At 46.9% G+C, this 72,089-nt stretch overlaps 1 long non-coding RNA gene across 1 annotated transcript; it reads right to left on the bottom strand.

Annotated features, from left to right (window-relative positions):
- Window positions 1-14,022: 14,022 nt before the first annotated feature.
- On the bottom strand, window positions 14,023-45,928 carry LOC146355512 (uncharacterized). The gene is made up of 3 exons (XR_014787450.1): window positions 45,851-45,928; window positions 14,537-14,692; window positions 14,023-14,267 (listed from the first exon to the last, which is right to left on the bottom strand). It is a non-coding gene; the product is annotated as an uncharacterized LOC146355512 (long non-coding RNA).
- Window positions 45,929-72,089: the final 26,161 nt, after the last annotated feature.

Here is a 72,089-nt window from a genome sequence, read left to right as displayed (position 1 = left end):
GCCAGTGCATTCGGCCCCCCGAAATCCGTGGCTGAACGAAGCCCCCCCACCCCCCCACTCCACGAAAGGCACGTGAAATGGAGCACTTACCCACCATTCGCTTCCTCATTATAGCCATGATAGGCTACATAAATACTTATGTAGCCTATCACGGCTAACGCAGGGGTGCCATTTGCATCCCTGCGGGGACCATGATAGGCTTTGTCTATGTCGTATGGCTATTTACGTAGGCTAAACTGGCAAAAAAAAAGGGAACGCAAATGGCGGCCGCCGTAGCCGCCGCCATTTGCGTTCGTTGTTTTGTTTTGTTTTTTGCTGTGAATATTTTATTTTTAATATTGCTACATAAATATTTACATAGCCTACCACGGCCCCCGCAGGGATGCAAATGGTGGTGGCTATGGCAGCCACCATTTGCATCCCTGCAGGCTGCCCAGTGGCTGGATGTCTGGCTGTGGGCAGCCCCGGCCAGCAGCTCCGCAGAATCTCCATGGAGCAGAGCTGGCCAGAGAGAATTTGGGGGGGAGGGATGGAGCTCCTCCCCCCACCGCGAATGTCGCCCTTCGAAAAGGTAAGTGACTTTCGTACATCCCTAGATCAGATACATACTGAGATATAGATTCCCCTTCCTTCCTCCTCCCATTATGGAATTTTTACCATTCCACAATTATGCGTGGCCTTGGAAGATAGATAGTGATCAGACAAGATCTTTTGTAATTCTGCCAAACTTTTGTCCCTTCTGACATTTGTGGTTGCACCAAACGTCTTAAAGGGGAGTAAATATTACTGCCTCAAACACTCCCCTTTTGTTTGTCCTCTTCAAGGATTTTGTTAGCAAGGAAATAGTGGCCTAGTCTTTCCAAATGTTGTTGCCTTTTTTCCATTTCTGGATTAAATTCCTCCATTTTTCAATAGGCTGACAGGATCTGATTTTTCTCGTCGCCACTGCTAAGTTCTCATTTATATACTCTAAATGAAAGAGAGTACTCGCTTGTAGGCCCAAATGAGAGGCTGTTCATTGAGGAACGGGCTAGCACTGAACTAGATAGGAAAATGAAAGTAATCACAAGCTAAAGGGGTGGAGTCTTAACTCCAAACCATAATAACTGGAGACAATAAATTACTCTATAGTTTCCAATAAGTACAGGGAGACTCCAGGAAGAACTGGCTGGCTTTGCAGCCTTGCATTTACAAAGACCACTGAGTGCGTGAAAAGTACCTCAGCTGCATAGTTTAAACCAACCCCGAGCTTAGGACGGGGGCATAGGAGTCTGCTTAAAGCAGGAAAAAGCACAGCCTAGCTTAAGCAAGTTGAAGACTTCCGGATATCATTTAAGTTTGAAAAAGGAAATTAGTGGAAGAGTCTTCTTAAAGTAGGGAAAAGTGCAGACTAGCTTCAGATTGGGCTCAGTTTAGGCTCAAGCTTTAGGCCTTAAAGAGCACTTCACTAAAGTTTGAGGGTTCAGATCATCATTTCCAGGGAAAACACAACCAAATAATAAAAAAACCCAAACAAAACTGTTATGAAAGTAGAAAGCCGGCAGGGGCTATCCAGTGTATCACACTGAGCGCCACTTGTATGACTATCTGCCTGCTGGACAGAAGCCATGTGTGTGAGCTCAGTGCAATCAGCTCCTGGCTCTCAGCAAACAAGTTTGTTCCCTTGGGGCCAAGGTTACTGACATGGAGAAGCTAAGAAGGGGAGAGAGGTGGGGGGCTGAGACCTTCAGGGACCCATTAGCTATGTCCCACTCCCAGGATGGCAGCTTCTGTGCTGCCATGGAGAATGCAGGTCTTGGAGAAGGAGGGCGTCATTCTGGGGAAGAGGGAAAGGATCTGTTAGAACGGACCCATTCCTCAGAAGATGAACAAATCTCCTCTCGCACCAAGGATGTGCATCTGGGGGAGGGGGGGCTTGTGGTATCTGGAGGTTCTATCATTAGACACAAAAACACCTCGGTTTGTTAAGGGTGTGTAGGCCTTGTTGAGAATGGCCTGCCTGGTGCAAAGGTTGCTGATATCGCACACCATCTAGATAGCCTAGTATATAGTGCTGGGGTGGGGTGAGAGATAGTGGTCCATGCTAGGGATGGCGGAGAATTTCTCCCCGAAACTTCGGGGGACCGAGCGCCAACGTGTTCGGCCCCCCGAACAAGTTTCGGGGAGAAATCCTCCACCCCCCCGCCCCCCGCCCCCCCCCCCGGGACGGGACTTACCTTCCCTGAATGTCCCGCCCGGCGGTGGGTCCGGCTGGCGGTTCGTCCGGTGTTCGAGCGGGGCGGGAGCGGCAGCCGGTCTTTCGACCAGCTGCCACCCCCGCCATTGCAATGAAAGAAAAAAAAAACGCCCCCGTGATAGGCTATGTGACGATTATTCCCTCACTGCTATGCCAGAATGACATGTATAAGAACCACCTTGCAGCACAGCCCGTTGTTCAATCTTTGGTCTGATTCAACCATTGGGTATGCCTGTGCACTGTAAGTACTCAATAAAATCTCCTTGTAAGCAAACCTGGATCTGATTTATCACTTCCTCGGCACCTCTACATCTTAGAAGCCCATGGCTGAGGCAAACAATTCCTCCATAACAAAAACTTTTCTCCAGATCTCTAAGCTTCTGTTGTGGGCTCTGCACCTGGTTTAAAGACTCGTGTTGAATGTCTTAATTTCCATGATGCAAATCCTGTACATTTTCAACTGCTGCTTCCATGGCTGTTGCTACATTTGCAGCCTTATCCCAGGTCAGCTTCCCATCAGCCACTAACTGCCTTTGCATTTCACTATCACCAACCCTTTGAATTTTACAACGCTATTTGCGTTGCCCTTATTTTCGCCGTAGTCTACGTAAACATTGACGTAGACTACAGCAACTAAATAAGGAACGCGAATGGCGGCTCCCTATGGGGGCCGCCATTCGCGTACGCGCTTTTTTTTTTTTTTTAAAGTCACCCGTGATAGGCTACGTGACGATTCACGTAGTCTATCATGGCTGACTTTCCAGATCTAGCCGTGATAGGCTACGTGAATCGTCACATAGCCTATCAGGGGACGTTTTTTTTTTTGTTACTTTCGTGTTCGCGGCCGGGCGAGGCGGGAAGCCTCCTCCCCGGCCTGAATTTCGGCCGGGCGAGGCGGGAAGCCTCCCCCCCCGGCCTGAATTTCGGCCGGGCGAGGCGGGAAGCCTCCCCCCCCCGGCCTGAACTTCGCGGGGGGAGCAGCGAAGCGCTCCCCCCCACCGCGAAAAAGCTGCGAGAAAAGGTAAGTGACTTTCGTTCACCCCTAGTCCATGCAGGTACCAACGATGCAGGAAAATGTAGTCATGAGGTCCTGGAAGCCAAATTTAGGCTGCTAGAGAGTAGGTTGAACTCGAGGACCAGCAAGGTGGCTTTCTCTAAAATCCTACCTGTTCAATACACAGAGCCAGCTATGCAGGTGATTCTGAGGTGTCTCAATGTGGGGAGGAGATGGTGGTCTACAGGGATGTATGAAAGTTCCGCCACGGATCTCGGGGAGGCCAAATGCCAGCGCATTCGGCCCCCCGAAATCGGTGGCGGAATGGCCCGCCCCCCCGCCCCCCTGGGACGAGACTTACCTTGGGTGGATCTTCCTGGCAGCGGCTGCCGTGGCGGTTCAGCGGCAGCGGCTGTGGCGGCCGGTCTTCCGACCAGCTCCCGCCACCGCCATTTCCAGTTAAAAAAAAAACAAAAACAAAAGAAGTGATAGGCTACGTAAATGTTTACGTAGCCTATCACGGCTAGGTTTTTAAAAAATACATGATAGGCTACATAAATGTTTACACAGCCTATCACAGCTAGGTTTTAAAAAAATACGTGATAGCCTATGTAAATGTTTATGTAGCCTATCACGGCTGACTTTAAAAAACAAAAAACGCGCGTACGCAAATGGCGGCGGCCATGGCCGCCGCCATTTGCGTTCCTTATTTTGGCACGTCTTAGTCTACATAAACATTTACGTAGACTAAGACGGCGAAAATAAGGGGAACGCAAATAGCGTAGACGCTACGCTATTTGCGTTCCCTTTATTTTCGCCGTCTTAGTCTACGTAAATGTTTACGTAGACTAAGACGTGCCAAAATAAGGATTTGTGTACGTGCGTGTTTTTTTTTTTAAGTCAGCCATGATAGGCTGTTTACGTAGCCTATGTTTACGTAGCCTATCACGGCTGACTACAGGATGCAAACGGCGGCGGCTACGGCCGCCGCCATTTGCATCCCTGCTAGCCAGTGGCCAGATGTCCGGCTGCTGGTGGAGCCGACTGGCGGCTCCGCAGAATCGCTGCGGAGCACAGCCGGACGGCCAGGATTCTGGGGTGGGTGAGGAATGGAGCACCTCCCCCCCCAGCCAGGATTCCGGGGGGAGGGACGGAACGCCTCCCCCCCAACCATAAACATAATTCCTGAAAGGTAAGTACCTTTCGTACATCCCTAGTGGTGAAGGGAGGAGGGGTCTGGTTTGTTAGGCACTGGGAAACATTTTGGGACAAGCTGGGCCTGTACAGTAGGGACAGGCTCCACTTGGACCAAAATGGAACCAGGCTACTGGCACAAAAGATAAAAAGGGCGGCAGAGCAGCTTTCAAACTGACCCCTTGTGGAAAGTGGACAGGAGCTGGGAAGCATCCAGTTTGGGTTAAGTGATCACAAGGGGATGAAGATGGAAATGTCTTTGATTGCCCAAATGTTAAATGGGAGGAAATAGTGCAGGAGTATATGATAGAACAGAATAGCCAATCAAGGAGGCCAGAGTACCATAGCAAAAGATGCACACACCAGAGGCATCTGGGGAGAGACAATGCGTATAGACATTTCTGTGCAAATGCTAGAAGCCCCTGGGCCAAAATGGGAGAGTAGGAGTGCTTGGCTTTAAAGGAGAATCAATCTGGATATAGTCAGCATTACCCAAACCTGGTGGAACAGAGAGAACCAGTGGGGTACCGCCATCCCTGGGTATACACGCTACAGGAAGGACAGGGAAGGGTGTCCAGGGAAGGTGTGGTCCAGTACGTCAAATAGGGCATAGTGGCGAGTAGACTAGAACACCTGCTCTTCCACAGAAGCTTTGTGGCTGACAATACCAGGCTCCAAAACTAATTTAGTGCTAGGAACATGCTATCATCTCACAGACCAGAATGCTCCAGGTGACCTTGAGGTGGAAAACAAAATCAGGGAGGCCTCCAAACAGGGAAGGGTTGTAGTAATGGGCAACTGCAATTACCCCCACCTTGATAAATTACCCCAACTCGATAAATGTATGTTCCAGTCAAAACAAAGAGGTTGAATTTCTTGATGCCAGAGAGGAGGTGACCTTAGATTCAATTCTGAGTGGCGTTGCCCTGGACCTAGTATGAGCTGAAAATGTTGTTGAACCAGTCAGAAACAGTGACTACAGTGCTATCATATTGAATACATATTTAAGGGTAAAATTGCCAAGAAAGTCCAGCATGGTCACATTGGACTTCAACAGAGGAAACATCTCTAAAATGAGGGAACTGGGAAAAGGAAGTTGAAAGGGGAAGTTAAGTGAATTAAGATAGGGATGGATGGAACACTTACCTTCCGTTCCATTCTGTTTCCGCTGGGGGGGAGGCACTCTGCCCCCCTGGAATCCTCGACGGGGGGGAGGTGCACCATCCCTCTCCCCCAGAATCCTCGACGGGGGGGGGAGGCATTCCGTCCCTCCCATCCAGAATCCTGCCAGGCAAGGTCCACTCCACAGCCAAGCCACGGAGCCGCCAGCCAGCTCTGGCCACCCACAGCCAGACATCCAGCTGCTGGGCAGCCTGCAGGGATGCAAATGGTGGCTGCCATAGCTGCCATTTGCGTCCCTGTACTTAACCATGATAGGCTACGTAAATATTTACGTAGCCTATCATGGCAAAGTAAAAAAAAAAAATGCGTACAGAAATGGCGGTGGGTACAGCAGCCACCATTTGCGTTCGCTATTTTTTGCCGTTCTAGCCTATATAAATATTTAAGTAGGCTAGAACGGCTAAAAATTGTGAACGCAAATGGTGGCCACCATAGCCGCTGCCATTTGTGTACGCTGTGCCCAGCCGCGGCCGGCCAGGAGACCAGCCGCTGCTGCCGCCACACCGCTGCCCCCATCCCCGTCATCACCATCCCCGCCGCCGCCATCCCCGCCGCACCTTCCACCGCCGTGCCGCCGCCGTGCTGCCGCATCCGACCCAGGTAAGTGCCGTCCCGGGGGATACCACGGGGCGGAAGTGGGGCAGAAGGCTGTCCCGCCAGGGATTCTGGGGGAATTCTCCGCCATCCCTAGATTAAGTAGCTTCAAAATGCTTGGAGATTACTCAAAACCACAACAATAGAAGCCCAGCTAAAATCCGTGGTGGAATTCTCTGACATCCCTAGGTCCAAGAGGTCACTGGAAGGGTTAATTAGCAGTATTAAGGGGGCTATTAGAGAAAACAGAGCTTCCTTCAGAAAATGGAAGTCTCCTGAGTGAAATTAGCAGTCATGAATAAGAGGACAGGTCAGCTTTTGGATCCGTGAAGGGTTAAACAACAGAAAGCAGAGAGTAGAAATACATGGTAAATTCTCCCAAAGGAGGGAAGTAAATAGTGGGCTCCAATGGGGTTCTGTATTAGGACCAGTTCTTTCAACCTGTTCATAAATGGTCTGGAATTAGGAGTGGGCAGTGAAGTGGCCATGTTTGAGGATGAACCAAAATTATTTATGGTGGTTAAAGCAAAAAGGGATTGTGAAGAACTCCAAAAGGTTCTCTCCAAACTGGGAGAATGGGCATCCAAACGGAAAATGAGGTTCAATGTAAGCAAGTGTAAATTGATGCAGGTTGGGGCCAAAAATCCCAACTTGATGGGATATGACCTAGCAGTGACTGACCAGAAAAGCGACCTTGGGGTTGCGGTGGACAGATTGATGAAAATGTCAAGCCATTGTGCAGCTGCTGCCAAAAAGGCAAACTCCATGTTAGGCATAATTAGAAAAGGAATTGAGAATAAACCTGCCAACACTACCTTTATACAGTTCTACTGTGTGACCACACTTAGAATACTGTGTACAGTTCTAGTCACCACCCCTAAAAATAGATATTGTAAGTGCAGAAAAGTGCAACTCATTTGATCAAGGGTCTGGAGCATCTCTGCTATGAGAGAAGGCTACAAAAGCTGGGATTGTTTAGCTTGGAAAACTGGAGGCTAAAGGGAGACAAGATGTTGTTGTTGTTGTTGTTGTTCAGTCGTTCAGTTGTGTCCGACTCTTCGTGACCCCATGGACCATATCACGCCAGGCCTTACTGTCCTCCACTCTCTCCTGGAGTGTGCACAAGTTCATATTCATTGCATCGGTGATGCTATGTAGCCATCTCATCCTCTGCCGTCCCCTTCTCCTTTTGCCTTCAGTCTTTCCCAGCATCAGGGTCTTTTCCAGGGACTTTTCTCTTCGCATTAGGTGGCCAAAATATTTGAGCTTCAGCTTCAGTATCTGTTGTTCCAATGAGCACTCAGGGTTGATTTCCTTTAGGATGGACTGATTTGACCTCCTTGCAGTCCAGGGCACTCGTAAGAGTCTTCTCCAGCACCACAGTTCGAAAGCATCGATTCTTCGGTGCTCAGCATTCCTTATAGTCCAGCTCTCACAGCCAGACATTGCTACTGGGAAAACCATAGCTTTGATTATACAAACCTTTGTCGGCAAGGTGATGTCTCTGCTTCTTACTATGCTGTCTAGGTTTGCCATAGCTTTCCTCCCAAGGAGCAAGCATCTTGTAATTTCATGGCTACAGTCACCGTCTGCAGTGATCTTGGAGCCCAAGAAAATAAAATCTGTCACTGCTTCCATTTCTTCCCCTTCTATATGCCAGGAAGTGATGGGGCCAGATGCCATGATCTTCGTTTTTTTAATGTTGCATTTCTAACCAGCTTTTGCACTCTCCACTTTCACCCTCAACAAGAGGCTCTTTAGATCCTCTTCTCTTTCTGCCATTAGGGTGGTATCATCTGCGTATTTTAGGCTCTGGAAATTTAGGCTCTTCTTTTGTGCCTTACAGTGAAAGGCCAAAGGTCACTCTGTGAAATCCATGGCTGAGTGGAGATATCTACCAGGGTCTAGCAGGTCTTGTTCCTAACACTAGAACCTAAATACTGCAACACACCCCATCTCCAAATTAAGGATGGTGGAGAATTTCTCCATGAATCTCTGGGGGGCCGAACGCCAACGCATTCGGCCCCCCAAAATTGGTGGTGAAATTCTCTGCCACCCCCCGACCCCGGGATGGGGCTTACCTCTATCGAATGTCCCTCTCGGCGTTGGGTCCCGACGGCATTTCGGCGGCGTTTCGGCAGCGTTTCGGCAGAGGCGGGGGCGGCAGCCAGTCTTCCGACCGGCTGCCGCCGCCGCCATTTCCCTGTAAAGTTTTTTTTTAAAAAAACATGTGATAGGCTACGTAATGATTTACGTAGCCTATCACGGCTAGATTTTCAAAGTCAGCCGTGAAAGGCTATGTAAATCGTTGCGTAGCCTATCATGGGTGACTTTGAAAAGAAAAGAAAAAGCGCGTACAGAAATGGCGGCGCCCATGGGCGTCGCCATTTGCATTCCTTATTAGGGCACAGGTAATCTACGTAAAGATTTACGTAGACTACAGTGACAATAAGGCTCTACGTCCACCTAGCCCAGTATTGTCACCAGGGACTGGCACCAGTGGCTCTCCAGTCTTCCAGGCCATAGTTTTTCCAGCCCACCCTGGAGATGCCGGGGGTTGAGCCTGGGACTTCTGAAGGAAAAGCATATTCTCTACAACTAAACCAGGCCCTCTGCCCTCAGAAAGACATCCGCAATCAGAACCAGAACACAAAGGAAAGGAATACAGGGCTTGAGACGGAGGGTGGGAGGACTTTTTCTTTCACGTCGCTAAAAGGTGAAAATAATTTCAGGGCATTTGAAAAAGAGAGAGCACCATGTCAAATGCACCAAATGTATTATTCAACAGAGAGAGAGAGGGAGAGAGAGAGAGAGAGAGAGAGAGCACTGCCGTTTCCTGGCTTAAAAAAATAAATGCATTAAATTAAACTCCTTCCTACCTCCCTTGTTTCTGGGAAATCATCAGAAATTATTCTGGGTCTCATTCTCTCCCATACAGAAGCTTCTATTGCTCTGCTCCTTCCTGCAATGTCCACACTTAGAATGCTAAAGCACCTCCTGCCATGCTGAAGGCATCTCCTTCCATTGGAGTCACCACCAGTGTTGCAGCTGGTTAATTTTAGACCCTGGACATTATAGGGTCTCCTTTAGATGGCCATTGTATTACTTCAGCCATGAAGCACACAATTAATATTTCTCTTTTCCCTGTAGTCTTCAGCTTGATGCTCCAACCCTGACAGGTGGGTTACTTAGGAACTAAACAATCCAGTGGTTGGTTCTTGGGTGAATCACTAAGGCGTAAAGCTCCTAAACAACCCATCAGACCAGGTTTGCACATCATGCTGAAAACGACAGATCGGGCTGATTGGGGGATGTTTAAGGTGAATGGAAGTGGCTCATGAACAACCTGTGAGTTAAATATCCCACAAAAAGGAGGAACAGGAAGTCTTAAGATGGACAGAAGGCTCTGTCTTTGGAGCAACCCTCCCTTATGATTGCACCCTTAAATTGATCTATTTTTAGATCATTAATATTTAAAATATAATCAGGAGAAAGTTGAATTTTCCATTAGAAATGGTTCAGTGTACTCTACTGTAGCTAGAACCCAAAGAATTTCAGCAACATTTATAACTGGGTTGGGCAGCTGGGCCTTTTCCTTTCCTACAATGCTGCAGAAGTTAGCTCAGACACATGGCGAGAGATTGAAATGGTGGCTCATTCCAGCCTCCTGGCCCTGCCTGAGCACTGACACAGAAAAAAATAGGGGGGACATCGTCAATGGGCCCTACCAGAGTGATGAGGCACTAGCAGTCAGTGTTGGAGGTAGGTCATCTTAGACCCTGGACATGACGGTCTTCTGGGGGGGGGGGCACAATTTAGTTGTTGTATTATTTCAATTTTGAAGCACTCAACAAACATTTCCCTTCTCCCTGTCCTCCACGACCGCTCCATGCTTCACAACTGCTTCTACATTCTTGAGACATTGGACAATCTGTACCTGCATCACACCCCAAAATCCTTTAGCCAGCCCTGTTTAAGAAGCTAAACGGTTCCACATACATCATAGCACCATCATGACTGCAGGATCAAAAGGGAGTTTGCGTGTGCTGCCCTGAAGCTGAGCACATTTACTTGGGAATAAACATCACACTCTTGTGAAAAAGGAAAGAAGGGATCATATATGCTGAAAAATAATAAAATAAAGATCTGGAACAAAATCTATACCTAGCTGTTCATACCCACTTCATATAAAATGTGTTTTTAAAAGAGTAAGACATGAGAGCTGCAAAGTGATTACTCTCACCCGCAATACACCTGTCTGCTGCCGTTCCCATCACCAGACTCTCGCCCTGAGATCCTGCACTAATCACACCACTACTGGAAGCTGCCCAGTGATCTCAGGTGCTGATGCTGGTCCTGAATGAAAGGTCAAGGAAGAACCTCGCAAGGGCAGCATTTGAAATGGCAGGCTGTGCACTAACTGGATGGTGCCTGAGCATTTGTGTGTCCTCCCCAAGAATGTTTGCCTCAAAGGAAGGAAAGACAAAATAGGGGTGAGAACTACCAGGCCCACGGACCATGCTTGAAAGGGGCAGGTACCACAAAAGAGAGATTCACTGTGTCCCCTCTGCTGAAATGGAGAATCCAGACAATAGGAATTCAGAGTTGGGCACCTCATCACTTACAAGGGAAATCAGGTAGAGGGAGGCTCCCAGAAAACATATGGCTGAAATACAGTGGTTACTGTAGATGTGATCCAACCAATCAGGTACTCTCCTGGCCGGTAATAATTAAATGGCTTGTTGTCTTCATTTATCACCATCAGCGGGCATTTTGCCTTCAGGATCCCATGTGGAAAGTGGAGCAACAGAATAAGCAATAGCAGCAGCAACATGCTGGGAAGTTCAGCTACAGTCGCCTTCTGCTTCTCCTGTCTCGGCACACAAAGACACAAAACCCTGTGACTGGTCTCAGGAACAGCAAATTGGGAGTCAGCCTCTCTCACCACTGCAGTGCCTTTGCTAATTAAGATGTGGTCTGATGTGGCCTCAGCTCTGAAGGTATCATAGGGTGGCCAGCTGTGCACTGCCAAAGCAGAGGACAAAAGTAGACACCAATTTGTATGACACGTGCATATGAAAATGGATATGTATAGGTGCACATTTAGAAATTGCAAGCATTAAAAAAAATCTGCAAGAAATCTCAGCGTAGTGGAGAGACTAACTAGATCACTTGCAAAGTCTGCTGTCCAGGTGCTGTTGTCGGACAACTTTAAGGCCCCGCATCCTCTCCCTCCTTGTGGTTCTTTATTTTGAAACCATACTTGGCCCAGACAGCCCAAATGCAGGACTGTCCTCTGCTAGCTGTCCAAAACAGAGGATTCTCCTCTGCAATTTAAAACACTCAGCCGCCCTAGAAGGTGATGATATGAAACTGCACATTGGCCAGGTCCCACCCTTCCCTGCATCTCCCCGCAGGCTCCCAGAGGATCAGGAGCTATTTATGCAGCAGTGTTTCGGGGTTCACATATGGACAGTTGCCAGGTATTGCTCTTGGTGTGCGGCTCCTTGCATCATTTTCAAAAGTGATCTTTGGAAATCAAAATCCCTCAAGCTTTGGAGAGAAGTTGAAAAAATAACCATGATTTCTATCATTTGAGGATTCTTGCAACAATTTCAAAAGTGACCTTTGGACAAAAAAATCCCTCAAGCTTTGGTGGGAAGTGGAATAAATAACCATGATTTATATAATTATGAGAGCAAAAATCACTTCTGCAAACTTGTTTACTGCCGCTCTGGCTCCATGGGTAGGTGTCCATCTGGAGAAAACATGTTTGTACAATTCACCAATGTAAGTCTATTGCATGAATCAGCAAGGTTCAGCAAACTTTGGCCCTAGCAAGTTAACTTTACATTTCATTTCATTTTTATAGCCATAGACCATTTCTGAAGTTTTTTCTCCTTGGTTCAGGAATAAATATACTGAGTTGGACATTGGAGTTGAGTGAGTTCTTTGGCCTAGCCTGAGGATGGTTTTACTCAAATCTGGAGTACTTGGAGTTGAGAGAGATTCCTGGGAAAAGGACTTATCCTTCTCCATAAATACAAGCCTTAGGTCTGGATTCCCACCTGACGAGGAGATAGGAGTTCCTAAAAACATGGATGGTGGCAAGATTCAACTGACCTCCAGGAAAGAGACAAACTCTTCATGTATTGAGTGTTACAGTATGTCTATAAAATCAGTATAATTAGAAGGGAACAAAAATCAGTCCTTTTTATGGGCAGATTAGGGCCCAGACAACATCATGTTTTCACAACTCGGTAGTGTAGCTCTTTTTCAGCGGTCAGCATGCAGTAGTTCAGCAAAGTTTGAATTGCCTTAGGCAGTTACATATATGTCTAGATTTACGTTAAAACAGCCAACCATTTCTGGATTTCTTTGCTTTGGTTCTTGAATAAATATACACAGTTGGAAAATGGAGTTGATTTAATTCTTGGGCCTACCCTGAGGTTGGTCTTACTCATGCCTAGATGGCTTGGCATGCACTAACATAATTTTCAAGGAGTTTGAAGGGAATCTTGGGAAAAGTGGAAGCATCCTTCCCTATAAATACAAGCCATAACTCTATGTCTAGGATAGAAGAGTTATTAATCATGTGGCACATGGCACATTCCACTGACCATTGGTGAAGAAACACATTCAGTGGAGGTTCCAATATGCCAGTGCAATGGAACAGTTTGAGAGCAGGTCTTGAGCACTCTGGGGGTGATTCCTCCTCACCCGGCCCTGGTGGTGTGGATCAGGCCTTCATCCTAAGCTCAGGGCTGATGCCACAAAGTGCCAACATGAGGGAGGCCATATCTCACCTTGCCAAGCCACTGAGGCACCTGCCACAAGATCTTCCCCAGTCTTCTAGAAAGGAGATGTTCCAGACAGACAAGGTGAGCATCACTGGTGCATGGCAGCGCTAACAGCTAGGCCTATTGCCACATGCCTCTCCGGGGCAACCGACCACTGTAAGTATATATTAGTGGATGGTGTGCCTTGCTGCCCATGTGACAGCCCAATACAGGTAGTGGAATATTTGACCCCTCTGCCCAAATAGCTCTCCAGCATTGCTGCCTCTCTCTTCTCTCTTCATTTCAGGGTGTGAAATGCTGCCCACAGGCCTCTTCTCTGTGCTTCGGATGCCTGTTCCTTCTCCTATCTTCTCAGAGGAGTTGTGAGCTAAGCTGCAAGCAGCAGGAAAGAAGTCCCCTGGGTCCTGTTAGTTTTCCCCTCCTCACACCTCGCCTTTCTTCTAGTGCTGCTCCATTGGGTGGAGGCAGAGGCCAGAACCAGAAGCAGCACAGGTGAGCATGTTCTTGTTCTCTACTTTCTGGTTCCCTGTCCCATCCCTGCAGCAGTTTGAAGAGCAAAGGGTGGGAAGGATATCCCAGGGGTCCTAAACAGGTTTTTGCTCTCCCCTCTCATTTCTCCTAGCAATTAGGAGGCATCTTTCCACCTTCTCCTGGAAATTGTGTCCTGCATGTAGTACACAGGGGTGATTTGGGCTTATGCTAAAGATTGTCCCCCTCCCCAATGGCAACCCTGAAACTTGTGCAAAGTTTGCAAAGAGGCGGAGGCATGTCTCCTGCTGTGAAGGAGCTCAAGTCCAAGTTTTCACCGAGAACCTATACTCTAGCTAACTCAGTCTTATACATATCTACTCAGAAGTATGTCCCGTTGAGATTAATCAGTCTTATTCTCAGGTAAGTGGATATAGGATTGCAGTTTTGGAGTCACAAAACAACAGTTTTGGAAGGAAAGGGGCAACTTTTCATGATGGGGGACTTTATTTGCACTTTATCAATGCAAATATGCTGAAAAACAGACAGCCTAACAGATTTAAAATTATTTTATTTTGAAGATGGGGATGTAAATTAAATACCAGCATATTTTAGTGAAATATCAATACAATTAAATCATTCCATAACATTTACAAAGATGTTTATGTCAATTATCCAGTGCCTTTGCAATCTTGGAGTAAACCCTATTGAATGCAGTGGAGCTGTACCTTCGAAATTATCTGCATGAAAGCGAGCAATAGGCTTCTGGTCAGTCAAGCAGAGGTGATGAAACCAAGGCCTACAACAACAAGAACAGAAGATTAGTAATAGTGAGAGGCTCCTTGCCGCATGGGATCCAATACCAAGTATGACATGAAGAATGAGATGCAAATGGCATAGTGGCATTCTGAGGATTCCTGGGGGGGGCGGAGCACCTCCCACACCAGCATGGATGGCCCCAGCAGAACAAGGTAAGTGTTTCGTACACACCTAACCCTGGATTTTAGGAACGCTGATTTTAATAAACTCAGAACAATGATAAGTAAGGTTCCATGGCAAGCGACTAACCTTGACGATTCACCTTTGTCATGAGGTTCCTCAGCTCCTCTTCGCTTTCAGTGATCAAACTGGTATTATCTGCATATTTGAGATTGTTAATGATTCTTCCAGCGATTTTAACTCCAGCTTTGGCTTCATCAAGCCCAGCACGTCGCATCATGTGTTCTGCGTACAGGTTGAATAGGTAAGGTGAGAGTATACAACCCTGCAATACTCCTTTCCCAATCTTAAACCAGTCCATTGTTCCATGGTCTGTTCTTACCGTTGCTACTTGGTCATTATACAGATCCCTCAGAAGGCAGACAAGATGACTTGGTATCCCCATACAACCAAGAACTTGCCACAATTTGTTATTGTGATCAAAGGCTTTAGAATAGTCAATAAAAAAGAAATAGATGTTTTTCTGAAACTCCCTGGCTTTCTCCATTATTCAGCAGTAGGGATGGTGGAGAATTTCTCCACTAATCTCTGGGAGGCTGATTGCCAATGCATTCGGCCCCCCCGAAAATGGTGGTGAAATTCTCCGCTCTCCCCCCTCCCCCCCCGGGATGGGACTTACCTCTGTCGAATGTCCCTCTCGGCGTCGGGTCCCAGCAGCGTTTCGGCGGGCATTGCGGAGGCGGAGGCCGGTCTTCTGACCGGCTGCCACTGTCACCATTTCCCTTTAAAGTATATATATATATATATATATATATATATGAAAAACACGTGATAGGCTACGTAATGATTTATGTAGCCTAACACGGCTAGATTTTCAAAGTCAGCCATGATAGGCTACGTAAATCGTTATGTAGCCTATCACGGGTGACTTTGAAAAAAAAAAAGTGCGTACGCAAATGGCGGCGCCCATGGGTGCCGCCATTTCCGTTCCTTATTAGGGCACGGGTAGTCTATGTAAGAGGCGACTCTACACATGGACATCACCAGATGGTCAATATCGAAATCAGATTGATTAGGTCCTTTGCAGCCAAAGATGGAGAAGCTCTATACATTCAGTAAAAACAAGACCTGGAGCTGACTGTGGCTCAGATCATGAGCTGCTTCTTGCAAAATTTCAGCTTAAATTGAAGAACATAGGGAAAACCACTAAACCATTCAGGTATGACCTAAATCATATCCCTAATGAACATACAGTGGAGGTGAGGAATAGATTTAAGGGATTAGACCTGATAGACAGAGTGCCTGAGGAACTATGGACGGAGGTCCGTAACATTGTTCAGGAGGCAGCAACGAAATCCATCCCAAAGAAAAAGCAATGCAAGAAAGCAAAGTGGCTGTCTGATGAGGCTTTACAAGTAGCTGAGGAAAGAAGGGAAGTGAAAAGCAAGGGAGAAAGGGGAAGATAGATCCAACTGAATGCAGAGTTCCAGAGAATAGCAAAGAGAGACAAGAAGACCTTCTTAAATGAACAATGCAAAGCAATCGAGGAAAACAACAGAATGGGAAAGACTAGAGATCTCTTCAAGAAAATTGGAGACCTCAAGGGAACGTTTTGTGCAAAGACGCGCATGATAAAGGACAAAGAAGGCAGGGACCTAACAGAAGCAGATGAGATTAAGAAGAGGTGGCAAGAATACACAGAAGAACTATACAGGAAAGATCTGAATGTCCCTGATAGCCATGATAGTGTGGTCACTGAACTTGAGCCAGACATCCTCGAGAGTGAAGTCAAGTGGGCCTTAGGAAGCATCAGCAGATATTGGCAATTTGGTCTCTAGTTCCTCTGCCTTTTCTAAACCCAGCTTGTACATCTGGCAATTCTCGTTCCTTGAATTTCTGGAGTCTACCTTGCAAGATCTTGAGCATTACCTTACTGGCATGTGAAATAAGTGCCACTGTTCGATAGTCTGAACATTCTTTGGTGCTTCCCTTTTTTGGTATGGGGATATAAGTTGATCTTTTCCAATCTGTTGGCCATTCTTGTGTTTTCCAAATTTGCTGGCATATGGCATGCATCACCTTGACAGTGTCATCTTGCAAGATTTTAAACAGTTCAGCTGGCATACCATCATCTCCTGCTGCCTTGTTATTAGCAATGCTTCTTAAGGCCCATTCAACCTCACTCTTCAGGATGTCTGGCTCTAGCTCACTGACCACACCGTCAAATCTATCCCCCATATTATTCTCCTTCCTATACATATCTTCCGTATATTCTTGCCACCTTTTCTTGATTTCTTTTGCTTCTGTTAGGTCCTTGCCACCTTTGTTTTTGATCATACCCATTTTTGCCTGGAATTTACCACCGATGTTTCTAATTTTCTGGAAGTGGTCTCTTGTCCTTCCTATTCTACTATCTTCTTCCACTTCCGCGCATTGCTTGTTTAAAAATAATTCCTGATCTCTTCTGGCTAACCTCTGGAATTTTGCATTTAATTGGGCATATCTCCCCCGATCACTGTTGCCTTTTGCTTTCCCTCTTTCTTCGGCTACTTCCAGTATCTCAGCAGACAGCCATCTTGCCTTCTTGGTGTTCTTTTTCTTTGGGACGTTTTTTGTTGCCACCTCCTGAACAATGTTGCAAACTTCTGTCCATAGTTCTTCTGGGACCCTATCAACTAAATCTAGTCCCTTTAATCTATTCTTCACCTCCACTGCATATTCATGAGGAATATTAGTGAGCTCATACCTAACTGATCTGTGGGTCTTCCCTATTCTCTTGAGTCTGATTCTACATTGTGCATTAAGAAGTTCATGATCTGAACTACAATCAGCTCCAGGTCTTGTTTTTACTGACTGCATAGATGTCCACCACCTTTGGCTACAAAGGATGTAGTCAATCTGATTTCGGTGTCGACCGTCTGGTGAAGTCCATGTATAAAGTCGTCTCTTAGGTTGTTGGAAGAGAGTGTTTGTTATGCACAGTGAGTTGTCTTGGCAAAATTCTATCAGCCTATCTCCCACTTCATTTTGTTCTCCCAGACCATGCTTGCCTGTAATTCCAGGTTTCATTTGACTACCCACCATAGCATTCCAGTCTCCTGTAATGAAAATAACATCTTTGTTTGGCGTATTATCCAGTAGTTGCTGCAGATTCTCATAGAACTCATCTACTTCTGCTTCTTCTGCATCTGTGGTTGGGGCGTATATTTGGATCATTGTGCTGTTAAATGGCTTACTCTGAATTCGAATTGAGATCATTCTGTCATTTTTTGGATTGTATCCAAGCACTGCTTTAGCCACTTTATTATTAATTATGAAGGCTACTCCATTTCTCCTGTGGTCCTCTTGTCCACAGTAGTAGATCTGGTGGTCATTTGATGTGAAGTGGCCCATTCCAGTCCATTTCAGTTCACTGACACACGTGGTATTTTTTGATAGAACCTTAATTCATATTTATTCCAAATTCTTAATACAGCCCTTCTTACATAGTGATTATTAAATTCTACATTCACCACAAATAACTATGCCACCTGTATCTCAATTCATGTCCTTTTAGTTCTAAAAGTCTTCTATTTTTCAATGTCACCCATTCCTTCATCCACATCAGGCAGCAGACAGAAAAATAGGTTTTAAAATCTGATAATCCCAAGCCACCTCTTTCCTTTGCGTGCGTCTTGTAAAATTTTTATTTTAACTCTTTTTTTTTTGCTTGCCATATAAACTTCATTATATTTCTCTGCCACTGCTTAAAAGGTAAATCTGATGTAATAATGGGTATCATTTGAAAAAAAAATAACATTCTAGGTAATACATTCATTTTGATTGTTGCAATTCTTCCCCAAAGTGATAGCTGTAATTTTCCCCATTTCGATAGGTCTTGTTTAATTTCATTCCACACTTTAACATAGTTATTTTGAAAAAGCATACAATTCATATTTGTCAAAAGGACTCCCAAATATTTTACTTTTTTTTCAATTTGGTAGCCAGTCTAATCCATCAGCTTTTTTTTTTCTTGAACGTTCATATTCCTTGTTAAAATTTTTGTTTTCTGTTTATTAACTTTGAACCCTGCTACTATTCCAAATTCTGTTAATTTTTTCATTAAAATTTCAATTCCCTTTAAAGGTTCTTCCAACATAAGCACCAAGTCATCTACAAAAGCCTTCAGCTTCTATTTTTCCTTTTTAATCTTTATTCCTGTAATTCAATCATCTTGTCTTATATCTCTGTTCAATAATTCTAGAACCAATATAAACAATAGCGGTGACAATGGGCAGCCTTGTCTTGTTCCTCATTGAATCTCACAAGGTTTAGTCAGATCCCCATTTATAATTATTTGAGCCTTTTAATCGGTATATAAGGATTTCACCAATTTTATAAAGTTTTCTCCAAAGTCCAGTTCTTCTAAAGTCTTAATTAAAAATTTCCAATTGAGATTATCAAATGCTTTCTCTGCATCTAAAAAGATCAGAGCTGCTTGTTTTTCTGGATGTTTTTCCAAATATTCCACCACATTCAAGATGGTTCTTACATTATCTCTCATCTGCCTCCTTAGTAAGAAACCACTTTGGTCCTCATATACAAAGTCCTGCAAAATTTTCTTGAGCCTTTCTGCTAAAATTGTTGCAAATATCTTATAATCATTGTTTAATAATGAGATTGGTCTGTATTTTTTTTTTGTCGAGGTTAAATCCTGTCCTTCTTTAGGTATTAATTTTATGTATGCTGTTTTCCATGTTTCCGGTATCTCGCCCTTTTCTAAAATACTGTTGATCATATTTTTCAATGATTATAAAATTTCTTCTTCACACTTCTTATAATATAATCCTGATAGTCCAAATGGTCCCGAAGTTTTTCCCAATTTAATTTTTTTTTATTGCTTCCACCATTTTATTTACTGTTATTGGGCCATTTATCATTTGTTTTTGTTCCTTAGTAATTTTTCATAAATTTTGTTTATGAATATATTTATCCATTAATTCTGAGGCAATATCCTATAGGGATGTACGAAACCTGGCCGGGGGGGGGGAGGCGCTCCGTTCCTCCCCCCAGAAACCTCGAATGGCCAGCTGTGCTCTGCGGCAGCTCCGCGGAGCAGCTGGCCAAGCCCAACCCGGCCAGGCCAGAGCCATCCGCAGCCGGATTTTGACCAGCTGCCACCGCCGCCATTTCCAGGCTTGTGGGGGGGGGAAAAGTCATGATAGGCTACATAAATCTTTACATAGCCTATCATGGTTGGGGGTGGGTTTTAAAAAAAAAAGCGTACGCAAAGGGCGGTGGCTACAGCCGCCGCCATTTGCATTCCTTCTTTTTGACCGTCTTAATCTATGTAAATATTTACGTAGACTATGATGGTGAAAATCAAGGGGAATGTAAATAGCATAGCGGGCACTATTTGCGTCCCTTTTTCATTCACCGTTTTAGCCTACATAAATCTTTACATAGGCTAAAACGGGGAATCAAAAGGGGACGCAAATGGCGCCCGCTACGCTATTTGCGTTCCCCTTGATTTTCGCCGTCATAGTCTACGTAAATATTTACGTAGATTAAGAGGGCAAAAAGAAGGAACGCAAATGGCATTTGCCGTAGCTGCCGCCTTTTGCATACGTGGATTTGTTTTTAAACCCAGCCAACCATGATAGGCTACGTAAAGATTTACGTAGCCTATCACGTTTTTTTTTTTAAAAAAACCCTAGCCATGATAGGCTACGTAAAGATTTACGTAGCCTATCACGTCTTTTTTTTTTTTCCCACAAGCCTGGAAATGGCGGCGGCAGCCAGTCGGAAGATCAGCCGGAGCCGCTGCCGCCCGGAAGATCCGCCCCAGGTGAGTCTCGTCCCGGGGGGATCCACGGTGGGGGTGGCAGTCCGTGCCACCATGGAGTTTGGGGGGCCGAATGCACTGACATCCCTGTCAGAATTCTCTGACATCCCTAATATCCTGTCCTTTATACAAATCCAAATAATATTGATAAAAGGCTTTCTGAATTGCCACATTATCAGTTAATTCTACTCCACTTCCACTTATTTTCACAATTGTTTTCTTTGCTTTTTTCTTTCTGAGTTTATAGGCCAACCATCTTCCTGGTTTATTAGAAAATTCAAAATTTCTTTGTTTTACAAAGTTTATTTTTTTTTATTTTTTTGCATATCCTGGACTGTTAACATCAACATTTGTTCTTGGAGTAATTTAATCTGTTGTAGGACACTTGCCTTTCATAGGGTAGGGAGGAAATGCCAGGGGTCGTAGGGTAGAGAGGAAATACCAGGGGTCCTAAAGAGGTGTTTGCTCTCCCCTCTCATTTCTCCTAGCAATTAGGATGCATCTTTCCAACTTCTCCTGGAAGTTGTGTCCCGCATATAGTACAGAGGGGTGTTTTGAGCTTTTGCAAAAGAATCTCCCCCTCCCTCCGCACTGGCAACCCCAAAACTTGTACAAACTTTGCAAAGAGGCAGAGTCCTGTCTGCTGATGTCCAGGTGCTCCTCTCCAACATTTCACTGAGAACCCATGCTGTAGTAAACTCAGTCTTATACATATCTACTCAGAAGTAAGTCTCATTGAGTTTAATCAGTCTTCCTCTCAGGTAAGTGGGTATAGGATTGCAGTTTTGGAGTAACAAAACAACAGTTGTGTACGAATGGGGAAAAGTTTTCATGATGGGGGACTTTATCAATGCAAATGTGCTGAAAAACGGACAGCCCAATAGTTTTTAAATTATTTTATTTTAAAGATGGGGACATACATTAAATACCAGTATATTTTAGTTAAATATCAGTACAATAAAATCATTCCATTACATTTACAAAGAGGTTTCTGTCAGTTATCCAGTGCCTTGGCAATCCTGGAGTATACCCTAGTGAATGCAGTGGAACTGTTACTTCGAAATAAACACACGCTGGATTGCACTGTTAGTTCTTGGACATTCTTTGCATGAAAGCGAACAAGAAACTGAAGGTCAGTCAAGCAGAGGTGATGAAACCCAGGCCTACAACAAGAAGAAGAGAAGAGTAGTAGTAGTGGGAGACTCCTTGCTGGGTGGGATCGAAATCCAAGTATGTCACGAAGACCCATGGACTCGCCACGTATACTGTCTCCTGGGAGGATGGATTAGAGCTGTGACTGAAGGGTTGCCTGCACTCATAAAGCCCACTGACAAGTATCCCTTTCTTCTCATCCATGTGGGAACAAATGATACTGCCAAGCGGAGCTACGAAGAAATGACATCGGACTTCGAAGCTTTGGGGAGGAAACTCAAAAAATTTGGGGCCCAGATAGTTTCTCATCCATCCTTCCAGTAGCTAGAAGAGGGACAGAAAGGGAAAGAAAAAGGCTCTGGGTGACTGACTGTTTACGAAAGTGGTGTCGGCATGAGAGATTTGGATTATGGGACCACAGGCTATACTTTCTGGAAGATGGGCTTTTGGCAAGGGATGAGTTGCACCTCACAAAGACTGGGAAGAATGTGCTTGGCCACAGCATGAAGAACTTCATCAGGAGGGTTTGAAACTGAATCCTACAGGGAAGGGAGACAGAAACTTGAGGGTAACAATGGATGAGGGCTCATGTACCACAACGGTGTGTAATGCCCCCCCCCCACAAGCACACAACTCCTCTATCTTCTTCGGACTCCTGATTCTTCCCCTGTCTTTTCAGAAGAGCTGTGAGCTGAGCTGTGAGCAGTAGGAAAGAAGACCCAGACTCGTAAAGCCCTGTAAATGTTCCTCTCCTCACCTTTCTCCTAGTGCAGCTTATTTGGGTGGAAGCAGAGGCTAGTGCTGTGCTAGGGATGTCAGAGAATTCCGCAACGGATCTCGGTGAGGCCGAATGCCAGTGCATTCGGCCCCCCGAAATCCATCATGGAACAAAGCCTCCACCCCCACACCCCTCGAAAGGTGCGCGGGACAAAGTCCCCGCCACCCCCACCCCACGAAAGGCACGCAAAACGGAGCACTTACCTGCTCCCGTCTGCGCTGCTTTGCGAATGGCGGCAGTCCTGTGGCCGCCATTCGCTTCCTCCTCTTCATAGCAGTGATAGGCTACATTAATACTTACATAGCCTATCACGGCTAATGCAGGGATGCCATTTGCGTTTCTGTGGAGGCCGTGATAGGCTACATAAGTAGTTACATAGCCTATCATGGCAGAGGGAGGGAAAAACCCAAAGTACGCAAGTGGCGGCGGCTACCGCCATTTGCATACTCTGGTTTTTTTTCCCCCCTGCCGTGATAGGCTACGTAAGTATTTACATAGCCTGTCATGGCTCACCACAGGGACGCAAATGGCGGTGGCTACGGCAGCCTCCATTTGCATCCCTGCAGGGCTGCCCAGCGGCCGGATGTCTGGCTGCGGGTAGCCGAAGCCATCCGGCAGCTCCGCGGCTTGGCCGCGGAGAGGAGCCGTCCGTGCAGGGTTCTGGGGGGAGGGACTGAGTGCCTCCCCCCCAGTCAAAGATTCCAGGGGAAGGGATGGAGCACCTCCCCCCCACCGCGGATGCCCCTGTGCGGAGCCAGGTAAGGGATTCATACATCCCTATGCTGTGCCAAAAATACCTCCTATATTTTTTGACTGACCATTCTCATTCAATAGAAGGGAAAGTGCTTTCGAAAAGAAATTCAGTGGAGAAGAAATTCTGGAGAAATTCTGAAGGGTTGGGTTTACCTTACTAAGGAGTGAGTACAAGTGTCCTGTTTTTCATTGTACAATCATCTTTCTGCCACCCTGTATCCTCCCCAGCTTCACAGACTTCACGTAAAGCCCAGTGGAAGGAAGACATCATGAGGGAATTTCTGCCATAGGGCATACGGGAACTCTGGGGGAAATCAACCATGTTATACTTGAGTTTTTGGTTCTAATGGAAGCAAAAGCCGAGTGTAATCAAACGCATACCTGAATTTTAGGAAAGCTGATTTTAATAAACTCAGAACAATGATAAGGTGCCATGGCAAGCAACTCAAATGAGAAAAATGAAAAAAAGCTCCCAAGATGGGTGGGAGCTTTTAAAAAAGGAAATTCTCATGGCACAATTACAAACCATTCCAACAAGAAGAACAGGTGGAAGACAACAGAAGAAGCCAATGTGGCTTCATACAAAGCTTAGAGATGACCTGAAAACAAAAAAGGACACATATAGGAAGTGGAAAGAAGGCCAAGCAACAAAGGATGAGTACAGACAGGTAGCACAGAATTGCAGGGATGGTATCAGGAAGGCTAAAGCTGAGAATGAGATAGTGAGGGATGCTAAAAGCAACAAAAAGGCTTTCTTCAGCTACATGCATAGTTAAAGCCAGAGGAAATAAATAGTTGTTCAGCTATTAAATAAGGATGGCAAAATGGTAACAGATGACAAAGAAAAGGCAGCGGTGCTCAATTCCTGCTTTGGCTCAGTCTTCTCCCAAAAGAGGGTCTATGAGCCCCCTGGCAAAGGCGAAGTACAGGCTGAAGGGACAGGATTGCAGCTTGAGATCGATAGGCATATGGTCAAGGAACACCTAATTACTTTGAATGAGTTCAAAACTCCAGGGCCAGATGAACTGCATCCTAGAGTAATAAAGGAACTGGCAGAAGAACGCTCAAAACCACTGTCTATTCTCTTTGAGAAATCATGGAGGACAGGTAAAGTGCCAGATGACTGGAGGAGGGCTAATGTGGTCCCTATATTCAAAAAGGGTACAAAGGAGGAACCTGGGAACTACAGAACAGTCAGTCTGACATCAATCCCTGGGAAAATTCTGGAGCAGATGATAAAGAAATCCATCTGTAAGCACCTTGAACACAATGCAGTGATGACTCGAAGCCAACATGGATTTGTCAAGAACAAATCCTGCAAGATGAATCTGATCTCATTTTTTGATCAAGTAACCTCCCTTGTGGACTGTGGGAATGCTGTGGAAATAATATACCTCAACTTCAGCAAAGCTTTCAACAAAGTGCCCCATGATCTCCTGATGAGCAAGCTAGCTCGAAGTGGGCTAGATGAAAAAACAATCTGGTGGATCCACAGTTGGCTACAGAATCGGACTCAAAGAGTGCTTATTAATGGGATCTTCTCAAACTGGGGAGAGGTAACGAGCGGGGTACCGCAGGGCTAGGGATGTACGAAAGTCACTTACCTTTTCGTGGATTGATTTGCGGTGGGCGGGAGGTGCTCCGTCCCTCCCCCCGGAATCCTCGACGGGGGGGGAGGTGATCCGGTCCTCCTCCCGGGAATCCTGCCCAGCCAGCTACGCTCCATGGAGGCTCCGTGGAGGAGCTGGCAAGGGACGCCCGCAGCTGGAGTTCCAGCCGCAGACTGGCTGGTGTGGACACAAATGGCAGCCACCGTAGCAGCCACCATTTCCGTCCAGCCAGGCTGCCGTGATAGGCTACGTAAGTATTTACGTAGCCTATCACAGCAGGCAAAAAAAAAAGGCATATGCAAATGGCGGCTATGGCTGCCGCCACTTGCGTTCCCTATTTTTCACCATTTTAGCCTATGTAAATATTACATAGGCTATTACAGCAAAAAAAAAAAAGGGGGAACGCAAATAGCGTAGTGGGCCCTATTTGCGTTCCTTTTTTTTTTGCCATCATAGCTTACGTAAATATTTATGTCGGCTAAAACTAGGGATGTATAAATTGTGTACCTTCCGTGCCTCTTGACTTCCGCAGTTTGCAGCCAGTGCTCCGTACCATTGTTCGCAAGCCCCCGGAATTCTCCTCTTTTTTTTTCTGCTCCAAGAATTACGAAGATAAATCTGTACTTACTAGGGATGTCAGAGAATTCCACCACGGATCTCGGTGAGGCCGATTGCCAGTGCATTCGGCCCCCTGAACTCCGTGGCGGAACAGCCTGCCACCCACCGCCCCCCCGCGGATCCCCCCCACGGATCCCCCCGGGACAAGACTTACCTGTGGCGGATCTTCCAGGCGGCGGCGGCTGTGGCGTCTGGTCTTCCAACCGGCCGCCATTTCCAGGCTTGTAAAAAAAAAAAAAAGACGTGATAGGCTACGTAAAGATTTACGTAGCCTATCATGGTTAGGCTTAAAAAAAAAAAAAGATGTGATAGGCTACGTAAATCTTTACGTAGCCTATCATGGTTGGGTGGGTTTAAAAAAAAACAACCCGTATGCAAATGGCGGCGGCTACAGCCGCCGCCATTTGCGTTCCTTATTTTTGCCATCTTAATCTACGTAAATATTTACGTAGACTATGATGGCGAAAATAAAGGGGAATGCAAATAGTGTAGCGGGCACTATTTGCGTCCCTTTTTGATTTGACGTTTTAGTCTACGTAAATCTAAAACGTCGAATCAAAAAGGGACGCAAATAGCGCCCGCTACGGTATTTGCGTTCCCCTTTATTTTCAGTTTCATAGTCTACCTAAATATTTACGTAAGACAGCAAAAATAAGTAATGCAAATGGCGGCTGCCGTTGCCTCCACCATTTGCGTATGCAGTTTTTTTGTTTTTTGTTTACCCAGAGACCTCCGCAGCTGGAAATCCAGCTGCGGACGGCTCTGGCCTGGCTGGGCCTGGCTGGCTGCTCTGCAGAGTGGCTGCGGAGCACAGCCAGCAGGGAAGGATTCCGGGGGGGAGGAACGGAACGCCTCCCCTCCCACCATCAACAAAATCCATGAAAGGTAAGTGACTTTCGTACATCCCTAGTACCGACAGGTGTAATTCTGCATAACTTCTGTAAGAAAGGCTATTTTTCATAGATATTTATGTATTCTTTTCCCCTGCCATGAGACGTGCAGTAATTACTTTCAGCCAAAACACTTCCTCCTCCTCAGAGCTTCCCAAAACAAGGCTGCCCTAGGTGTGCCTGAGCGATGCACTCTTCGTTTAAAGCAACGCTGTTGAAAGAAAGAAAGAAAGAAAGAAAGAAAGAAAGAAAGAAAGAACCTTTTAAAATGACCATGCCGGTCTGGAGCCCTGCACGAGTATGATTCCCCCTCCTAGGCTTTTTATTTCCACATCCAGCCTTGTTGATGACGTTGTGAGACTAAAATGGAGAGGAGAACCAACTCTGTGCATGTCTACTCAGAGGTAAGTCTTATTAAGTTCAATGTGACTTACTCCTTCACATGTCAGCACCCCACTTGCCCCAAGCTCAGCTTTGTATTTCCACATCCAGCTCATTAGCAAACCTCTTAGTTATCTCACTGGGTGACTTTGGACTGGACTCTAAGCACTACACCATACTTCTCTTATGAAACTCATGAAGAAAAAGAGACAGTGTAATGGAAAGTTCTTTCTGAAGCAGTCACACTTGTACAAATGCAGCATGAAGGGAAAGATCAGCAACCTTCTCTTTGTTTGAATAAAAAGCACACTCTGCACATGCTCAGGGAATGGACAAAATGAGGAATAAACACACCAGGGCATATGAAGAACTGTATTCTTCCATTATGTGTGTGGGTGGGGAATCTCCCTCCATGCAGCTGTTCCCTGGAAACCCCCCCCCCCATTCACCCAAGGGCCTTCTGAGATAACTAATAGGAGGTTTGCTAATGAGCTGGATGTGGAAATCCAAAGCTGAGCTGGGGGCAAGTGGGGTGCTGACATGTGTAGGAGTAACCTGCATCATCATTATTATTATTATTATTATTATTAAATTTATTAATCACCCATCTGGCTGCTCACCCAGCCACTCTGGGCGATGTACAGCATATAATAAAACAGTTTAAAACAATAAAATTCTACAATAAAAATTTTCTGAAAAACCCTGACCCACCCCAAATGCCTGCTTGAACAACCACGCTTTTAATGCACAGCGGAAGCTCATTAAAGAGGGGGTATGGCGGAGTTCCCTAGGGAGGGAGTTCCACAGAGTGGGGGCCACCACAGAAAAGGCCTCTCCCTTGTCCCCACCAGTCTAGCTTTCCTGGCTGATGGGACAGAGAGAAGGCCATCCGAGGCTGATCTTGTTAAGCAGCCTGTCTGGTGTTGCTGGAAGCGCTCCTTAAGATAGGCTGGGCCAGAACCATATAGGTTCTCAGTATATATTGAACTCAGGAAGACTTACTTCTGAGTAGACATGCACAGAGTTCGTTCTCCTCTCTGCTCAGCTTTGTATTGCCACATCCAGTTCATTATCAGACCTCCTGTTAGTTATCCCAGAAGACCCTTGGGTGAATGGGGGGGGGGGCTTCCAGGGAACAGCTGGATGGAGGGAGATTCCCCCCCTACACACACACACACATAATGGAAGAATATAGTTCTTCATATTCCCTGGTATGTTTATTCCTCATTTTGTCCATTCCCTGAGCATGTGCAGAGTGTGCTTTTTATTCAAACAAAGAGAAGGTTGCTGATCTTTCCCTTCATGCCACATTTGTACAAGTGAAGTGTGACTGCTTCAGAAAGAACTTTCCATTATACTGTCTCTTTTTCTTCAAGAGTTTCATATAACAGAAGTATGATGTAGCTATTAGAGTCCAGCCCAAAGTCACCCAGTGAGATAAATAACAGGTTTGATAATGAGCTGGATGTGGAAATACAAAGCTGAGCTGGGGGCAAGTGGGGTGCTGACATAGGAGTAAGTTGCATTGAACTCAGTAAGACTTACTTCTGAGTAGACATGCACAGAGTTGGTTCTCCTCTCCATTTTTGCCTCACCATGTCACCAACAACGCTGGATGTGGAAATAGAAATCCTAGCAGGGGGAATAATACATGTGCAGGGCTCCAGACCAGCATGGTCATTATAAAGTGTTTTTTCTTTCTTTCTTTCAAACAGCATTGCTTTAAACAACGAGTGCATCGCTGAGGCACACGTAGGGCAGCCTTGTTTTGGGAAGCCCTGAAGAGGAGGAAGTGTTTTGGCTGAAAGTAAACGGAGACAGAGGATTTCAATTGAAAAAGAACTCCCACAAACAAGGTGGTGAGCACAATTCATTCAACCCCCCCCAAAAAAAAACGTATTTATTATCGCAATAATAATTGCGTTTTTATTTACGAAAATTTATACTACCTTGCGTTTTTATTTACGAAAATTTCACGACTCTGTGAGGATGACCAAAAAAAAGCCGCATGACTGCTGGCTCCGCAGGACCTCGTGGTGTCGTTCTGCAGAGGATTCCGTGGTACAGACTGAAGGGAATTCGATCCCATTTCAGTCCATGGCGGAATTCTCTGACATCCCTAGCTAAAATGGCGCAGAAAAAGGGAATGCAAATAGCGCCCACTACGTTATTTGCCTTCCCCATTTTTTTCACCGTAATAGCCTATGTAAATATTTACTTAGGCTAAAACGGCGAAAAATAGGGAACGTAAATGGCGGCCGCCATAGCTGCCGCCATTTGTGTATGCTTTTTTTTTGCTTGGCTTGCTGTGATAGGCTATGTAAATACTTACATGGCCTATCATGGCAAAGACCCAGATGAAAATGGCGGCCGCGGCAGCTGGTCAAAAGACTAGCCGCCGCCATCTGGAACATCCACCTCAGGTAAGCTTCGTCCTGGGGGGAAACCGCGGGGTGGCGGGGGGGAGGCCATTCCGCAACGGATTTCAGTGGGCCGAATGCCAGTGCATTCGGTCTCACTGAAATCTGTCATGGAATTCTCCGCCATCCCTATACAGGGCTCAGTCCTGGGACCAGTGCTCTTCAACATTTGTATTAATGACTTGGAGGAGTTAGGGATGTATGAAAGTTGCTTATCTTTTCGAAGGGGTGATTCCCGAAATCCTAACCCGGCCGGCTCCAGGTGCATTTGCAGACTCACCGGCTGGGTGCATTTGCAGGCACTGCAGAGCCTTCAGACACAGTTTGCGCCCTTGTTGTTTTGCCTTGATAGGCTACTTAAATATTTACATAGCCTATCACGGCCTCCGCAAGGACGCAAATGGCATCCCTGCATTAGCCATGATAGGCTACATAAGTATTTACGTAGCCTATCATAGTTAAAATGGAGAAGCGAATGGCGGCCACACACGCGGCCACCATTCACAAACCGCGCGAACGGCACCAGGTAAGTGCTCCGTTTTGTGTGCCTTTCGCTAGGGATGGCAGATAATTTCTCCCCGAAACTTCGGGGGGCCGAGCGCCAACGTGTTCGGCCCCCCGAACAAGTTTCGGGGAGAAATCCTCTGCCCCCCCGCCCCCCGCACCCCCCCCGGGATGGGACTTACCTTTGCCGAATGTCCCTCCCAGCGGCGGGTCCGGCCGGCGGTTCGGCGGGTGTTCATCCGGGGCGGGAGCGGCAGCCGGTCTTTCGACCGGCTGCCACCGCCGCCATTCCAATAAAAGAAAAAAAAAACGCCCCCGTGATAGGCTACGTGACGATTAACGTAGCCTATCATGGCTGACTTTGCAGATCTAGCCGTGATAGGCTACGTTAATCGTCACGTAGCCTATCACGGGGGCGTTTTTTTTTAAAAAAAAAACTTTCGAGTTCGCGGCCGGGCGAGGTGGGAAGTCTCCTCCCCGGCCTGAACTTCGGCTGGGGCGAGGCGGGAAGCCTCCCCCCCAGACCGAACATCACGGGGGGAGCAGCAAAGTGCCTCCCCCCCACAGCGAACAAGCTTCGACGACAGGTAAGTGACTTTCGTCCACCCCTACCTTTCGCGGGGTGATGGGGTGGGAAGCTTTGTTCTGCCACGGATATCAGGGGGCTGACTGCACTGGAATTCAGCCTCACTGAGATCCGTGGCAGAATTCTCTGACATACCTAGGAGGAGGAGGTGCAGGGAATGCTGATCAAATTTGCAGATGACACAAAATTGGGTGCGATGATACTTTGGAAGACAGAAACAAAATTCAAAGTGATCTTGATAGACTGGAGTGCTGGGCAGAAAACAACAGAATGTCATTTAATAGGGATAAATGCCAAGTTCTGCACCTAGGAAAAAGAAACCAAATGCACAGTTACATGGTGTGCAGCCGCCATTCGCTTCTCCATTTTTGCCTTGATAGGCTATGTAAATACTTATGTAGCCTATTACAGCTAATGCAGGAACACCATTTGCATCCCTGAGGAGGCCGTGATAGGCTATGTAAATATTTATGCCTCCCCCCCACCGTGAATCACCCCTTCGAAAAGCTAAGTGACTTTCATACATTCCTATTGCATTAATAGAAGCAGAGCTTCCAAATCCCGGGAAGTACTAGTTCCCCTCTACTCAGCACTGGTTAGGCCTCATCCTGAGGACTGTGTCCAGTTCTGGGCACCACACTTTCAGAAGGATGCAGACAAACTGGAGAGGCTTCAGAGGAGGGCAACAAAGATGATCAGGGCACTGGAAACAAAGTCCTATGAGGAGAGACTGAAAGAACTGGGCATTGTTAGCCTTGAGAAGAGAAGAGTGAGGATAGATAGGATAACGCTCTTCAAGTACTTGAAAGGTTGTCCCAGAGAGAAAGGCCAGGATCTCTTCTCGATCATCCCAGAGTGCAGGACACGGAATCATGGGCTCAAGTTAAAGGAAGCCAGATTCCGGCCGAATATCAAGAAAAACGTCCTGACTGTTAGAACAATACGACAATAGAACCAATGACCTAGGGAGGTGGTGGGCTCTCCAACACTGGAGATATTCAAGGCAAGGCTGGACAGCCATCTGCCAGGGATGCTCTGACTTGGATTCCTGCAATGAGCAGGGGGTTGGGCTTAATGGACTTGTAGGCCCTACTATTCCATTATTTTATGATTCTATGATTTTCAGATCAGAACATGCAGGCAGATTGGGAGGCTAGATGTGATTCAATAAGCTCAAAAACACCACAAAAAATAACTTGCACACCATCCCGAATGAAGAACAATGGAAGCCTCTTTCATGGGGGGAGAAATCTTCCAGGAAATTGGAGGACAGATGTTGGCAGAACACTAACTCCACCTCATCCTTGGAGCTCAACACACCAACACATCAACACACAAACAGACTTGTATTATGGCGGATGCAAAGTGGGGGCCTAGCCTGCCAAGGGATTTGATGCTGTTGTACCATGAAACCTCTGAAAACCCTTACCAAAAAAGAAAGATGCCGTGCTATAAGCCCTGCCAATGGGGAGCCCTACCTTGGAGATGCTGGAGAATTTCTCCTTCCCCTGGAAAAATTCAGTGAAATTGTCTCCCAAACTTCTCTGCCCTCAAGTAAGGTGGAGAATTTCAAGAGGCCATTTGCACACAGCTCTAGCAGAGGCAGGAGCAGCTCAGGCGAGCTGGTTCTTGTTCTCTGCTCTTTGTGCAAAGAGTCCAGTCAAGGCCTTTCTTGCTCAGTGTCTGCCCAAGAGGGCAAAGCCCAAACACCCTGGTTTCATCTGTTAAGTGAGTCAGCTGTTGTTTGGTTTGTTTACCTGGAAAACTAAGTTCTTTGCCAGGAGAAGGTGGGGACTTTCTTTCAAGTTACTTCCTGGAAGTAACTTAGGGGTGTACAAAACTCTGCTTCCCTGGCTCCGCCAGGTTCTGCAGGTGGGGGGAGGCGAGCCGTTCCACGCCCCGCAATCCTGCCCAGCTGGCTCCGCTCCGCAGCTCTGTTCCGCCACCAGCTGCTGCTGGGCTGGTGCAGACGCAAATGGCGTCCTGTGTAGGGGATGCCATTTGCGTCCCTACACCAGCTCGTGATAGGCTACGTAAATATTTACATAGCCTATCATGAAAAACAAAACAAAACAGCCAACGCAAATGGCGGCAGCTACAGCGGCCACCATTTGCATTCCCTTTTTTCCTGCCATGATGGGCTACATAACTATTTACGTAGCCTCTCACTGCAAAACAGAGGGGTGCAAATGGTGGCCACTATGCCATTTGCGCCCCTCTGTTTTGCCGTGATAGGCTACGTAAATATTTATAGGCTTTGTTCCACCACCGAGATCCGTGGCAGAATTCTCTGCCAGGCCTATGAAAGTTAGTTCCTGAAAGTTACTTACTAGTAGAAGGCACCAAAGAGTCAACTGCCCTGGCTTCATCACCCTGTTGCTAAACTCGCTTGGTTCCTTAACTTGCTTGTATGCTGATACATTGTCACCAGGGCTGCAAGTCTTCAACCACGAAGGAATTATTATTTAATAATTATTATATTTATACCCCGCCTTTTTCCCAGTACTGGGACAGAAGGCAGCTTAAAAAAATTAGGACATATACAGTTAAAACATATGAAAATATACAAAGGCTAAAATATAAATTAAACAATACAATTAAAATTACATTAGAACATTAAAACAGCATTTTAAAATAGGATTTTAGCATATGTTACATGCAAGTAGCAATGGAAAATCTTAAACAGATCTGTCCTATTAGCTAAGAACATTCCACACTCCTCATTGAGTCAAGGCTATAAACTCATTCTCCGGCAGGACCTGCTATTTTGTAACAACTTGATTACTCATCTGGCAGCTCCTTGGTTCAACAGAATGTGGAGGTCAGATCTGCAGAGGTGTCAATGTCTGTCTCCTGTATGTGGATACCTAACTTATAAGGTGGCCAAGGAATGTGCACGAGTGTGTCTTTCATTCTTCACTCACTTCTCCATTAGTGATGGGCTGCAAGAACTCTTAGGTTTCTGTCAAATTTCTCCCCTGGGATTTAGCTTCTCACGGGGGTGGGTGTGGGCTGTATCAATGCAAAAGAGCAGAAAAACAGATAGCCCATAGTTACAGGAGCCATGTCAGACTTTGCGGGCAGTGATTCAGGCCCATCGATACGCGGAGAGAGGGGGCTCCTTGGGCTGCCGATTTAGGGTGTTGTGAAAGGACAACAAAGTGTTATTTATTTATCACTGTACTTGTACTCCCAGGGAGAAATGCTTGCGGGATGTTCTCTCTCAGATGCAAAGCCGTTTAGCCACCCAGGGGCCTAGGGGAGGGGACACCCTTTGCTCTTCTGCCTCAAGAAGCAAAATGTTACACACTCACAGAAAATGGGGAGGAGGATTCAGTTCTCAGAGCATCCCTAATCCACCTTTTGTACATTGTAACAACAACAATCCACACAAAAATATTACAGTGGTTTCAGCCCAGATTCTCCTGACCTAAGAGCATCTCTCTTTGCATAGAAAATCAAATGACTATAAGGACAGAACAGTGGGAAAAGCAACACAAAAGCAGCCAGACAAAATCATGATGATGTTGGTGATATCCTCAGAGCCACACAACAGAGCGGTTTTTTGCAACCGGTCAGCAAATTGTGACAACATCCAAATTCCACGTCTTTTAATGACAATGAAGTGCCTTATCAGTGGAACCATAAAGATGAAGGAATTCATGATGGCCTCAGTTTTCTGGGCACCGATCACTTCATCATAAGCCATAGAACTCCTTTCATAACTATTCAGAAATATCTGCGAGAATTTTAATGGTAGAAAAATCCCCTTATACCTTTCTACTCTCAAGTAAGGAGGACTGGGGTACTCTTGATTAAGAATGAGAAAGCATACCTCCAAAGCTGAGAGTATTAGGTAGTGGGGTTGTATAATAATGAAGGATGACAGGGTGGATTTAACAAATAAAATCACAACAGACACTAAAGGGGGGGAGGGTAAAAACAAAAGAGCCAAAACACATAGGACCCAAGAAAGAGTTTACAAAGACTTTTTGACAGCTTCAAAATTGTATTTGTGTGTATACTAATTACAAAAAAGGGTCACTGTTGCAAAAAACCAGTTAGAAATAACCCAACAAGCACACAACTGTAAGTAGGTCAAGTAATAATAATATAATGTTGTAACAATATGAACACACAGTGAATGTACTGGGTGTTAGTGATCTAAGTAAATAGATTGTTTTTGGAACAATATAATTATATATATGAAAACAATATGAATACAATTGTACATATATTGGAAGATAACAGAAGCATCTGTATCACAAGTATACACATATACGTATTATAATTAGTTCAAGGATCTCAAAGTCCAGCCAAAAAGTCTTACAGGAATCCGGTGTAATCCTGTTTCACATATGAGTTCTTCTTCATATAAATAATAACTGTAAAGATATTAAGACATTCAGATCTCTAGTCATATATATATGCACACATATGCACACACAGCCACACACCTGTGTGTGCATGCACATGCACATACTTACACACACCGTATTTGTTGCATTTATATTCACAGTAGTTGTCAGTTATTATCCTAATATGTACATGCACAAAAACATTATTTCAAAGAAACACATACGTTCTTCTTAGGAGTTGTTGCCATAATCTTATCAAAAATTATTTACATGTAAAGGGGCTGTACTTTATGAACAAGGAAATTATTTCAACTCACCGTCCTTAGACTCAACAAAAAACGCTGTGGCAGTATTATGATCTGAATAGTTTTTCGAAAGAAGCCACTTAAACTGCTGGCATAGCTTGCCTTTTATCTCATAGAGCTTCCCAGAGCTAAGAAAGAACAGCACTTAAAGCACGCAATATCGGTACATTTCCAAAAAAAATCTTTGAAATGAGACACAAAGTAACCAAACAAACTGCAAACCACAGGCTGATAATTTCTCCTACTCTCAAGTCGATGAGTTGAGTCGGCAGCTGTGAGCTCACCAATTTGTAGCAGGTTTTAAATACCCAGCGCTGAAAAAAAAAAGGCGCTATGTCATCCACATTACCGTTAAAGGTATAGTGTTGGCTTCATATGCCATCAGAAAGATATCCCCAATACAAATGCCTTTATTACACAAAAGATCCCAGATTCAGAGAAGCAGTCAAACCTTTAGGGATCACAGACTGTAATCTGAAAATCCACTCCACCCCCTTACGTAGCAATAAATTGTTATAATCTGTCCAATTGTGTTTGTGAGAATAAATTCTATCCATAACTAGGAACTTAAAGTCCTCATGCATATGAGCCCGTTCTGCAAACATTGCACCAAGGGATCATCCAAAACACAGTTTCTTAATTGGGACCGATGTTCAATAATCCTAGTTCGAATGGTACAAGAGGTTTTTCCTACATACAATAAGCCACATGGGCGAATAATAACATCAATAACTCGCTTGGTTGCATAATTGGAAAAATGATGTAATTCAAAACATCGATGCTCCGTGGGATATTCAAAGACTTTGATTCATAAGGAAAGATCACATACGGCACAGCCCCTGCATTTGTAATGCCCACAAGGTGATGCTACATGTTGTACAAAGGGATCAATATCTGAGTGTTCTAGAAAGTCTCTAGGTGTGTGCCTGTGTGTGCCTGTGTGTGCCTGTGTGTGCATATGTGTGCATATATATATGACTATAGATCTGAATGTCTTAATATCTTTACAGTTATTATTTATCTGAAGAAGCAACTGATATGCGAAACAGGATTACACTGGATTCCTCTAAGACTTTTTGGCTGGACTTTGAGATCCTTGAACTAATTATAATATATATATATATATATATATATATATATATATATATATATGTATACCTGGGGTACAGATGCTTCTGTTACCTTCCAATAAGTCAAGTGGGACTTAGGAAGCATTAGTAACAACAAAGCTAGCGGAGATGACAGCATTCCAGCTGAGCTATTTAAAATCCTAAAAGATGATGCTTTTAAAGTGCTGCACTCAATATGCCAACAAATTTGGAACACTCAACAGTGGCCACAAGACTGGAAAAGGTCAGTTTACATTCCAATTCCAAAGAAGGGCAATGCCAAAGGGTGCTCAAACTACCGCAAAATTGCGCTAATTTCACATGCCAGCAAGGTGATGCTCAAAATCCTACAAGCTAGGCTTCAGCAGTATGTGAACCAAGAACTACTGGAAATGCAAGCTGGGTTCTGGAGAGGCAGAGGAACTAGAGATCAAATTGCCAACATTCGCTGGATCATGGAGAAAGCAAGAAAATTCCAGAAAAACTTCTATTTCTGCTTCATTGACTACGCTAAAGCCTTTGATTGAGTGGATCACAACAAACTGTGGCAAATTCTGAAAGAGATGGGAGTACCAGGCCACCTTACCTGTCTCCTGAGAAACCTGTACAAGGGTCAAGAAGTAATAGTAAGAACTGGACATGGAACAACCGATTGGTTCAAAATTGGGAAAGGAGTACAACAAGGCTGTATATTGTCACCCTGCTTATTTAACTTATATGCAGAGTATATCATGAGAAATGCCAGGTTGGATGAATCACAGGTCGGAATTAAGATTGCCGGGAGAATTACCAACAGCCTCAGATACGCGGACGATACCACCCTAATGGCAGAAAGCGAAGAGGATCTAAAGAGCCTCTTGTTGAGGGTGAAAGTGGAGAGTGCAAAAGCTGGTTTGAAACTCAACATTAAAAAAACTAAGATCATGGCATCTGGCCCCATCACGTCCTGGCATATAGAAGGGGAAGAAATGGAAGCAGTGACAGATTTTATTTTCTTGGGCTCCAAGGTCACCACAGACGGTGACTGTAGCCATGAAATTAAAAGATGCTTGCTTCTTGGGAGAAAAGCTATGGCCAACCTAGACAGCATAGTAAGAAGCAGAGACATCACCTTGCCGACAAAGGTTCGTATAATCAAAGCTATGGTTTTCCCAGTAGCAACATATGGGTGTGAGGGCTGGAGTATAAGAAAGGGTGAGCACCGAAGAATTGATGCTTTCGAACTGTGGTGCTGGAGAAGACTCTTACGAGTCCCCTGGACTGCAAGGAGGTCAAATCAGTCAATCCTAAAGGAAATCAACCCTGAGTGCTCATTGGAAGGACAGATACTGAAGCTGAAGCTGAAATATTTTGGCCACCTAATGCGAAGAGAAAAGTCCCTGGAAAAGACCCTGATGCTGGGAGAGATTGAAGGCAAAAGGAGAAGGGGATGGCAGAGGATGTGATCGCTAGATAGCATCACTAATGCAATGAATATGAACTTGAGCACACTCTGGGCGAGAGCGGAGGACAGGAAGACCCGGCGTGCTATGGTCCATGGGGTCACGAAGAGTCGGACATGACTTAACGACTGAACAACAACAAAATTCACATTGTTTTCGTATGTATAATTATATTGTTCCAAGAACAATCTATTTTAAATAGACCACTAATACCCACTACGTTCCTTGTGTGTTCATATCGTTATAACATTTTATTATTATTATTATTACATGACCTATTTTCACTTGTGTAGTTGTTCGCTTATTTCTAATTTTTGTGTGTGTGTATGTGTGTGTGTGTATACACACACACACACAGAAAGAAACCTACCTTCCTCCGGTTTGTGGTCTGAACTAGCGCTCTACATCCCCCTCCCTCTTAAACACACACACACACACTCACACATTTAACTCCTTGAAGCAAATTTTGGCATCCCCGCAAGTGGTTTGGAGAGAAAAGTGTAGGAAGAAAATGCCATGGGTTCTAAGAGGTGCTTGCTTTCCTGTCTCATTTCTCCAAGCAATTAGGATGCCTCTTTCCAACTTCTCCTGGAAGGTGTTTACTGCATATGGTACACAGCAGTGATTTGGGCTTATGCTAAAAGATCTCCCCCTCCCCAATGGCAACTTGAAATATTGTGCAAACTTTGCCAAGTGTAGGGATGGCAGAGAATTCTGCCACGGAGTTCCAGTGATTCTTTAGAATCTGGCCCCTCGGAATCCATGGCAGAACGGCCCCCCCCCGCCCCACCATGGAATCCCCAGGGAAGGAACTTACCTGGGGCAGATGTGGCGGATGTGGTGGCGGCAGCTCTGGTAGCAGTGGCAGCGGCGGCTCCAGCACCTGGTCTCCTGGCCGGCCGTGACCCGGCTGCTGTGGATGCCATTGGCATCCTTGCAGCTGTGATAGGCTACATAAGTATTTACGAAGCCTACCACGGCTAACACCCCCCCAAAAAAAACAGTTTACCAAATGGCGGCTACGGCGGCCGCCACTTGCGTTCCCTATTTTTCGCCGTTCTAGCCTGCGTAAATATTTATGTAGGCTATTACAGCGAGGGAAAAAAAGGAATGCAAAGAGAGCCCACTACACTATTTGTGTTCCCCTTTTTTTCGCTGTAATAGCCTACATAAATATTTACGTAGGCTAGAACGGTGAAAAATAGGGAACGCAAATGGCGGCCGCCGTAGCCGCCACCATTTGCTTACGCTGTTCAGGTTTTGTTTTGTTTTTTTATTGGCTTGCCGTGATAGGCTATGCAAATACTTATGTAGCCTATCATGGCAGCCTGCCCGTGATAGTCACATAGCAATGGCGGCTGCTACTGCGGTTGCCATTCGCGTCCACACCAGCCAGTCTGCAGCTGGAACTCCAGCTGCGTACAGCCCTGGCCGGCTGCTCCACGGAGCCACCACGGAGTGGAGCCAGCTGGGCAGGATTCCAGGGGGGAGGACTGGATTGCCTCCCCCAATTGAGGATTCTGGGGGGAGGGACGGAGCGCCCCCCCCACCGCGAACAGAATCCACGAAAAGGTAAGTGATTTCCGTACATCCCTAGGTTATACATTAAATGCCTGTATATTTAAGTTAAATATTAAGACAATGAAATTATTTCATAACATTTACAAATACGTTTCTGTCAGTTGTCCAGTGGTTTTGAAATCTTGGTGTAAGCTCTATGGAATGTAAAAGAACTGTTACTTCGGAAGAAACACATATTGGATTGCACTGTTAATTCTGGACATTAGTTTCTACAGTAAGCAGAATTGCCAAATGCAACCTGCTTTGTGTGCCACAATTTTTAGTATATGATCAGCATGTAGCAAAGTCTGTAGTACCAAAGAAAGTTATAATAGCTATAGAAACTGTCAGTCTGTGGTACAACTTCTGTTTGCATCTGTTTTAGGGATGGCAGGGAATTCTGCCACGGATTCCAGTGAGATTCCAGTTTCCTTATTTTCGCTGTAGTCTACGTAAATGTTTACGTAAACTAGATGTGCCAAACTAAGGAATGCAAATGGCAGCGCACCATGGGCACCGCCATTTGCGTATGCACTTTTTTTCTTTTTTTCAAAGTCACCTGATAGGCTACGTGACGATTTACGTAGCCTATCACGGCTGACTTTGGAAATCTAGCCATGATAGGCTACGTAAATCATTACGTAGCCTATCACGGGTGTGTGTTTTTGTTTTTGTTTTACTTTCCTTTTTTATTTTGCAATGGCGGCGGCGGCAGCTGGTCAGAAGACCTGCCCCCGCCCCCGCCCAAACGCCGCCGGGACCCGCCGCCGAGAGGGACATTCGCACGAGGTAAGTCCCCTCCCGGGGGGGGGGCAGAGAATTTCCCCACCAATTTCGGGGGGCCAAACGCGTTGGCATTCGGCCTCCCGGAGATTCGTCGAGAGATTCTCCGCCATCCCTAGCCTACGTAAATATTGACATAGGCTATTACAGCGAGAAAAAAAAAAGGAATGCAAATAGTGCCCGCTACACCATTTGCGTTCCCTTTTCTTTTTTTGCCGTAATAGGCTACGTAAATATTTACGTAGGCTAGAACAGCGAAAAATAGGGAACGCAAATGGCGGCTGCTGTATCTGCTGTAATTTGCGTATGCTGTTTTTTTGGGGGGAGGGGTTAGACGTGATAGGCTACGTAAATACTTATGTAGCCTATCATGGCAGCCTGTCTGGATGCCATTTGTGTCTGCAGCAGCCTGTCCACAGCCGGAACTCCGGCTGCGGACAGACCTGGCCGACTGCTCTGGCCGGACAGGATTCCGGGGGGGGAGGACCGGATAGTCTCCCCCCCCATTGAGGATTCCGGGGGGAGGGAGGAAGTGCCTCCCACCCACTGTGAAAAATTCCATGGAAAGGTAAGTGAGGTTCGTACATCCTTAAATTCTGTTTATACACGACAGGAAATAGTTACGGGAACTATGTCAGACTTCTGGGGCAGCGATTCAGGCCCATCAATACGCAGAGTGAGGTGGCTCTTTGGGTAGCTGAGTTAGGGGGTCATGAAAGGAGAAGAAGTTGTAATTTATTTATTATTGTACTTTTATTCCTAGGAAGAATTGCTTGTGGGAAATTATCTCAGATGCCAAAGCAAATTAGCCACCCATGGGCCCAGGGGAGGGGCGCGCCATTTGCTCTCTTGCCTCAGGAAGTAAAATGTTATGGGTGATGGATAATTTTGAGAGGGATCCCCACTACTCAAGCCTTGCCAACAACAGCAGAATCCTAAACATGTCTACTCAGAAGTAAATCTCACTGAGTTCCATGGGATTTAGGTTCCCTTCTTTCTACAATGGTCTACTGGTGACTGGAGTGAGGACACTGAAACCCCTCTTGCCAGGAGCAAATATGCTATTTGCAAAGGGACACCTACTGTCCAAACAGAGGGGTGCTAAAATCCTGCTGTCTTTCACCTCCACTGTGGAGGAGAAAAAAAAGGAGTTCTCTTGAAACTGGAAATGAAAACTATTATTTTCTCTCTTTACAACCTGAGCAAGGGCTTGTGTCCCATGACGGTGAGACAGAGGAGTACTGGGAGTAGATAGGGGAGGAGGAGGACAAGACAAAATTATTTATTCTGTATATTAAAGTAGGGATCACGCGAGCACCCAGCTGGGTCTGGGAGTGTAACGGAATCTCAATCGTTTGTGCACATGGGCTTCACATGTGAAGTTGCTGCCCATGTTTGCATTCCCCCACGCTCGCCAAACCACCCTCACCAGCCCTGAGCCATCCACAAGCCTCCCTCATTTCCACGGTTGCCATTTTGCAAAAAAAAAAAAAAAAGTGACTCAGGAAATTCTGTAAGTTTAATATTGTGCACATAGTGGCTGTGAAGGCCTCATCTATGCAATTATTACAGGAGGACCTCAGGGTGCCCAGATGGGGGGTGGGAACCCATCGACCCCTATATTACAAAAACTTAGAAGTGTGTGAATAGGGTAGTTCCCAAAAGAATAGCTGAGAACCTGTGGAAAGACAGCAATGACAAAAAATTGTTAGAAAAATTCCTGTTTCGTCAGACACATACTTCACCAGTTGAAAAGAAAATATTTAAAGATGAGAGGCAAAATGCAGGAACTAAAGGTCATTCCAGCTGTCCTCACGGAACCCAACATCGGTTCTCATGGGATGCGACATCTGTCCTCATAAGGACAACGGCAGCAGCCCTGGATGACTTCTCTACAATATTTTGCTACCAGCTCAGAAATGACGTGTTGGTAAGACATATCATTTTAAAGGGAAGGCTCCTATATAATCCTTAAGGAGCTAAAGCTGTGTTTTGTTTGCAACTACAATGTATTTTTATATTCATTCCATGCCCTTATATCATAAAATGTAAATCAGGTAGAAATTGCTTGAGATTTAGAAGTAAAAGATGAAAAGATGTGCCTGATCTTAGAGTCCTCAGTTTCTAAAACCAGAGTCTGAATGCCAGGGATACAAGAAATGTACGGTTCCTAGGTGACACCTTTGTACCTGGAATATGCAAGAGATGGTCACCCACTGATCCTTAATCACTAAATACCCAACTTCTACAGCATGATATCCCAGGACAAGGACTAATCTCTCACACTTATATACACACTCTGAATTATCCTTCCCCACAATGGTGCCATTTGAGATGCTCTGTAAAAATCTGACCGACACCCAAGCAAAGATTTGTCAGAATAGCACACAGAGGAAGGTCATACCCAAAGGAAGGATATTATCACCATGCTGTACAAAATAAGTTTGCTTCGTTCATATGTAGTCTTTTGGTTTCATCATTAGATGCTCTTTTTTATTCAGATCCGGCCTCAATAGAATAATGTAGCACTTGGGGAGGAAGATGCAACCCAGTAAGCCCAAACCAGAGGCCAAGATGGAGAAGACCTGCACAGCCACCATGTATTTCCCCTTGGTGCTCAGGTAGGTCGGCACAAAGGACACCCAAACACTGCAAAAGACCAGCATGCTGAAGGTGATCAGCTTGGCTTCATTGAATGCCGCTGGCAGCTTCCTGGCAAGGAAAGCCACCATGAAACATGTGGCAGCCAGAAAGCCCATGTAGCCAAGGGCAGTATAAAACATGACGGCAGACCCTTCACTACATTGCAGGATAATCTGACCAACCTGGGAATACATATCGGACTCTGGGAATGGAGGAGAGATTCCCAACCAGAGAATGCAGATGCCCACTTGAACACTTGAGCAACAAATCACAACAGAGCCTGCCAAACTCTTCCCCAGCCATTTCCTCATTCTGTTTCCTGGCTTTGTGGCTAGAAATGCCACCACCACCATGATTGTTTTTGCCAACAAACAAGAGACGGCAATTGAGAAGATGATGTTGAAGGCAGTTTGTCGGAGAAGGCAGGTTACCTTCTGGGGCTGACCGATGAATAGAAAGGAGGACAGGAAGGAAAGCAGGAGGGAGATGAGGAGCATGTAGGTGAGGTCACGGTTGTTGGCTTTGACCACTGGAGTTTCTTGATATTTAATGAAGATTCCTAACAGCAGACCAGTGGTCAGGGACAATACAAGGGAAAAGAGAGCTAGGATAATCCCCAAAGTTCCTTTGTAAGAGAGGAAGTTGATAATTTTAGGAACACATTGATCTCGGTCTTCATTTGGATGCTCATCATCTGGACACATGTTACAATATTCTGCATCTGAAAAAAAGAGGAGCAGCTGCAGCAGCATTATAATCCAGCCTTATCAGAAGGCTAGTGACCAGAAAATGTTTTGGATTACACTTCCTAGCATTCCTGACCATGGGCCATGCTTGCTGGGACTTCTGGAAATTGAAGTCCCAAGCATCGGGAGATCTACTTTCCACTCACTCCTGCTCTAAACATTCGGGGGTGAAAACATATATGCCACAAGAGGAAGATGAGACAAGGATGGGGGAGAGAGGAAAAACTAGTGATGTGAATTACGGATCAGAAGAGGCCAGGTTTCAGAATTCCATGGCACAATATGTGGTGGTGGGTTGTAGCTTTCAAGACGGACTAGATACATTCATGGAGGTTAGATCTACCGGTAATTTGTAATCATGATGGCAAGAAGGTGGCTTCCACATACCTTTTTCCTTCTCTCTCATGTCTTTCTGGATTGTAAGCCTGTGATTCATTATGAGCTCTTCTGGGAGCATTATACACTGTTCTGAGGTGCAGCATAAAAAAACTTTGAATACATAGTAACTAAAAATATACATCCTACAGGTACGAAGGCAGTCTGCATCGGCATACCAGCTGCTGAAAGTATCAACATTAGGTGACTGTTGGCTTTATGTCCTTCTTTTGGGGTTTGAAGAACAGTAGGTTGCATTAGATGGTCCACTGATGGCACCCAACAGGGCTCTCAGAGCGACTCTCCTCATGTTCAGTGGTGGGGAAAATGTTTTGAATGGAGAAGATTGCAAGTTCTGTCCAGTGCATCACCACCCCAAAAGGATCACAGAAAGAAGGTCCAGGGAATTAGGGATTTGCGTAGCCTATCGCATTTATAAAAAGCACGGACGCAAGAGGCATCCCAGATGCCATTTGCGGCCGTAAAGGCTGCATTTACCTTAAACTAAGGCCTTTACGGGCGCAAATGGCACCCTGGACACCATTTGTGTCCACAGTCACTTCCCTCCCTTCAAAAAGAGATATGGCATGGCGGCCGTATCACTGGCACTTCGGAGCTGGCTGGTGGCTCTGTGGAATTGCTGTGGAGTGGAGCCAGTGGAAGAGGATTCTGGGGGGGAGGAACGGCTCCGCCCCCCCAGTATGGCAGGTAAGCGTTCCGCCCATCCCTACAGGGAATAACCTTTCCTGAGATGTTGGATTCTTTCCCAGTCCAAGTCACTTTTGGGGTGAATGGCTCCAATGTCCAGCAACGGGATCAGCTGCCTGCTCTGGATGGTGTTACTGTCCCCATAAAGGAGCAGGTGTGTAGCCCGAAGGCATTCATTGAATTAGCACTGTAACGGGAGGCACAGTTGTCTTCAAATATTAGGTGTGTCTAAACTAGCTCTGGCAGATAAGACAATTATGGTATTCCTGGACAGAGGTGTCTTGACCACTGTGTTCCATGCTTTGGTAACCATGAAAATGGATTACTACAATGTGTTCTATTTGGGGCTGCACTTCAGGTTTGTTTGGAAAGGGCAGTTGTCCCCGAATGCCCAGCTTCAATGGTAATGGGAGCAGGTTATCACCAGCATATGAAACCTATGCGGAGGGAACGGCAAGGGATCAACCTCTTCTCCACATACCACTGTGTTTAGCCCAGGAGAGCCATATTCCATACCTGTCAAAGAACTGCTCAATTCCACCACTCCTTCACTTGTGAAGCACAGAAGTGGAGGATGAAACTGACAGGTTCTTTGCCAAGTATGGAAGATGGTTCTGCTGGAAGATATGAACTGGTGCATGCAGAGGAGGAAACTGACAGGAGGATTTAAAAGAGAGGAATGTGACTCTGCTGGGCAGACAAGCTTGCAATTGTGTGCAGTTGCAAAAGATTACCAATGATTTCTATAAAGAAGATTATGACCCATGGTGCATTTTTCAAGAGCCTCTTGCCAATCCAATTTGAAGAAATGGCCACCATTAAAAAACAAAGGAGTCCACATATACTATCAATTCACTACAGGTTGAGCTAATGCCAGTGGGGGAAAACAGAACACCATCTGCCAGGGCTAAACTGGAGAAATTCACCCAGAGTTCACTGAGGAGGTCCAGTGTGGGGAAGATCCAGCCCCATTGCTGCTCCCCAGACTTCCCAGTTTGGATTGCATTTGTGAACCGTGCCATGGGCTCCCCGCCAGAACTCACTGGGAGAAAGTCTCCTTCTCCCTACTGGGGCCCCAGCAGAGAGAAGGGAGACTTTTACCCAGGCGGTAGCAAGGGCAGTGCCAAGTGGCCACCACTGCTGCTGCTCTCGCCCACCAGCCACTCCACACCACTCGCTCCGACAAGAGCATTGTGCGGACGGATTGGCAACGGTGATAGCAGTGGCAGAAGTCCACAACAACAACAGTAATAATAATACATCCAGATTCATAGCAAGTGCTATGCATATCTAAGTCCAGTTGAGATGAATGTATGGGATTACAGTCTCAAGTAACTGCATTTAGGTCCCATTGAAATCAATGTGAAAAGTTAGTCATTACAAACTTATGTTCTATTGATTTCAAAAAAGAGAAAAACTAACTTAGGGCACAATCCTATTGGGATAGGCGGCTGCCTCCGAACACAGGCTTACAGGGAAACGAGCCAGAGTCCAGAGGAATGAAGTGCCAAAAGCTAGGCAGGCCTGACCCCCCACCCCCTGCTTCCCAGACAGGTTCCCCCAAGATCCCCAGATTTCACCCCGCAAATGTTATTCTCACACATCCCTGTCCTGAGACTTCCCCACTCCGCCCAGTTGCTGTGCTCACCAGGATACACTCTGGGGACCAAACAGTTCATTACACTGTCTTTAAATGTAGGTGTCTTCAAAGATGTGTATAGCAGTAGGGAGGTCAGAGAAATCCGCAACGGATCTCGGTGAGGCCGAATGCCAGTGCATTCGGCCCCCTGAAAACCATCACGAAATGAAGTCCCCAGCCCCCCAATCCACGAAAGGCGCGTGGGACGAAGTCCCCACCGCTCCCACCCTACAAAAGGTGCACGAAACAGAGCACTTACCTGCTCCCGTCCGCTCTGCTTTGTGAATGGCGGCTGTCCTGTGGCCGCCATTCACTTCCTCCTTCTTCATACTTTCTCCTTCGTAAATACTTACGTAGCCTATCACAGCTAACGTAGGGACACCATTTGCTACCACCATTTGCGTATGCTGGGGGTTTTCCCCCTGCCGTGATAGGCTACGTAAATATTTACGTAGCCTATCACAGCTCACTACAGGGACGCAAATGGCAGCAGCTACGACAGCCACCATTTGCGTCCCTGCAGGGATGCCCAGCAGCCGGATGTCCAGCTGCGGGCGGCCAGACGTGGCTGGCAGCTCCACGGCTTGGCCGCGGAGTGGAGCCGGCCGGGCAGGATTCCGGGGGAAGGCATGGAGTGCCTCCCCCCACCTGCGGAACCCGGCGGAGTCAGGTAAGCGGGGTTTCATACACCCCTATATAGCGGGCAGTAGATGGCAGACTGAAAGTGTCACAAAAGCACAGAAGGGGAGCACTGGTGCATCGTGTTGAAGATTCCCCAAGGTGGCTTCTTTCCCCTCTGCACTCCGTTACTCCAGGATATTTTTCAATTCACTTTGTGAAATTAGGGAATATCTTAATAACTAACTATACAAAAAGCCAGAAAGGAACCAGCGCCTAAAACAACCCTCCCCAGAACATGTCAATGTTTATGTGCCCTGTTGCCTGAGGTGCAGCTCTTTGCTCTGGAGTCTCCTACCTTCCTGAGTGGAGATGGCTCCTTCTGTACATGGGGCACAAGCATAGCAGCAGAGGGGCTCTCCTTCCTTAGTCCTCTTGGCAAATCCAGGCTGACAACTTTCAGTACATCGAGAAAAAGGCACGGTCTATCCATGAAGAAAAAAAACATCCAGGAAAATTAGTCAGTCTGGAAGTTATATCTCAATTGGTGGGAATTAATGATACAGTTGGAGACAGCATAACAGGGAAATCTAGTTTGTTAGTTAAACATTGTGCCAGGATTAAGACCACAATTAAGGTGGTTGAATAGGTGATTAGATTCAGAAAACTGAAAGTGGGGCATAATCCCATCCTTCCACCTGAGGAGGGAAAGAAAGCGATGGGAGAGAGATCCTGGAGAGGGATTTTGTCTCAGTGGTCGAGCCCACAGCTACCATGCCGAAGGTCTCATGGTCAAGGCCTGGCATCTCCAGTCAAATGTATCAGGTAGCAGGTGATGTGAAAAATCTTTCCCTAATGTCTGACAACATCACTTGCAGTCAGAAAAGATAATAACAGGATGGATAGACCACCAGTACGGCAGCTTCTTATGTTCCAGTGAAAAAATGAAAGCCGAAAAGGAGTCAGAACTAATTTGGTTTCAGTCAGTTGAGCCTGGTGCCTCTCAAAGCCAGGGGACTATCAAAGATAGAGCAGTCTTTTGAATAATTGAAGCCAGCGACCGACTTCTACACAAATGGGAAACTGAAGCATCTGAACTTTAAGATCATGAGTGCAAAGTGGGTGGTGGGGATTCCCATATCCACACAAAAGCACACCTTCATATTCATATTCTCATGATTCTGCAATAATTCCCATTGCACAGAGACCTTAAGATCAAAGGTGCAAAACAGTGGGTGGGGGCAGGGAAGACTGTGTTACTGCCACCGTCATAGAAAATGAGGAGGAGGATTAAATTTTTAAAGTTTCCCTAATCCCCTCCTTTGAATGTTGTAACAACAGCAAAAACATGCATACAAAAATATTACTTTGGTTTCAGCCAAGATTCTCCTGCTCCAACAGCAACTCCCACTGCACAGAGACCACCGTGACTTTAAGATCATGCGTGCAGAACAGTGGAGGAAGCTACACATAATCACGATGATGATGATGACAACCTCAGAGCCACACAGAAAAGAATTTTTTGCAACCTGACAGCAAATTGTGAGAGCATGCAAATTCCACTTCCTTTAATTACAACAAAAATCTTCTTGTACTTTCAAGACTAATGAATTCATTCTGGCCTAAGTTTTTGGGGACTGTTAACTTCATCAGTTGCAATGGACCCCCATTCATACCTCTTTAGAAGTAACCATGGGAATGTCCACAATACAGAACTCCCCTTATAAATGTCTACCAATATATAAAGAGGATTGGATTACCTGGCAAAGCATAAGAAAGCATCCCTGCCAATCTGATTGTGTAGCATGGTGGGGTTGTATAATAATGAAGGAGTATATGCTGGATTTAACAAGAAAAATGGCAAAAGACACATAAGAACATAAGAGGAGCCATACTGGTTCATAGCAAGGGTCCAGGTTGTCCAGCATTCTGTACATACAGTGGCTAACCAGCTGTGACCAGGAACTAGGGATGGCGGAGAATTTCTCCCCGAAACTTCGGGGGGCCGAGCGCCAACGTGTTCGGCCCCCCGAACAAGTTTCGGGGAGAAATCCTCCGCCCCCCCCGCCCCCCGCCCCCCCCCCCCGGGACGGGACTTACCTTCCCTGAATGTCCCTCCCGGCGGCGGGTCCGGCTGGCGGTTCGTCCGGTGTTCGAGCAGGGCGGGAATGGCAGCCGGTCTTTTGACCGGCTGCCGCCCCTGCCATTGCAATGAAAGAAAAAAAAAAAACACGTCCCCTGATAGGCTACGTGACGATTCACGTAGCCTATCACGGCAAGATTTGCAAAGTCAGCCGTGATAGGCTACGTGAATCGTCACGTAGCCTATCACGGGTGACTTTAAAAAAAAAAAAAAAAGCGCGTACGCGAATGGCGGCCCCCATAGGGAGCCGCCATTCGCGTTCCTTATTTAGTTGCTGTAGTCTACGTCAACGCAAATAGCGTTGCCCTTATTTTCGCTGTAGTCTACGTAAACATTGACGTAGACTACAGCAACTAAATAAGGAACGCGAATGGCGGCTCCCTATGGGGGCCGCCATTCGCGTACGCACTTTTTTTTTTTTTTTTTTAAGTCACCCGTGATAGGCTACGTGACGATTCACGTAGCCTATCACGGCTGACTTTGCAAATCTTGCCGTGATAGGCTACGTGAATCATCACGTAGCCTATCAGGGGACGTGGTTTTTTTTTTTTTTTTACTTTCGAGTTCGCGGCCGGGCGAGGCGGGAAGCCTCCTCCCCGGCCTGAATTTCGGCCGGGCGAGGCGGGAAGCCTCCCCCCCCGTCCTGAATTTCGGCCGGGCGAGGCGGGAAGCCTCCCCCCCCTGGCCTGAACTTCGCGGGGGGAGCAGCGAAGCGCTCCCCCCCACCGCGAAAAAGCTTCGGCGAAAGGTAAGGGACTTTCGTCCACCCCTACCAGGAACCCACAATCAGGACATGAGTGCAGCAGCACCCTCCCACCCATGTTCCCCAGCAACTGGTGTACAGAGGCTCACTGTCTCTGGTACTGGGGGTTGCACACAGCCATCCAGACCAGTAGCCAGTGATACCCTTTTTCTCCAGGAATTTGTCTAACTCCCTTTCAAAGCCACCCGAATTGGTGGCCATCACTACATCCTGTGGTAGCAAATTCCATAGTTTACCTATGCGCTGTGTGAAGAAGTCCTTCCTTTTATCTGTCCTGAATCTCCCACCAATCAGCTTCATAGGATGAGCCCAGGTTCTAGTATTTTGAGAGGGGGAGAAAAATGTCTCCCTCTCCACATTCTCCACACCATGCATCATTTTGTACACCTCTGTCTGTCATGTCTTCCCTTACCCTCCTTCTTTCCAAGCTAGGCTATCCCAGATGTTGTAACCTTCCCGTATAGGGGAGATACTGCAGCTCTTTGATTATTTTAGTTGCCCCTTTCTACACTTTTACCAGCTCTACTGTGCTGTGTGCATGTGTATGGTGACCAGAACTGTACACAGTCTTCTAAGTGTGGTCGCACTGCAGATTCGTATAAAGACAGTATGCTATTGGCTTTTTTATTCTCATTTCCATTTCTAATTATGCCTAAGATGGAGTTTGCCCTTTTTAAAGCAGTTGCACAGTGGGCTGATATTTTCATTGACACTAAAGACAGGAGGTTTTTTTAAAAAAAGAAAAAGGTCAAAGAGAAAGGATTCAGTCTGCTTGCCTCTCTACAACCCTCTCTCTCTCTCTCTCTGACACACACGGACACAGAGAGAGAGAGAGAGAGAGAGAGAGAGAGAGAGAGTCCATATTCACAAAGAACACCCATGCTTTAAAACAAATGTTGGGTCTGGCACATACAGAACAGACGAAAACATGGTCATACAATGGCATACATGAGGGGAGGCAAGGGATCAATCCTTTCCCTACCCTCCTTCCCTGCTCTCTCTAGTACCTTCTGTGAAATTTGTATTTTGTGATCTCCATGCTCACAAGAACAGCAATTTGGTGAATGGGCACAACCCCTACTGGGTCCCATTTTGTGACTGCGCCCACAACAGTTCAGAACATTTCAAATATGCCCTGAAACAGTTAGAGGAACCCTAGTCTAGCAAACTTCACAAAGGTTCCATATAATCATGCTAAACCTTTTCTTGTTATAGTCACCATGTTATTTCTGTATAAATTAATGGATAGGAAATCACATTCCTAAAGTGTTATGCGGTACAGCTATCAAATTTATAGAGCTTAAGGCTGCAGTCTTACACTCACTTACCTGGGAGTAAGCCCCACTGAACTTAATGACCAAGCTTTATTGAACTCAAAGGGATATATATACTTCCTTTAGAACATGTATAGGATTGCCTGGGAAGACATAGTAAGAGGCATCAAAGGAAACACATAGTTTTCCCACCTGGTTCAGTAACTTTGGCCAGACGATGGCATTTTGATCAATGGTGAACTTGATCTCTGAGGATTCCTGTCTCTCTAGACTCCCAACGTCCACTCTTGCAGTGGACTTGTTGGGAAACACCACCCAGTTCACGATATCAAAGTCACATGCCAGTTCCCCATGCTCATCTATATAAGCTCCATCCATGGAAGTATTGTAAAGATGGAATTCTCTCAGGAAACGGTGAAGCTAGAAAGACATGGAAGAAACAACCTTTTGGTAAAGAGGAAATTCTGTTGTACATCTTGGGTCTCCACATTTGGACCTCTAATCTGCAGTGAGTCTTCCAGGCCGATGAGCCCTGTTCAAGAACTGTGCCTCAATACGTAATGTTAGCCTCTCTGCAGAATTCCCAGTTGTCTGGAGAGTTGTACTCACCTTTAAGGGAATGTGCATACATGATCCTTCCAGGCCTTGCAGCTCAAGGCAAAGTGGGGCAGTTCTGGTAACTCTTTAAATCCAACCAGGTGGTGATCTCTCCATATCAAAGAGGCAACTTTCTTTGCCTCCATACCCAGTTCACCATCATCCCATTATACAAAACTGAAAATCAGAAGGAGGTCATCTGATACAGCCAGGGGCGGTCAGTCTCTAAGGGCATGAAGGGCAGAGGAGCTCTCCTCAGGAGCCATGTAAAAAAGGGGGGGGAAGGCTCTTTCTTCAAGCCCTGCCAAAGGTTCCCCTTGCAGCTGGTGCTGCCACTCGTCCTCTCCTGAATTGAGAGTGACCTATCCCAGCACGGAACCATCCCTCCTTCTAGGGCTGTGCATGAACCGCCCACTCAGCTTTGGATGCCGCTTTGGACATTCCAACACAGCCCTGCTCCACTTTGGACCAATTCGGAACCCCCTGGATCCAAATCCAAAGCGAGACTTGGACATCAAAATCACTCATTTCTGACATTGTCTCATTGACGTGCATGGGAAAACATAAAAGACTGTAACTTTTCAAGTTTTATAATACAGACATGAAATTTGGAGATGTCTCAGCCCCCCTGGAGGAGACTCCACCTGCCTAATCTCAGACTGTTTGGCCTAGTGCTTTGTGTTTTATTTTGTGATAGGCAGAGTTAAAATTTGATATTGTCCACAAAAACTCTCAAAGCAAAGAGCCATAACGTTCACTGTTTCCAAAGTAGTGCATGAAATCTTGGCCCCTCTCAGCCCCCCCTCAAGGGCATTGCACATGCCAAAGTTCAGGCAGTTTGGCCCAATTAGTTTTGTACTAAGCATAGGGAAACTTTGATTTTTTCCACCCAAACTCTCAAAGCAAAGAGCTATACATTCTCACTTGTTTCCACAGAAGTACTGGATGTTTAAGGCCCCCTCAGTCCCCATTCAGGGCATTCCACCTGCCAAATCTCAGACAGTTTGTCTGACTGGTGTTTGTACAAGCCGCAGGTAAAATGTGCTGTTCCCAAGAACTCAGACCAAGCTCAGAAGGGGTAGTGTGAAGCCGAAATCACTATCCCTAATCCCTGCTGTAGGTTTCTTTGAAGTGCAAAACAACCCTCCTTCAGAGGAATCACAGACTCAGCCTCTCTTTGCCTGAATGCACACATGACCTGGCAGGCGGGCTGGAAGAGGTGTTTGGTTTGTGAGTGAGTGTGTGTGTGTGTGTGTTAGTGATCTGCGTTGTGCTTCTAGAACACACAAAATGAATATTTTGTATTTATTTTATATTTCAATGTTTGAGGGGGGGTTTAGCCACACCAACCTGTCAAATTTCAAATAGTTTTAAAATGATTCCCTTGAATCATTTGATCCCCTTTTAAGCAATGATTCAAGGGAACTGAAAGAACCGAGACTGTAGCAATTGCACCTCGTTATACATTTTAAACTAGATGTGTGTGTGTGTGTGTGTGAGCGCGCGTGTGTGTGTGCATGCAGTTGTTGATCTCTGATGACCTCAGGCTCTCAGTGGTCTTCTGACAGAGGCAGGAAGACACAACAACCCCGCCAGGTGGGACCTGTGGTAGTCCTAGAGCTACTGCATGTCAAGGAGCCCTTCTATAGGGAAGAGCTGCCTGGAGAGCAGCCATGGACCTTCAGAATAGTTACTAGGGATGGGCAGAATGCCCACCTCCATGTCCGGAGGTGTCCATCCCTCCCCCAAGAATCCTAGCTGGACGGCTCCACTCCACGGCAATTCCGCGGAGCCACTGGTCAGCCCCGGAGAACCAGTCATATGGCCGCCATTGATTGCTGTATCGCTGGATGGATGGATGGATGGATGGATTGACTGCAGTTGCAAATGGCATCCACTATGCCATTTGCGGCCATAAAGGTTTTTGTTTAAGCTAAATTGCATTTACGGCTGCATTTAAATTAAACTAGGACCTTTACAGCCGCAAATGGCATAGTGAACGCCATTTGCGTCTGCAGTCAATTCACTGAGCCAGAGATACAGCAATGGCAGCCTTATCACTGGCACGCCAGAGCCAGCCGGTGGGGAGGATCCGGCTGGCGAGGATCCCTCCAGGAGGCGGAGGTAGGTCTTCCCAACCTCCAAGCCCTCTGCGGTTGGAGGAGGATTTCTCCCCCATCCCTCATAGTTACATTGGTTTTCTAAAGGAAGGATTTACAAAAGGAAGGAAGGAAGGAAGGAAGGAAGGAAGGAAGGAAGGAAGGAAGGAAGAGGAATGAATGGACCAAAGTGCAATGCCTTGCCCACCAGGGCATATTCTCTAGGAAGAGCGGACTGTGGCCAAAAAGGTGGAAACAAGCCAAGTCAAGCCCACCAAGAGACCATATTCTTTCATAGGGGATGACTATGAGGGGTGACTGGGGCTCTACCACCCTGGGGCAAACAGCAAGAGCAAATGAAAGACAGGGGGAGGGGGAGGGCGTAAAAGTGCATCACTCATTGAGCCTTAGAAACTGGAGAATGTGCAGCACTCTTGGGCTGAGGGCATCAGACACCTCCGACTTAACGTCCATCTGTGGGCTCCCCTCTTCCAGGACAGAAGGAGGTGCTGCTCTGCCACCCTCCTCGAATAGTGACCTCCAGGCACTGCAACTGGCCTCCTCACTCGGCCGCCCTACTGCACCAGGACACGATATCTGGACTAGGGCAGAGCCAGCTTGCCAACGGTGCTGCTCATGACAGCAGCACCTCGCCCACCTCAGCCCCTGCCCAGACCCCAAAGGTGCCTCACATTGAGCTGGCTTGTTTTGCCACATGGTGGAGTATTCTTGGAATAATAAGTTAATTAATATAAATAAAACGAGTCTAGTGCTTTGCCCACTGCATTGTGACATGGACGTATTGCTTTGCTTGACCACACCAGAAGTGCACGCGTACCATGCACACACACAGACTAGCAAAAGAAAAGCGAATACAGAAGTACCAAAGCAAAGGAAAAGGGGGGGGGTTATTATATATTTTCTTTTCTTTTAAGTGTTAGGGTTCAAGAAATGCAGAAGGGCAGCAGAGGGGATAAGATGAGAGCCAAGAGCAAGCAAAGAACTGGGGAAAACCTTTTCTCTAATTATGTTCTTGGAAGATCAAGCCAGAAAAGAAACAACCAGTTCACTTCAGAATGGGGTGGGTCAGTGGGCTGGTGGGGAGACTATAGTGACATTTTAGAATTTAGAAAGAAACAATGAAATGTTATCTAACCCCCTCCTCCACCGCTGTCTCTGACTGGAGACTGCTGGCGTAGGTTCAGCCCCAGAGTTCCCATTCGCCAAAGCACACTCCCTCCTCCTCCTCTGCTCGCCTTCCTGTCTGCCCCTCCTCCTGAGTCCACTCTCCTTCCCCCCTCAGTCCTTCTCCTGCCCCTCTGCATGACTAGAACAGAAGTTGATACTTCTTGGAGACAGCCTGTCAGGGTTGCTCAGAAGGGATATGAAGAGCTCCGAATACACGCGGCAGACCGAGGCACCTCGTAGGTGACCCACTTTGGGTTCGGGGCACCTCGGTGCTGGTCCGACCCTCTTTGTATCATGATGAGGTGCCTCCGAATCAGCCTGCTTTGCCTCAGCATTCAGGCTTCGGACCGAAGCGGCGCACAGCACTACTGTCTTCAACTGCGCCTGCTCACGTACACACAGAGCCTTCAAATGGGGAGCGGCTGCCTCAAGGCACATTTCAGAGGAAATAATAGGGAACTTGCTTGCGCAAGTGCTGTGCCCGTACTTTCCAGGTGAAGAATACCCCCCTCCTCCAAAGGGAGGGTGTCTCTTGTCAGATTGGGGGTGTCGCGCTTCAGGGCATTGCTGGCTTGATCATGTGCTGAGCCAAGCCAGCCAATCATTAAGTTACAAAAGAGGTGGGAAAAGGAGAGAGAGAAGTGAGAGCGTGGGGCTCGCTCATGATGGTTGCTTCCTCACTCGCGATATCTCTGTTTACTTTGAGGAACCAGTTCATGTCTCATTCTTAAGTGTGCGTTTGAGAAGTGCGTCAATGTATGTTTATGTCTTCTGTGTCTCTGTGCTGTATGTTGAAAAAGGAAAAGCTTGTATTTTTCTACAAAGGAAGAGATATAAATAGTTTGCTTCCAGGAAAGCGTGGAAGATGGTTTCCACAAAAATACATACTGAAAAATGTTTTTGCAGTACAGCCATGAAGCCCTAAGCCAGTACCAACAGGGCAGCCTCTGCATGAATGTTGAACTGACTCAAAACAATGATCCGCTGGGCCTGCTGCTGCCGCCGCTGGGCCTGCTGCTGCCGCCGCTGCCACCACCACCAGGCCTTCCTTGTGGACTTCTGCCTGGCAGACCGCCAGTCCCTGCATGACCAGGCCCCCAGGTACCGAGCCAGCTGTGCTGCTCCACCTGCCCCTCCCTGGAGGGGCTACATAAGCTGGCTGGCTGAGGTGGCCTGGGAGAGCCAGGGCCTGCAGGAGAAGTCACCACCACCACCACCACCACCACCACCACCACCGGGGAAGAGGCGTGCTTCCTGCTGCTGGGCCTGCTGCCGCCGCCACCGCCGCTGCTACCACTGCCACCAGGCCTTCCCTGTGGACTCCTGCCTGGCATTTTTAAGGGGATTTTAATTGTTTTGTTTGTTTGTTTTATTTTGTTGGGGGGGGGGTTGTTGTGTTTTTAGGGGTGGGTAGCCTGACTGATAGGCGGGAGCGAGGGGGAATGTATCCACCTGATGGAGGCAGTGGGGGGAGTGTGGGGGGCCAGAACATACCGAGGCTGGGCGGCAGGTGGTGGCGGAGTGCTAGGGGCAGGCCATGCCAGGTAAGGGGAATAAGGGAGAGATGTGTAGTATCTGTTCCCTGCTCTGGGCCTCTCCAGAGCCAAGGGATGGCTGGGGGAGGCATGACTCCATCTTCTGGCCTTTGTCTGCTGCTCTACATTGCCAGCTCTGTTACCCAGAAAACCTCCCTCATCCATGACATGATCCTGGATGAGGGTGCAGACCTGGCATGTATTACGGAGACCTGGCTGGCTGAGGCTGCTGCTCCAACCCTTGCAGCCATGTGTCCAGCTGGATTTTTGTATGCACAGCAGCCGAGGGCTGGGGATCGGGGAGGGGGAGTGGCTGTTATCTACCGAGAGTCCTTGGTCTTCACCAGACCCCCTCTCTGGGAGACCAAGGTTGCTGAGTGCATGTACTGGAGGTTGGGCCCGAAGGGCAGTCTGGGGATTCTGCTCGTGTACCGTCCACCCCGCTGCACGACTGACTCCCTGGCCGAGGTGCTGGAGGTGGTCTCTGATGTGCGTGTACAGTCCTCTAACTTACTGGTGTTGGGGGACTTCAACGTACATTCGGAGGCCATCCTCACAGGAGCACCTCGGGACTTCATGGAGACCATGGCCTCCTGGGAGCTGCACCATATTCTAACTGGGCCCACCCATGTAGCCGGTCATGCACTAGACCTTGTGTTTGTTTCTGGAGAAGCGGGGAGTGATCTGGAAGTCGGGGGTATATCCACCACCCCCTTGTCATGGTCAGATCACTATCTGGTGATGTTGGACTTCTCGGTTCCACAACCCCTCCGCAGGGGTGGAGGACCCATTAAAATGGTCCGCCCCAGGCGTCTTATGGATCCAAATGGATTCCTGAACGCGCTTGGGGATTCTCTGGGGCATGCCAACGGCCACTCGGTCGAGACCCTGGTGGGTGGCTGGAATGCTGCAATCACCGGAGCATTAGATCGGGTGGCTCCGAAATGCCCTCTCCCCCTGAACAGGGCTCGGACTGCACCATGGTTCAATCCACGGTTACGAGCTCTGAAACAGGAGGTAAGACGGCTAGAGCGCCGGTGGCGGAAGTCTCGCTCCAAAGACGATCAGACAAGGGCTAGAGCTATATCTTCAGCCTATCACATGGCGGTGAAGGCAGCAAAAAAGGAATATTATGCTGCCTCCATCGCGTCTGCAGAGTGCTGCCCCAGGAGGCTGTTCCAAGTGGTCCGGAGCCTGGTCGGTCCTGTGGCTCCGGAACCACTGGAGCATTCTAAGGCCTCCTGTGAGGCTTTGGCAAGGCACTTTGCAGATTAGGTGTGTTACTCTGCACACTGTGGATACAGTTAGTGAGCAAGAGGCGGCCTGTGGCAAACTGATTTTGTGGGATCGGTTCCAGCTTCTTCCTCCTGATGAAGTGGACAAGGTGCTTTCATCTGTAAGGCCGACCACCTGCTTACTTGATCCTTGCCCATCTTGGCTCATTATGAGCTGCAGAGAGAGACTGGGTGAGGGGATCAGGGCGGTGGTGAACGCCTCCCTTGAGGAGGGAGTGATGCCATCAGCCCTCAAGGAGGCAGTGATAAGACCGCTCTTAAAGAAGCCCTCCTTGGATCCTCAAGTTCTGAACAACTTTCGCCCAGTCTCAAATCTGCCATTTTTGGGCAAGGTGATTGAGCGGGTGGTGGCGGTGCAGTTGAAGGCACACTTGGAAGAAACTGATTATCTAGACCCATTTCAGTCAGGCTTCAGGCCTGGGCATGGGACAGAAACGGCCTTGGTCGCCTTGGTGGATGATATGAGGAGGGCTCTGGATAGGGGTGAATGCTCCTTCCTTGTTCTCCTCGACCTCTCAGCGGCTTTTGATACCGTTGACCACGGTATCCTCCTGGACCGCCTGGAGGGGTTGGGCATTGGAGACACTGTATTGCGGTGGTTCCGGTCCTTCCTCTCCGGCAGGTACCAGAGGGTAGCACTGGGAGAGGAGGTTTCAGACCCGTGGCCACTTACTTGTGGGGTGCCACAGGGTTCCATCCTCTCCCCGATGCTCTTTAACATCTATGTGAAGCCACTGGGGGCTATCATCAGGAGGTTTGGGGTGCAGTGTCATCAATATGCGGATGACACACAGCTCTACCTCTCATTCAAATCTTCACCAAGGTTGGCCGTAGAATCCCTGTCCAAATGTCTGGAGACGGTGAGTGGCTGGATGGGGAGGAATAAGCTGAAGCTCAACCCTGACAAGACCGAGGTACTTTTGGTGGGAGACAAGAGGAGGCTGGGGGATGTTGACCTGGTGTTGAATGGGGTACAGCTACCCTTGAAAGACCAGGTGCGCGGCCTGGGGGTCATTTTGGACTCCCAGCTGTCCATGGAGGCTCAGGTGTCAGCTGTGAGCCGGACAGCGCTGTATCAACTCCATCTGATACGGTGGCTGCGCCCCTTCCTTCCCGACCATCTGCTCCCATCAGTAGTACATGCCCGGTCTGCTCTCGTTTAGACTACTGTAATGCGCTCTACATGGGGTTACCCTTGAAGACGGTTCGGAAGCTGCAGCTGGTACAGAACGTGGTGGCTCGCCTGATTAAAGGCAGCCGCCAGCGAGATCACTTCACTCCAGTGCTGAAGGAGTTGCACTGGTTACCAGTTGTTTTCCGGGCCAAATTCAAGGTCTTGGTTTTGACCTTTAAAACCCTATATGGTTCCGGCCCAGCCTATCTTAAGGAACGCCTCCAGCAACACCAGACAGGCCGCTTAACAAGATCAGCCTCAGATGGCCTTCTCTCTGTCCCATCAGCCAGGACAGCTAGACTGGTGGGGAAGAGGGAGAGGGCCTTCTCCGTGGTGGCCCCCACTCTGTGGAACTCCCTCCCTAGGGAACTCCGTCATGCCCCCTCTTTAATGAGCTTCCGTCGTGCATTAAAAACGTGGTTGTTCAGGCAGGCATTTGGGGTGGGTTAGGGTATTTAAAAAAAAAAAATTATGGTAAAATTTTATTGTTTTAAATTGTTTTATGGGGGTTGTACATCGCCCAGAGTGGCTGGGTGACCAGTCAGATGGGCGATTAATAAATTTAATAAATAAATAAATTAATTAATTAACAGAACCCAACACCACATCAGACACCACCCCAGCTAGCCCAGGTTGGCAGATGGCTGAGTAGTGGGCTGTCAGCCATTGAATCCCCATTTGCTCCTGGACACCATTTCAAATAAAACTCAAAACTGGGAGGATTTCTGACAGAGGCACCTGATAGGTCACACTATGTCCACCACCGCAGCCCTTCCCCCAGCTGGGTTCAAATCGCCACAATGGTTTCACTACAAAACTCACTAGCTTGCTAGGGATGGTGCAGGTGCCCGATTCCATTCAGGAATATGGTGGAACCCCACCGCGCACACCTGAGCCCTGCTCACTGAGCCTCTGCCCATGCTTGCCCTTGCCTGTGCTTGGTGAGTGGCCTGCACTCACCACGGTGGCCGCATTGAGCCCTACAGTCACCACTTTTTGAAAAGTAAATGGTAAAAGTGTGCATCTTTGTGCATGCCTGAAAATGCTCATTTTGCAAATGTGCATATTTGGTACATGCAAAGATGCACATTTTGAAATAATGCACATTTCCGCACATAAGCAAATCTCCACATTCGCAAAAATCCCCATTTTCAAGCATACACAAAGATGTGCATTTTGGCCATTGCCAATATATTTTTCAAGAAGTGGTGACTGTGGGGCTCGATGAGCCTCCAGGGTGAGTGTGGGCTGTTTGCTGAGCATGGGGAGGCTTCAGTACTGTCTGGGCCTGACGAGCGGGGGCAGGGGCTGGACAGGAGCCTGGAGAACCTGGACGGGGGTGGGTTCACAAATCCCAAAGCTGAGCCAAACTTGCAGGACTGTTGTGGGGACAAAAAAAGGTGGGGGTTGAGTTCCCTGGAGGAAAGTTGAGGGATAAATGGAGGTGAAGGCAACATCTGTGAAGGAAAAGGAATACCTGCCATGAATGTACCCTTTCAGGTGCCAGCTTCTCTCCAGCCATCATCCTTATCCCATTCAATTGAGATGAGTGTGTAGCATGTAAGGTCTGTGCCACAGCCTGCATGGAAGTGTAAATACTGTAGGAGTCTTGAGACAGGATCTTTTCTATCACATCCTGGGGCAATTTCTCCCAGTTCTCCTTTTCTGTACATCTTTTCCAGGCTTTCACAGACAACATATTCCTTGAAAATAAACAATGAAATACTGTATCCCCAAACTGCTCGATAGCAATGAAAAATGAGTCCACATTGTCATATTGTGTCCTTCTTTTTTTCTTGATTACAAAGGACAAGGAAACATGGGTGTTCTGGGGATCAACAGTGTTATGCAACATGTTTATGCTGAGGTCCTGCACAGCTGTTGCAATCAAAACTTTCCCTGCACTTGATTTGGTGATCTGCTCAACTTCTCGAATGATTGATACCACAGCTGTCATAACCTGAGCGTCCACTGGAAAAACAACTACATTGACCCGAGTGTCCATAAAGTATGGAATTATGTTGAACTCCCTCTTTCTCCAGTCCAGTAATGACATGCTTGTAGAGAAGGCCTCACAAATTCCATTTCTTATGAGCAGAGGTGGAAACGTGCTCAGGAACCTTTCTCCATTGTCATTTTCTGGAGCCTGGAGACCGATCCAAGTCCATCTGAAATGCAGGAGAAGTTTGACAATCCCCACGTAAGGCGGTTCTGGCTTGGGAACCATCCGGTAAAAAAAAGGGAACTCATCTCTACCCTTGGGAACTTGACTGACGAACCCATAACTGACCTGGGAGAAAGAGAAAGAATTGGATGTTGTAAAAAAATAATATGCATTTTCACAAAAGGACTTTAAAAAATAGATATATTCATTTTTCCCATTTCAACAAGCTGAAAAACAGGTTGAAAACAGAACAAGGTTTCAAGTGGATTTTGGAGATTTTCAGCCAGTTCAAGAATGGCTTGTTCTGCCCTCCCCTCCCATCTGACAGACAGTAAACTGATGAGGCTCAGAGAAAACAAACTTGGCCAACAAACGTTCAAGGAACAGATGGAGTCTGAACACCGAGTCACAGCTTTGCTCCCAAAAGGCAAAAAAATGAAATTGGTGATGCTTAGAGAAACACACAAACAGGCAAAAGAAAATCATCTGCACCCTCCACACCAGTCTAGGCAAACAACACACACGTCAGCTGTTGAGACTGAAGCTAGCACTGCTTGACAGAGAACGAGATCTTGGGATTGTGGCGAACAGCTTGATGAAAATGTTGAACCAATGTGCATCTGCTATGAAACAGGAAAATTCTTTTTTGGACATAATTAGAAAAAGACTGGTTGATACAACAGCTAGTATCATAAATGCATTACTACAAATCTATGGTGCATGCCTAACCTGAAAAATTATATTCTAGTGCTGAAGGAGGTGCAGAATTGAATAACTAAAGGGGCTGGAATAACTCCTCTGTGAGGAAAGGTTATAACACCTGGGACAGTTTTGCTTAGAATAAAAGATGTTTATGGGGAGAGATGAGAGAGGTGTACAAAATTATGGATGATGTGGAGGAACAATTGTCCAATATCACTGGAACCCAGGGTCATCCCATGAAGATGAATGCTGGGAGATTCAGGACACATTAAAGGATTATTTTATTTTTTCACACAGTGTATTTATGCTACAGAAATTGCTACCAGAAGATGGGCAATAGCTTGGATTGCTTTAAAAGGACATGAAACAAATGCAGGGCAGAGAAGCCATCAATGGCTACTAATCATGAGGGTAGGTTATAGCCTCCAGTACTGAGGCAGGATGCCTCTGTATACGTGTTGCTTGGGAACATGAGCAGGAGGGTGTTGTGCTCACGTCCTTCTTGTGAGCTTCCCACTTGCAGCTGGTGGTCTGGACTGGAAAGGCTTTTGCGTCACCAGTTCAGATAGGTCTTTGGTCTGGTTCAGCATGGCTGTTACATTCTTGTCATAGGTGTGTATCATGGGGATGCCCTCTAAATGTCAAGGCTATTCTTGCACAAAGCCAAAACAGCCTTGATCCCCTCTGAAGGAGCAACTCTCCCATCAAATTTCATCCAAAACTGCAAGGAATAAATGAGTTCATGGTAGTTGCCATCAGATGGAAAGAAAAAATCGAAAGTCACACACGCACCATGAAAAATCCTGCTCCACGTTTTCTGGAACTTGATGGGCATAAACACCTACTAAGGGGCAATGATGCCTACAAATATCATCCATGATAGTCAATGGGAGCACAAAGCTTCAGAGCTCCAGACGTCGACTCGGGTTTCTTGATGACTCAAAGCAGACTGGCTCCAAATCTGTCCGAGCAGAATGGGGCCAGTTTCCTCAGTGATGAATCAGGGCCAGTGCACAGACAAAGCTGGGGATCAGTGCACACCTCTATTCTGTAGCCGTTCCCCATTTTTTCCAGCAAAGGTTGTGAGTGATGCCTTGTTCTAGGAAGGTAACGGGGGGGATTCTCTATTGGGTGTATTTACTGGGGGGGGGGAAATTACATTACAAAGTAAGGCACATTCTTGTCCACAAACATCTATGCTGTAATAAATATATAATAATTCCAGGTGAGCAAGACTGTTTGCCCTTATTTTGATAAGGAAGTGGTTCGAAGGTAATTTAATTATGAGACATATTACATAGGTGGGACTGTTGAATGCAGGCTGATAGAGGGCTCTCTAGAGATGGTGCATCCACTCATTCCATGTTTGTTTCTACTTACTTATATAATTAAAACAAATTCAAAGCTGGATCCAGCCTAAATTAATCTGAATTAGGTCCCATTGAAATCAATGTGAAAAATTAGCCATGACTTAAGTCCCATTGATTGCAGTGCATCATCAGTTTGACTGACTTAAGTTGATTCCAGATAATGATCTTTACTGGAGGTCCAAAAGGTGATGTGTTTATTTTGTAACCCCCCACACATTTCCTGAACCTCCTCCTCCTCTTCCTTCTATAGAAATATAAGTTAAGTTAAAAAAGAAAACAAACAAACAAAAACACAGTCTGAATAGCTGCAGAATGCGGCTGGAGAACTAGTGTTATGGGTCCTCCATCTGGAAGCACCCCGACTGTATTCAACCCATTATCAAATACTAAAAAATCACGGCACCCTTGGTACTGTTTCAAACTCCCCTGTGCAGAGATGATAGGGGAGCAAAGAAATAAGTAAAACCTTCTTTTCAAAGTACTGCCTGTCTCCAGCCTCACTTGGTGATGCCCAGCCCAATGCCACCTTCTGGGCTTCTCTGGCCAAGCAAAAGCAGACTCGGTCTACATCCCTCACCCCCATTCATATACCTGTGGGATCTTGTAGATGTCCAACATGGCTGAAATCTTGGTGGAGATTTCAGAGTCGGCCCCTTCAAGGACTGCCAGGAGGTTATTCTGTCCTCCACAGCTGAAGTTCGGAACACTTTGCTCCCCCATGGACAGAAGGTCTACCATGGCCTCGTAAGTCATTCTTGCATGGAAATAGTTCTCATAGATATTGTAGCCCAGGGTGACATTGGGCAAGAGCCTCGGATTCTGGTTGATCTCATGAATGGCAAACAAGAAGGGAAGGATGGACCAGTACCTCACAACTCCTATACTGTAAGAAAAATAGATGTCATGCCATTTTTAGCCTCTGTTATATGAAAACATTTAACAATTCTTGCATCATTTACTAAAATGGTTTTTCTATGCAATACATATTGCTACATTTAATTCTTAGAACTATACTCCCAGTGACACAAGGACAAGGATGTACCAGTAGGTCTTGCCTTTTTTATAGCAAGAAAAAAAGATGTCTAGTCCATGAAAACGTATCACATTCCTGAATCATGTAGTAAAATGAGGTTTCTAGGCAATCGAAATTTCTGCACTTTAAGAATGACACTCTCATGGACACCAATGGGAACTTTCCTCCCAATGAAGAGAACAGTATCTGGCAGCCCGGGGATTTTTGTTAGGATCATGATGGAGATGGAAAGGTTTACACTCCCCCACCCCATCCCTTGTAGTCATGTACCTAATAGTCCACCCTGCCTGGCAGTTATTGATATTTCTAGGGATGTACGAAAGGTACTTACCTTTCCGCGGATTATGCTGATGCTGGGGGGGAGGCGTTCCGTCCCTCCCCCCGGAATCCTGGCCTGGGGGGGGAGGCGCTTCGTTCCTCCCCCCCAGAATCCTAGCCGGCCGGCTCTGCTCTGCAGGGATTCTGCTGAGCTGCCAGCCGGCTCCGCCAGCGGCTGGACATCCGCTTGCTGGCTAGCAGTGACGCAAATGGCGGCGGCCACAGCCGCCGCCATTTGCATCCCTGCAGTCAGCCGTGGTAGGCTACGTAAATGTTTACATAGCCTATCACGGCTGATATATAAAAACAACAACAACGCGCATACGCAAATGGCGGGGCCCATGGGCGCCGCCATTTGCATTCCTTATTTTGTCATGTCTTAGTCCACATAAACATTTATGTAGACTAAGACGGCGAAAATAAGGGGAACGCAAATAGTGTAGAAGCTACGCTATTTGCGTTCCCCTTATTTTCGCCGTCTTAGTCTACGTAAATGTTTATGTAGACTAAGACGTGCCAAAATCAGGAACGCAAATGGCGGCGCCCATGGGCGCCGTCATTTGTATACGCGTGTTTTTTTGCTTATTGTTTATCAGCCGTGATAGGCTACGTAAACATTTACATAGCCTATCACAGTTTTTTTTAAAAAAATCTAGCCATGTTAGGCTATGTAAATCTTTACGTAGCCTATCATGTTTTTTTTGTTTTTGCTTTTACCTGGAAATGGCGGCAGTAGCCGCCGCCAGGAAGATCCACCTGAGGTAATTCTGCCTTACCACCAATTGCCGGGAGCCGAATGTGCTGGCATTCGGCCTCCCCGAGATCCGTGGCGGAACTTTCGTACATCCCTAGGTATTCCTAAAAATGTGGATGGCAGATGTAAAAAAAGACAATTCATTACTCATTTAGTTTGGCCCTCATTCTATCTCCGATCTAAATCCTCAGGCAACATGGCTGATCATCCCAGCATTATTGGGTGTGTTGAATGGAGGTCTCCTAATGACTATTTGCTAACAAAAGGCCCTTCATAGCACAGCTATGGCAGATGTCCAGTCAAATCCTGGGAAAGGCTGTGCAGTAGTTTTGCAGAACTCAGGCTAGGGATGGTGCAGGTACTTGATTCCATCCTGGAATATGGTGGAACCCAGCCACCCACAAAGGTCCTGTTTGTTCTTCAATCCTGCCTGGAATCCATCGAGGTTGGTGGGTACTGAAGCTTTTTGGATACACTAGATTCTATACCTCAAGTTTTTCTTTTTGGCATGATAATTCCAGGATGGGCCTCATGTAATTCCCTCACTACTTTTTGTCATCCTTGGGGGGTATCACAACTCCTGTACCCCACAAGCTGAAGCCATCCTCTATGCTCAGTTCTGTGCTCCTTGTCCAGAAGGAATGAAATTCTTACCTGGATTCTGTTTTGGCCATCCCTGCAAGTTGTAGTGCATTGCCCTCGATAGGACAGGATCTTATCAGTGCAACTCCTGATCTCGGATGCCTTCCCAGGGTTCTGCGCCAGATGCTCAAATGATGCAATGACTCCCCCAGTGCACTCTTCAGGAGGGGCCAGTTCTGGAAGTGGTAATCTGCTGAGTGCATCAGCATTTCCATGCTGAGTGCCTGCCTTGTAGAGGATCTTGTGTACTCCTACCTTTCTAGGGTCAATGCTGTAATCGGGCAGCTGCCATTGTGGGTATTGCTTTATTCTCTTTCAATAGCAGGGATGGCAGAGAATTTCTCCATGAATCTCCGGGAGGCCGAACGCATTCAGCACCCCGAAGTTGGTGGAGAAATTCCCCGCCCCCCTCCCACCCCCCCCCCGGGATGGGACTTACCTCATGAGAATGTCCCTCTCGGCGGCGGGTCCCAGCGGCGTTTCGGCGGTGTTTTGGCAGGGGCGGGGGTGGCGGCTGGTCTCCCGACTGGCTGCCGCCGCCGCCATTGCAAAAAAAAAAAGTAAAGTAAAAAAACAACAACACACACCCGTGATAGGCTACGTAACGATTTACGTAACCTATCACGGCTAAATTTCCAAAGTCAGCCGTGATAGGCTATGTAAATCATCACGTAGCCTGTCACGGGTGACTTTTTGGGGAAAAAAAAAGCACGTAAGCAAATGGCGGCCCCCATGGGGCACCGCCATTTGCGTTCCTTAGTTTGGCACATCTAGTCTACGTAAAGATTTACATAGACTACAGCGAAAATAAGGGCAATGCAAATAGCGTTCCCTTATTTTCGCCGTAAGCTACGTAAATCTTTACGTAGACTAGACATGCCAAACTAAGGAACGCAAATGGCGGTCCCCATGGGAGCCGCCATTTCGTACGCGCTTTTTTTTTTTCAAAGTCACCTGAGATAGGCTATGTGATGATTTACATAGCCTATCATGGCTGACTTTGGAAATCTAGCCGTGATAGGCTACGTCAATCGTCACGTAGCCTATCACGGGTGTGTGTTGTTGTTTTTTACTTTATTTTTTTTTTCGCGGCCGGGTAGACGGGGCGCTCCTCCCCTGCCTGAATTTCACTGGTGAGGGATGGGGCGCCTCCCCCCCCTCGCCTGAACTTCGTGGGGAGAACCAAAGCGCCTCCCCCCCACTGCGAAGCAAGCTGCGGGACGAGGTAAGTCCCTTTCGTCCATCCCTATAAATAGTCCCACCAAGGGTTTGTGGTCTGTTATGATGGTGAAAGGCTTCCCATACAGATACTGGTGAAACCCCTTCATGCCAAATATAATAGCTAAGCGCTCCTTTTCCAACTGAGAACCGGCTGTTCTGCTTTATTTAGTGTCATGGAGGCATAACTGATTGGCCGTTCTTCTTCTGGATCTCTTTTATGTGATAGAACAGCCCCCAGTCCATAAGATGAAGCTTCACAGGATGGAATTCACCGTTTGTTGGCGCCAAAATGGACTAAAAATTCTGCGGATTTGATTAACTTCTTAGACTCTTTGAAAGCTCCTCTTTGTCTGTCTGCCCAGAGCCCTGATGTTCTTTTTTTTCCGAACAGGCCAGAAAGGTGTGGGAGGAATCAATGATAATAATTCAACATTACTAGGTGTGCCTGAAGTTCTGACATATTTTGTGGGGCTGGTGCTTTTTCAATTGCAATTACTTTGTCAGCCATGGTCTGAATTCCCTCCTTATTGAACTTAAAACGTAGATACAGATCTTCAGGCTTCATAAAAAAGCACTTCTTTTGTTTCAAATATATCCCTGACTGTTCCAGTCTCTGAAATACTGTCTTGAGTGTTGAGAGATCATCTTGATAGGGGTGTATGAACCCCACTCATGGGTCCGCCTGGGGGTCCGCAGTGGGGGGTGGTGATCCGTTCCTCCCCCCCAAGTCCTACCCAGCCAGGGAATAGGAAGAACTATATTCTTCCATTATGTGTGTGTATGTGTGTGTGTGGGGCGGAGCTTCTCCCCCAATCCAGCTGTTTCCCTGGTATGTTTATTCCTCATTTTGTCCATTCCCTGAGCATGTGCAGAGTGTGCTTTTTATTCAAACAAAGAGAAGCTTTTTAATCTTTCCGCTCATGCTACATTGCCGGAGCCGTACCTGGCTGCAGCTCCGGCTCTGGCTGTGTTTCCGGCAGTGGCGGCGGCTTCGGCTGCTGCTGGGCTGGTGCAGACACAAATGGCATCCTGAGTAGGGGATGCCATTTGCGTCCCTATGATAGCCTGTGATAGGCTATGTAAATATTTATGTAGCCTATCACAGCTAAAGCAGGAATGCAAATGGCATAGGGGACCGCTGGAGAAGGAGACGGAGCCGCAGTCAGGTAGGCCCGTTTCATGGGGCTTTTGCGGGGTGGAGGGGCAGGGGGGGCTCTGTTCCGCCATGGATTCCAGGGGGCCAAATTCACTGGAATTCGGACCCCCTGGGATCCGTGGCGGAATTCTCTAACATCCCTAGTTAGGATCAAGTCAAGGATAGCCGATCCTCTAGTTCCTTCCTCTACTTTCTGTAGGAGGAAGTTATCCGCCACACAAGTCAGGAATTTCCTGGAGGGGCCATGTTTTGCAGAATATGTCTCCCAACAAATATCAGGGAAATTGAAGTCCCCCATTACTACTACATCATGCTTCCTTAAAACATTGGCTATTTGCTTTTCAAAAGTTTCATCCTCATCTTCTCCTTGATTGGGTGGCCGGTAGTAGACTCCGACCACCAGGTTCCTTTTATTCTTTGCTCCATTTATTTTGATCCAGATGGTCTCGATGGGGCTACCAAGCTCATCCTCCTGCATTTCTGTGCAGAGATATGTATTTCTCACATACAGTGCAACCCTACCTCCCTTTCTGTTCCTCCTGTTCTTTTTGAACAAGTTCTATCCTTCAACTGCTGTATTCCAGTCATGGGAGTCATACCACCAAGTCTCAGTTATATCTATCAAGTCATAATTTCCCTCTTGTATTAAGAGTTCATGTTCGTTCTGTTTGTTTCCCCTACTCTGGGCAAGTGTGTACAAGTATGACTGCTTCAGAAAGAACTTTCCATTATACTGTCTCTTTTTCATGAGTTTCATAACAGAAGTGTTGTGTAGTGGTTAGAGGCCAGCCCAAAGTCACCCAGTGAGAAAACTAACAGCAGGTTTAATCATGAGCTGGTTGTGGAACTACAAAGCTGAGCTGGGGGCAAGTGGAGTGCTGACTAGGGATGTCAGAGAATTCCGCAACGGATTTCAGTGAAGCCGAATGCCAGTGCATTCAGCCCCCAGAAAACCGTCGTGGAATGAAGCCCCCACCCCCCAACCCATGAAAGGTGCGCGGGATGAAGTCCCCACCACCATCACCCCACGAAAGGCGCGTGAAACTGAGCACTTACCAGCTCCTGTCCGGGCTGCTTTGCAAATGGTGGCCGTCCTGCGGCCACCATTCGCTTCCCCCTTCTTCAGCCATGATAGAATACGTAAATACTTACGTAGCCTATCACGGCTAACACAGGGACGCCATTTGTGTCCCTGCGGAGGCCGTGATAGGCTACGTAAGTATTTACGTAGCCTATCACGGCGGGGGGGGGGGGACCCAGTGTACACAAATGGCAGCGGCTACCGCCATTTGCATATGCTGGGGTTTTTCCCTCTGCCGTGATAGGCTACGTAAATATTTACATAGCCTATCACAGCTCAATACAGGGACGACAGCCACCATTTGCGTCCCCGCCGGGCTGCCCAGCGGCCGGATGTCTGGCTGTGGGCAGCCGGAGCCGGCCAGCGGCTCCGTGGCTTGACCACGGAGCAGAGCCGGCTGGGCAGGATACTGGGGGGAGGCATGGAGCACCTCCCCCCACCGTCAAGGATTACGGGGGGAGGGACGGCACGCCCCCCCACCTGCGGAACCCGGCAGAGCCAGGTAAGTGGGGTTTCATACACCCCTAGTGCTGACATGTGTAGGACTATGCCACATTGAACTCAATAAGACTTACTTCTGAGTAGACATGCACAGAGTTGGTTCTCCTCTCCATTTTAGCCTCACAACATCAACAACAACGTTGGATGTGGAAATATAAAGCTTAGCAGGCAGAATAATACCTCGTGCAGGGCTCCAGGACTGGCATGGTCATTTTAGAAAGACAACTTTGTTTTGGGAAGACCCTAGGAGGAGGAAGTGTTTTGGCTGAAAGTAATTACTGCAGTCTCAGGGCAGGGGAAAAAATATGTAAATATCTATGAAAAATAGCCATTCTTACGGAAGTTATGCAGACTCACGGAGCTGGCTGGGCACCAGAATTACGGTTGTTGGCACCGATTTATCTTTGTAATTTTCGGAGCGGAAAAAAAAGAGGAGAATTCCAGGGGCTAGTTAAGGACGGAGCAGAGCACTGGCAGCAAACTGCGGAAGTCAAGCGGCACTGAAGGTACACAATTCGTATATCCCTAGTTTAGAAACTTGATTAATGGTGACTTTATAGTCCCCATAGATGTGGATATTCCCATCAGGCTTAGCCATGGGTACTATAGCTGTTGCCATTCAGAAAACTGTAGTGGGGAAATGATGCCCTCTTGTTCCAATCTGTCCAATTGTTTCACTTCTCTCTCTGAGAGCATAGGGTACTGCTCATGCTTTATAATACTTAGGCTGGCTGCCCTCCTGCATATAAATCCTGGCCTTTATTCCTTTTACTGTACCTAACCCTGCTTGGAATTTCATGGAGGTCTGACCATTTCTGTACCTGCTCTTTGCAGATTTGGTCCCAGCCTAGCCTCAGTTCTTTCAGCCATGTTCTCCCAAACAAGTTTGGCTTTTCTCCCTCTACTACAAAGGCCTCTTAGACTTTATGCTGCCCTTCAGATGTGACTGGAATGCTTACTGATCCTAGGGCTGGGCTATTTTCCTCAGTATAAGTTCTTAATTGCACTTTTGTCTTTGCCAATGGACTCAGACCTCCTTTACATTGTTGATAAGTCTTCACTGACAGCTGTAACAGATGCACCAGTATCTATCTCCATGCTTACTGGATGCTTGTTGAACTGTACAGTTACTTTATAAGGCTCCACTATTTGCCAATTACAGTCGACCATGTGGACCTCTTCATCGGCTTCCTCTCCCCACTCCTCTTGTACATGGTAAGCTCTTTGTTTCCTTGCCTGTCCTTTAGCCTGACTTGGTTGTACAGCCTGGTAACTCCCTTCATGACTTCTTGTTAAATGCCCAGATTTTTCTGCATGTACAGCACTGGGACATTCTGTGCCTGCAAACAGAGGGTGAATGCATTTCTGTAGGGCCCCAGGTCTGTAAGGAAGCTGTCTGCTTTGGTTCATTGTTAGTGCTAATTGCTTGCAGTGGGGCCTCCTGGCTCATAAGATGAGTCGAAGGCCGGTATATTGCCCCCTCAGCACTTCCATGCTAATGACCTCTGGTACCGTTTATCGTATCAGAGCCTAGGATGTACCTGAGACTGAGCTATGTTTATTCTAAGACACAGCTGTCCATGCTGGGAAAATCCTGACCGTCTTGCTTCTGCCAAATGTGTTACCAGGCACTGCTAGGCTATGCTGGGAAAGGTGTGGATGGACTAGGGATGTACGAAAGTCACTTCCCTTTCACGGATTATGTTGCTGGTGGGGGGGGAGGCATTCCGTCCCTCCCCCCAGAATCCTGGATGGGGGGAGGCACTCCATACCTCCCCCCCAGAATCCTCCATGGCCGGCTGTGCTCCGCGGCAGCACTGCGGAGAAGCCGGCCAGGCCCAGCCAGCCCAGAGCCATCCGCAGCGGGATTTCCAGCCGCGGAGGGCTCGGGGGGGGGGGGAAACACGTACGCAAATGGCGGCGGCTACGGCCGCAGCCATTTGCATTCCTTATTTTTGATGTTTTAATCTACGTAATTATTTACGTAGGCTAAGACAGCCCCAAATAAGGAACGCAAATGGCGGCAGCCGTAGCCGCCACCATTTGCGTACACCTCTTTTTTTTTACCCAGTCGTTTTAGGCTATGTAAGTTTTTACATAGCCTAACACGTCTGGGTAAAAAAACAAAACAAAACTGCAAATGGCAGTGGCGGCAGCCAGTCGGAAGACCAGCCGCCACAGCTGCCGCCGCAGCCACCGCAGCCACCGCCACCACCACCCGGAAGATCCACCCCAGGTAACTTGGGGGGGATCCGCGGGGTGGCGGGGGGGTGGCAGGCCATTCCGCCACAGATTTCGGGGGGCCGAATGCACTGGCATTCGGCCTCACTGAGATCCGTGGCAGAATTCTCTGCCATTCCTAGGATGGATTCTTATTAATGCTTGCACCTGTCATAGTCACTCAGTCCTAAGCCAGAATAACATGTGTGCTGTAAGAACCATCTTGCAGCACAGCCCTTTGTTCAGAGCTTTTTTCTGATGTAGGGTTGGTGGAGAATTTCTCCACGAATCTTCGGGAGGCCTAGTGCTGACGCATTCGGCCCCCCGAAAGTGTTGGGGAAATTCTCCGCCGGGCCCAGCCCCCCTCCGGGATGGGACTTACCTTCGGTGAATGTCCCTCTCGGTGGCGGGTCCGGGCAGCGGTTTGGCGGCGGTTCGGCAGGGGCGGGGGCGGTGGCTGGTCTCCCGACCAGCTGCCGCCGCTGCCATTGCAAAAAAAAAAAAAAGTAAAGTAAAAAAAAAAAAAAACACACACACACCCATGATAGGCTACGTAACGATTTACGTAGCCTATCATGGCTAGATTTCCAAAGTCAGCCATTACAGGCTACGTAAATCGTCATGTAGCCTATCACGGGTGACTTTGAAAA

Source organism: Heloderma suspectum, chromosome 2 (assembly GCF_057233095.1).
Source record: "Heloderma suspectum isolate Gila_16-S chromosome 2, 16-S_ref, whole genome shotgun sequence".
Taxonomy (NCBI): domain Eukaryota; kingdom Metazoa; phylum Chordata; class Lepidosauria; order Squamata; family Helodermatidae; genus Heloderma; species Heloderma suspectum.
Note: the sequence above shows the minus strand (reverse complement) of the source record. Positions and strands in the feature narration are given on the sequence as shown.